The following is a 72089-nucleotide window of genomic DNA, read 5'->3' on the forward strand; positions in this document are numbered from 1 at the left end:
TATGGTCAAAATATGGCCGTAATTGCTAAAGTGTACAATTGCCGTTCATAATCAGCAGTACTCGCTCACAGAAATAGCTTTGTTGACTTCAGTCACAGGAAATACTGATTTAGTCTGACACTAGAAAGGACTTCTAAGACCTAGAAGACAACAATAGCATAAATATCATTAAGACGGAGCTGTCTTTGTCCAGTCATTAAGACAGTATCACTACTTTGGTGGATACAACCCAGAATCAGCATTAATTCTATAAATATTTCTGCATCATCTCACCAGTGTGTGGGAGCAAGAGATGGGCTTCTTTTATTCCTTGCAAAACATAAAGAAGCAAAGAGATGGTAAAAGGAAAGATGAAGATCTCGGTCAGGGTGTAGTAACATATTTACAAGGCACAAAACAGTGACACGGTGCCCGAGAAAGAGTAAAAAAAATAATTGCTTTATAAGTTTTGGTTTCATTCACTCTCAAAACACAGTCACACAGCTGAGATACTCAACTTTTGAGTTTTAAAATGACTACTCTGGGATGGTCCCTCATTAAGGGATTGGCTCTATAATACATCAGCTAATAGACCACTGTGCATCATTAGCCAGATGATAGATACACTTCAAGTCAAGCATATGCTCCAGCATTTGTTTATAAAGCTCTTTTGAACATCGGCTCAGGGTCCTAGGCAAGACCAGACTTCGCAGCCTTACAATATTTTCTTAAAGTATAGCCCAGCCTTGGAAATACAGCTTAGCGTCTTGGACTCTTCTCATAAACTGAAAAGGGCCATGTGTCTTGTAAAGACTAGCCCCAAGGGAACTGAGGTAAAGTATTTTTGTAGCCTTAACACAAATTTTCCTTGTGTTTAAGGCTTCATTATTTTAGTGGGTGTGTTATTTCACTGTGTTTTTCTGCTACTTATTTTCTATCTTTTTTACTGCTCTTTTTTTTTCCTGTCTTTTTTTTAAATAAGGCAAATGGACTCAACAGATGATGTAGAAGTCTTTACAGCAGAGCTACTGGTTTTCATTTCTGTTTCCTGAACCTCGAACAGTCATGCGCTTCATACTCTCAAAGAAAATTTTTGTAACATTATAATATGAAAGCTACTGCTAATGTCTGGTCAGTGGAAAAGCTCCACATATGAACAGAGGTGAAAATTTCCAGGCATCTATCTACTCTTAAATGTAGTTACAGAGGTAAAACGAATAATAGTAATAGAAGTAATACAACTGACAACAGAAAAATTGTTTCTGATTAGCAGGAAAACCCAGGATTAGGATGCGGTTACTCTGTAATTGCAAAATCTGATCTTCAGTAATGTCTGGCAGGGTAGAAGGGGAAAAAAAAAAAGAGTAGTGAAAGCACCGAAAACTAATACTTAACTCTTTTAAGAAAAAAGAAGTACTTTATCTGAAAATACTGGTCTCCACAGGTATGGAGTTGGTCCCTACACTGGGAGAGACCTACCGCTGAAGCAAGCTGTTGAAACTGGTAGGGCAGATACTGTCTAGCATGCCTGTCTGGCCTGGGCCCTGGGCAGTGTGTTTTTCACATAAGTGCCATTTTTGTCTGGTGCCAAAGGTACATGAATTGGTACAGCTTCAACCAAAAAGCACAGAGACAGCAGCTGTTGACCAAGCATAGCTAAACCCATGAATTTTCTGTTCTGATGACCCATCAAAATTTCCAGTTTCTCAAGCACCATTTACTTTACCTAATGTCAACTCACTTGCCAGATCTGCTTTACTGGTTGCTTGTTTACCTAATGAGTAGTAATCTGCATATTAACTGAGCCTGCAAGTTCCCCATACAGTCTGTGCTTAGGGCCTCCAGTGATCACCAAGATGTTGGTTAAACTTTTGATAAGAAGTAATGCTTAAGTAAATTCTACAAGCCATCACCCTAAGGCAAAATAAGTTCATGGTAGGGATGACTGAGTAAAATAATAGGAAGCCTGAAGCTTTTCTCAAACCTCAAGTGAAACCTCGAGCCAAATCTTTTACAAGACATTAAGGATTTTTTGGTGTTTTTTTTTTTTTTTTTTTTTAATTTGTCATAGCCTTTTGTTCTGTGCCAGAAAAAAAAAAAAGAAATACCAAAATATCAAGACAAAAGGCTATTCTTGGATTTATGACATGAGAAAATCCAGGAAGGAAAGGAGACCTCATGAGAAAGCCTGTTTTCACAATATTTTTATATAGCATTCAAAGTGTGCATGTACGCAGGGGCACAAAATGGTACATCGAGCTAACAAAACAAAATGTACCATAACACGATGAGTTACTTTGCTTACCAAGTCAAAACAGCCAGTACGATGCATTAAAACCTGGCAGAGTCCTTACGTTCCTGTCCCGTGATGTGCAGGCTACATCTTCAGCGAGAGCCTGCTAACATCGAGTGGTCCGATGCTCAGTAGGAGCTCAGCAGAGCCACGGCTTTGCACAGAGCAAAACACCACAGAGCTCTTCTCTTTCAACTGGAAGTATCTCAAATGCTCTCTTCGTTACTTTTGAATATTTTAAAAGGAGAGGTAAATATACATGGTTCAGGCATAGGAAAAACTCAAGCCAATAGGCAGAAGTATGCTCAAAGCAGAGCAGATAAGCAAGTTGCAGTAGCTAATGTTTTAGTGTTTTAAACAAAACAAGAAATGCAACAAAAAAATAAATGCAAAGATTTAACACACAGGACAGCTTGGTAGCAAACACAACGCATGATTGACTCAATCGGAAGCAGACTAGCACCAAGGAATACTGCGTCATGGGATTATTTTAAGGGGCGACCAATGCCCCTTCTTCCCCCACTCACAACTAGTGCAACTTGATGGAATATAACATAGACATAATTAGACTTGGCATGGACAAATAAAAAGGTACCCAAAGCACCTCATACAAATTAATTAAAAATGTAAAGTCTATCACTCATCATTCCTCTGTAGCTTATTTTCTCATTTTGTTTCCTTCTGGTTTGGGAGTTTCAGAGAATGCTTGAGTTTAAAATTCTCCTCTTACACACATGACTGTACGTTACACTAGACCTATGTCAGGTTATTTCTGCTGAAATACCTCAGCCTTCATGAAGTAACCTAATTCTGCTTCCAGGCCCTTTTGATTAGACAGTCCTTGTTGAGGGAACTCCAATTAGTGGAAAACTAGGGAGGATATATAAAAAGACATTGGTCACTGACAAAATTGAAATAGCAATGAAAAGTACCCCCCTGCAAATGCCTTGTAACATGGTTATAAACCTTTCATCCTATGGAAACCAGCCCTGCGAGTCAGGTCAAAGTTTGAGCAGGAGAGCCCAGCACTGGCTATAAATGAGTTTGAACTGGTGGTCAGGATCTGGCCTTTGAGCTGGACAGACTTTATCATCCCTTCCCTTACCAAGGGGTCTTCTGAGCCTGTTTTTCATACCTGGTGCAGGGCTCAGGCAGCTGTTACAATCTGGCCGTGTGGGACAGCAGCCTCAGAAAAGTGGATATTGTCCTTTTCACACACTTATCTAATAATTTGCCTAGAAAAGCACCCATGTGGGAATCTTCCCTCACTGTGGTCTAACAATCAAGCCAAGGGTTAAAAAATTGATCCTTACCTAGGATCACAGCCTGACAGGTTTCATCAAGCATGTGGTTTTCAATTCCGTTCCAAAGCACTTCTCTAAAAAGTAAAAACACTACAACAAAAAAACACAAAACACCTCAGATCACTACTAACATATAAACTGTAATTAAGTAAAGCAAAATAGCAGACAAAATAATTTTTTCTATCGTTAACACAAAAGAAAATTAAACACCAAACTTAAAACTCATTTTGCCATTCGCTTTTGCAACAGCATAAGAGTTTATTATTTCACTATTTCATCTCACCTTGTGTCATTAAAATATAGGACACAAGTAGTAAAACACAAAGTAAATATGCACATATCTTTACACCATGTAGTGTAGCTATAAATCTTACTCTTTGATAACAGCTGTACTATAGCAATCATTTGGGTAGTGCAGCTGCCACAACAATACCAAATTTTATAGTTAAAAAGCAGTCAAAACTTTAATGGTACAGTGGAGGTAGATATATATTGTGCTATAAATAAACATTATCTAATGAAGAAGTGAAACGTGTTTATATTTCCTTGACATATCGTTCAATATCATATTTCTTTTCTCCTGCGAGCTGCTATAATAGCAGCCATTATAGTTCAGCATGTATAACAACAAAGTCTGTAGTCGTACTAATTACGTTGGACTTAAATGAGGGATGAGAGAACTTCAGACAATGTAGCCTTGCAAACAAGGCCTTCATTTCATTAAAGCCGTATCTCAAAATGTTATCAGTTAACATGTGCTGGCAGAGGTTCTGAAGCGGTTGGGAATGCAGTGAGAAACGAGTGGGTTTTCCCCTTAGACGATGACTTTTGCTGTGTTTGTCTGACGTGGTGTAATCGATCTGGTGAGCAGGAGACCATGAGAACTGATGCACTAGTTCAGATGAGTAGTCGCTGCCACATTATTCAAAGTCATGAAAAACCTCTGAAAGGATACAAGAACTCACAGACCTAGCGGAGGGAGGCTCACTTCCCTCCCAAGGCAGTACAATCCTCTAACAGTCTCTGTGAATTGACTTTGGTTTCTGGGATTACTGGTGTGTTTACGTTGAGCCTGGGGCCATGCTGACAGAGCATTAGTGACACTTCTGGAAATGTTCACCTGTCTACTGAATAGAGTGAATGAAGGCATGGAAGTGTGGAAGAGTTCTTCAACAAATGTGCTAGAAACATCTAATTTTGAAAAGATCGTAGAATATGACTCATCATGTTATGTACGGAAGGGCCACAAAACATTGTCTAACATCCAGGTGTGTGTGTCTGTGAGCATTTTCACTTGAGTCCAGAGCAAACTTCTGAAAGACACCTCCCAGATGCTTCTGCTCACAAATTCATGAGCCACCTCAAAGAGCTGTATGGAAACTACACACTGGGTGCCCTTGGCATGGCACTAAAGTGCAGGTGCACACCAACAGCAGATCCAATACAATCCCACCACTAGCAGGGGGTCAGTCCATGGGGCCGCACTAGTCTCAGTCCGAGGCTATTGGCGTCCCTTACACAGAAACACGTATGAGGTCCTCAGCACCAGTTACTCTCCTCTTCAGATCCATCCCTACTGCTCGCTAACACAGATGTAGTCTCAGACTGCTAAACAAATGAACCAAGGCCAGAACTACAGCATATCACAAGAACAGAAAGACTAGTGGGAGAGGGAAAAGAAATATCCCGGGTTCCTGCAACACTAAGGAATTTGGCAAGTAAAACTCACGAACTCCATTTTCTGAAAAATTCTGCTTGGGAAGCTGTGCTTCCCCTCTTCACATCAGAAAAAGAATGCTAGAAGCATCCTTGCCAGAAGGGAGATTACCACCTTGCCCGGAGTTTGCCTCCTGTTCAGTGTGGGTTTCTCTGAAGGTGACACATGGACACCCTGGTGGGAACCGCAGCGACCCAGGGGAGATGATCCGCTGGAGATCAAATTCCCAAACAGCTTACCGCAGTTAAACTTTGTGCATGCCCACCATCAGAGATCCTCAGGGTGCTTTCATTTGCCATCAACAGCGCATTTATCTGCAAAACCCCATGAGATGCTATAAAATGAACCCAACAGCTGTTAGCAGAAGATGACAAATCCTAGATACCTTTTTGTCACGTTACAACCTAGACAATTTGCTCCATGTTTACAAACAAATTGCTACAGAAAAATATTAAGTCCTGGCATTTAGAGAGGCTCTAGAAATTACTCACTCCCTTGGAATTCTGCATGACAAATTAAGACTATGCTTCAACTCCTAATAAATGTAGCTAGAGCAGAGTTTCATAAACATTCTTGAGATTTCTTCTGTAACAGCTTTATTTTGGCTCCCCACTTCTCCTGCTTAGACAAATGGAAAGGTTGGCTGATATTGTCAAAATACAACACTTCTCATGAACCAGGAGTCATTTATTAATGTAATTTATTGAGCCTGCATTGTAAAACATAAAATCATATTTCTACAGGGGGGAAAAAAAACTCATTACCCTAAGCTAAGATTATTTTCTTTTAAAGGACAAATTATTGCAATTGTGGATTCTATAAGTGAGATTACATGCTTACAGAACCGGCCTTTCAGAGGCCAACAGGATAAGTTTTAATGAACCGTGCAATGTTGGGTAAGAAGAGGACAGATGTTTGCACAACCATCAGGTAGACCTTTGTTTCTATAAATACACCACAGTAGATAATACCTAATACCTTTCTCATAGCTTAAAATAATCTTCCCACTAAAAATACAAACAAGCTTTTTCCCCGCTTGTGAATATGCTTAAAATCTAATTAATACATAGCCAGTTGGAAACCCACCAAACTGCTCACACAGGCTCGGACCTGTCATCCAGCGTCACCTCTTTTGTGACACAGTCTTAATCTCCTCCTTTGTCGTTCTATTGCAGTTTTTGCTCTAAAGGTTTCTGTACTAAAGAAGTGGGAAGGTGAAGCCATAGTTCAATTCAATTTATTTTTATATTGCCTCTCATACAAAGTCTTTCAGAACGCTTTATAGTGAGAGATAAAATAATCATATAACTCTCGCTAGAATTCAGCACGGTGACTTTCATATGCTCAGGGTAAGGCTATGTACCAGGAAAGGAACATTTAGAAAATTTAGAAATAGAGAATGTATGAATAAGTCTGCATTGGTTCCACGCTGTATAGTAACGAGAAGAGGGAAGCAGATGCCTGTTACTGTGAGTTCAAAGCCCTTCTTTTGGGCAGGGGGGTCCCTCCCAGCTCTGCAGGTACAGACAAGAGGCAAGTGCGTGGAGGAGGACGAGCACGGTGAGAGCAGCGGGGCTGCTGGAGCGGGCGAGGAAGGCATCACCCAAAGGAGCCTCTGCAACTGCATCAGGCACAGAAATGTGACTTTGGTTTTTTCCCCTCATATGTAAAGCACAATTTCCATACAGAAAATGAGAAAACTTCAGCCTGTCTTGAGAATGGCATGGAAAAACGCAGCAAGTCACTAACGTTCATGCTCTGACAAAACACAGGAACAGCCCTGTAACCAGGGAGGGAAAAGTTTCTGCAGAAGAAAAAGGCTTTAGTGGTCAGCAAAGAAAAAACCTTTATGGCAGCATCATTATTGTATTTAGCTTGTTTATAAACACTCAGTGTCCAAAAGATCATCCTATATTAATTAATTATTTGTAAGGATAAACCTGGAACCAGGTGCACGCAGAGCATTAGCAGTACAGTGCAAGCAGCAGCTGGTACGCAGGGGCAGAGGCAGGAGTCAGCTGGTGGACCTTGTTCACTCTGCTAAACCCGTTCTCATCAAGTCTAGAGAACAAGCACAGAAAAACTGTCTTCTCAGGCTACTAAAGCAACTCTACCTCTATCCAAACAAAACCTGGATGTCAGAACCCTCACCCAGTTCATTCCAGTATGACCTCAAGCAGCACGGGAGAAAGATGCTCCCAAAACCACCTTGATCATTAAAAAAGGGTGTTACAAATTCTGTGATATAGTCTTAAATTGTCGTTCTAAAAGTTTACTACATCTCTGAGGCCCACCGTTTCAGAAGCCCATACATAATGAAGCCCTGTAAAAGAGCATTTAAGAAAATATTTGGGCAACAGCTAATATTTCTTCCTACCTATCTTCATGCCAATGCCACTTGAGCGAAGTCACATCTTTATAATTCACAGTAAGAAAACACAATGTATACTAACTCATTTTCTGACCTTTTAATATTTCTGTCATTGATTGTCAGAAGTGAGGACTGCTCTGTATCTTAAGGTGATGGATTATTTAATTAACTATTGACCTTTTCTGTATCACGTGTTGACGATGAATGTGCTCCTATGTAAGCTGCCTCCTCTGGATGCTGTTCAGTTCTCCATTGCACATTGATTTGTCTCACATCTTGGTTTCAGGCCTAACATTTCTATTAAGTCCATCTAAAAACAAGTCAAAGTCTTGTATTTTGTGAGGAATACTTTTATGATCTACTGCTTTGAGTTTTCTTTTGAACGTCAGCTGAATTTAAAGTAGAATTTCTATGAATATTAACAGAATTAAGTCTTTTACAGAAAAAAATAATTTCTACTGCTTACCTATTAGTTAGGTTTCTGGCATGGTTTCAGGACTTCTTCTGCACCAGGAGGCAAAGAAGCCGACACGGACAAGAAAATTGTTCATCATCTGTGCACACGGGTCAAGAGATGTCCTAGACTAAAAATTGTAAGAATCATTTGATATTACGTTTTGCCTTTGGGCCCAGCAAAGACTCCAGCCAGGAATATGACATTTATACTGTGCACCTTTAAAAAGCAACCATTTCACTACTTTCCCACATGCTAGGCAGTACGAAGGCTTGTTTACACACAAGCAAACTGACTTAAGACTTTTTCTACCCAAAAATAAAGAGAAAGGATCCAGATCTTCATCCCGAAGTCCCAGGATCCCAGTGCTGCAGTCTCAGCAATTACATATTCAGCTACAATCTTCTTGTAAGTGAACAAGGTATTTTTCTCCACGAGCATGTTGTTGGAACCAAACGCTGAACAAGTGATCCATGCCTCCAGGTTGTCAAAGAGATTTACATGTGACTACACAGCAGTTTGGGTATTCCGCTGTGATTTCTCGCCAGGGCCGAGCGAGCTGATTAATCTAACATATTCCTGGTAGAAACTGTCCAGCAATTCTCCAGGAAAAAAGTTTGTAGCCTTGCACACCTTCACAATAAATACTCTCTGCTAATTCCATAAGTTCACTTAGAGAGCACTTTTTTGCCAAACCCAGTACCAGGCAGAAGTTTTGGGGACCTTTTTGTGTTCTAAATGGTCATTAGTATTTTTGTATTCCATTTCCTGAATTATTTTGGTAACTATATAACCGTACAGTCACTTCATAGGAATGAAGTCCATAAAGTATCCCTGCACCAGCAGAGAATAACAATTAACGAATTTCCAGAAGGGCTGTTTACAACAAATCATCATGTTCCCCTCTTTTTTTATTACTTTTTTTTTTTTCCTGAAATTGGCAGCAGCACGTGCAGCAGTAAATATTCCTACTGCTGATGGACTTGGTAAATGGTTTTAATCAGAAGCTTTCCTTTTACATCAATCAGCTTTCCCAGTAACCTAAGAAAGACCCCTACATATGCCATCGATATACCCAGATAGCAGAGTTATAAGTCTGATTTTTTGTGATGTAAATGCAATATTATGATAGATATCTATTAGCAGGGAGAGGGGAGCAGCAGACAGACTCCAGCCCCTTTGACAGCGGCTGCTCTTTCTTTGTCAGTGTCAATCCGTGCCGGAATCACGGGGAATGAGCGAATGTGACAGGAGAGGACTGGACCAATTATGGATGAAGGGATACTATCTGCTCCCACTGGTTGATGTGATTTATTCCACGGTCCTTCTGCATTTATAGAACAGCAGATTGTAGCTGCTTATGAAGTGACAAATAGTGCTCAATGACATTGACTGACTTGTCTGATCAATTTAGCTTGTCTGAAAAGTAGCCGTGAATTGCTGTCCTTGTTGAATGGCAGTACGAACAGTCCCGGTTCAACTTTCCCCTCATATGAAATCTCAAATGCCACTGGAAAACTGATAAAGATGACTCCCCTTTAAACAAATAACACTACAGTCCTGTACGAGGAATGAAAAATAGTAACCTTTCCTACAGCTTTGCTTTGAAATGCACCTCACTTAAGGAAGGTTTTGTCTTTGAGACATTTTTATTCTCTTATAAGTTCTTCAATATTTGATATATTTTGGTGGAGAAGCAATGTATCTGACAGAGGGGAAACAAGTGGAGATTTCTTGCAGGAACCAACCAAGCAACTTTCAGTGTATTGTAGTAAAATTGCCAGCCGCCCTGATTTTATCGAGCCTTGAGTCATTAGATTATTTTTTTTTAGTTTGGAGCTCCTGGATTCTAGTAATGATGTAATTCAGCTTTCATATTAAAATCAAGATGAAAAATATAAAAAGGAAATTCCTGGCCTCGTGGTCAGACACCAACTTGAAAATGTGACTTTAGTGAAGACCGTAGGATCAAAACCCAAAAGATATTGGAAACCAGCTTACAAATGCTGAGGGGTTTTGGTATTTTGGGGATTCTGAGAAGTAATCTTAGGACTAAAGGAGCCCGACAGGGCTTTTTAAACACTTGGGGTTGACAGCTCGGGAACTTCTTAGAAGTCTGGCTCATTTTGATAGAGCCGTTTTGTTAATAACCTAATATTGAAAACTGTCAAACTTTCAGCAGCTGGTAGCCCTTCTAGCAGAAGGAGCTGTTAAATGCGAAGAGGTGGCAGAGCCAAGCTATTGGGTGCCGTTTAGTTCTCACTGCTTTTAGTGAGCCTCAGCACAACCCTGCTAAGAATGCTGGAATGACACGATAAGGTGTTACTCAGCATGAATAAGGACTGAACGGTACAGCCTTTAAAGAAACACTGAATTAAAAACCATTGAGAACCTGGTAACAAATTGCATTTTATCTAGCATTAGATCAGTATTTTTGTAAAGTAGTAATGTCATGCCACACCTTATAAATAACACACAATATTTCTTATATGAAGCAGGCACAGGAGTTGCCTGCAAATGATAATTCCATGTATAAATATATACAGACTTGTGAGATGGTCTACGCATGCATATCAATATATATGGGCGTACATACGTATAAATCAATGTCTGCATGTGGGGGTGCATGTGTGCCGTTCATTATATATTACAATATTAAACAGTTATCCATGCACAAGTATATTTATGTATATATTCAATTTATTAGAGCTAGGCAGTCCTTTACAGACTTAATAAAGAGCACCAGCATTATAAGCCAAGAACCATTTTTCCCTTTCCCTGTATTATTCAAATTTATTAAACAATATTTCACATTTGTTTGACACAATGTCAAACTCGGGACTCCTAAAGAACTGCTGCAGCTTTGGAACTGTTATGCTTTCTTGGACTTTAATCATTTTTGGCAAGGCTCCATTTCCTGTCAGAAAGTGAAACAGCTTAGGAATGTCATTTTCACGAAAGAAAACAGAGAGAATCCGAGAGGAAGTTCTCCTCCACTCCAGAGCCCCTAAGATACTCAAACACACTCGCAGGAGGGCTGGAATACATCAAACATTAGCAGAGGGAAAAGGACACGCTTTTCCCACATTAAAATACATGGATAAAGTTGAACTTTTGCTAAAAATAGTTCCCATGACTAATCCTATTAAGTTTTTAAAAAATTGGGCCGTATCTCCCTTGAAGTCAAATTGTTTTTTAACTTCAGAATGACATTAGAAAAAGACTCTAAAGCGCCTTTGCTAAAGTCAAAGTCACTAGAAGATTTTTTTTTTCTTTTTTTTTTAAGTGAGATATGAAAAATGAGGACAGGAGCATGGATCACTCTTCTAAAAGGGCAATTTACCTATTGAAGAGGTGGGGAGTATCAGTCTCTCCCGGATCATCGTTTGTGATTTTACTTTTTAAAAGAGGGGCTCCTTAAGGAAGGAGCAGGTTAAAGGCAGCATACTAAAACTAACCTTCAGCTCTGTGCCTACAGAACCTGAGCACATCCATGGGGGGAGAGATGTATAAAGCCCTACAATGCTTTTAGGCAAGAATCACCTATTATTCCTCATTCAGAAGGCTACTTGTGTCAAAAGCACCTTGACTACTTCTTGTAGTAAGGAAACAAGCAATGGCCAGATGGATCTTGAGACCACAACCTGCACCCCAGCAGGAAGAACACTCCACTAGCAAAGTTAACAGTTCCCGCTGGATCTTGACCACACTGGTAGTAAAGATAACTAAGCAATTCTGAAAACCACCAGATCCACATACATTTTATGAATCCTATTCGAGGCTCATCTGTGTGGTTTTCTATCAGACTGAATACTTCAGTTTTATTCCAAGGCTTACACTATCCTTGTCTGTTTGTGCTACTACAACTAGACAGAAATCCCAGGCGCTGGCAATATTATGGTTGTTTCAGATCTGGCTGCAAAGGAAGAGAGACTCCATTTCTAAAGCAAAAGCCATTTCCAGCAGGACACAGAAAAAATGTGTTTAACTCCTTGAAGGAATTTGATCTAAATCCAAACAACACTCATACATGACAAAGAAAGGAAAGGAGGTTTATCTGTTGCACTTGCCCCAGAAATAGGTTAAAAACCAAGAGAAGGGATTTTAGGAGCCTTGCAAACATCTTTATCCTGTTTGCTTTGGTTGCAGTGTGTGTTTCAATCTATGTTACAAACCCCAGGGAGGCAGACGCTACCTTGTGGGACCGGTGTGCAAGCCAGTGGGTCAGTGAGCCAGAGCTGGAAGGACATCCCAGCACTGTGGTCCACAGGATCCAAAGACAAGAGTCCCAGAAGAGAGCATCCAGCTGGCAAAATCTTAGTAAGGTGTGACAAGTCTTCAAGGAAAAGACAAAATCCTAAAGGGAAACAACATGACACACATATGCTGCAAGAGATACGTGTGCTTCTAGCTGAGGTACAAGAAACTGCAGGATTTGGCATTAAAGAAACCCTGCTCCAGCTGAAGCAGTGGAGGAGGTGGTTCGAAAAGGGAAAGTAAAATGAAAAGAATTTAATGAACTCATTTAGCAATAAATCTGCACTTTCTACAGTTTGCTTGTGGATTTTTCTACGAATAGATGAGCATGGAGCACAAGGGGATAAAGAATGGAAGGGTCACAGGAGTTGTCTACTTCCATAAACCTTCACGGCTCCTGGTTTAAAAGCATCCTCCACCTACCTTCTGCTCAGCACTGAACAAGGAGAGAATGCAGGCAGCGTAAGCATGCGTTGAGGTTTGTTCAGATAGAGGCACACACGCTTGCTCTTAGGGAAGGGAAAGAGCAGAGCAGGCTACGGTAGGAAAACGAACTCCCTCACATGTGCTTTTTCTCACCATCTCTCAAGCAGCGCGGGTCAGGTACGAACGGGTGGTCCCAGCATGTTACACACACACCAGGGGACTGTAAAAACTCTCAGCGTCGGCCTGCATCTGCTTGCACTGAAGTCATCCCCCCACCCACACGTCAACGGCAGTGGAGTCAGGTCAATACAGACACCCTTGTGAACACGTCGCTCAAAGCATCGCTCCTTCCCACCCCTTCGAAACCCCTCTGACAGTGCTGTTTTCCTTTCTGTCCCTAGCCGAGCTTTCGTGGTGCTCTCCGATGCTCCTGCAAGGAATAACTCATTCCCCCAGCCCAAACCTGTGCAATAGGTACCTTCAGTCTTCCCACCACGCTGTTGCCAGTCGTCCCGACAGCATCTTCTGCCTCAGACCAGCTTCACTGCTGAATCTTTAATTCAAAACTGGGACATGGCATTTGTTTGTTGTTAAAAGTATAACTTTGTGTTTGCACTCATAATAATGTCTTGTAACGAGTTAGTCACCAAGGAACATTTCCAGTCATTTATTTTTTCCAGCACAGACTACAGGTTTCCATGGCTATATTCCACAGGAAGAAAAAAAAAAAAAAAAAAATTCCAATTTCATGTGTAGATGAAATACTTCAAAATCTCAAACACTCAAACCATCACTAACACATGCAGTAATATAAACTGGAATGAATTTTCAAGATGTGGTAGGCTAAAACCCAGCTTTTGGAGCAGCAGGGTTGAAGTGCACTTTGACACCAACCCTCCCCATCCTCCTCTCCCCACACCCACTAACTCTTCCTTACCTCATCTTCTTCTCGTGCTTGGCCCTGCCTGACAGCAGCTGGCAATCACCAGTTGACACCAGAGCCCATGAATTCATCCAAGCTGCAGCTCAGCCTGCACTTCCGACCCATGCGCTCTGGCCACCATCATGTCAGTTTATATTGTAAACCCACGAAGTCAGCTCATTAAAAGTCCCTCCAAAAAATCTCTCCATTCCTCAGCACGCACTCTTCATTCAAATCCGTCTTCAACTTCGTGGTGCCACGTATACTTCCCTGCCCATTAAGGCAAGTGTTGACCTTCCGTTTATCTTGGCGCCATCCATATCCCTCACCTTCAAGAACTGCTCTGCAAAGCCCCTGCTCGCGCACCGCAACAATACACTGAGTGTTCCTTTCTTCAACAGAGTCTATGAAACGCTGTTTTATAAACAATTTTTAAAAGTTCTTTTTGTATTATGGAAGGAGCCTTCTTTTGTACTGAGGGGAAGGAATTTGGAGAAAGAGATCTAAATCTGGAGCTATATTCTTCTTTTTCTGCACAGTTAAATACAAGCAAGGAACTTTGTGAACTTCGCAAGTTTAACAATAATAAAAGGACAGAAAAAAAACAGAAAAAATCCACCACAAATCATACCTTTAATAAGATGTTAAGTGATGATCGCCATGACCACCCTTCTTGATATGCTGTGTCACATCAGTCTCAGCCTTTTCGCATTCCCCTTGCCATAGGTGCTACTGAAAGTGTAGTTCACACGCTACCCTTCACTCTCCTCCCTCTGGCCCAGCCTCGTACCTCCTCGAGGGTGTTACATCCAGCCATCCTTTTATCTTCCCTTCTTATCAGCTAGCTGAGGCCCTCATAGATGGTCAGAACTTCCTGTATCCTTCCCCTTCCTCTCTCCCCCCCCCAATTTTCATTTTTACCTAGATCTTTGCAAGCCCAACACGATCTAATGGGCAGGAGAAGGCCTGAGCCCAGATTGTTTAATAATGCCTTGAGGGGCTTATTCACCAAAGTTCGATGCTCTGACGAACAGCTTGCTGCAGCTCTAATAGTAAGGCATATAAAATGCATCATACATTAAATTTAATGTTGCCTCATTAGTCTTAATTAGATTCCTACATTGCACCAGGATTATAGTTTCTTCGTGTTTATGTTTGCTCCTAAAATAAAGTCTACCCTAGACAACAGTTCGGTGCACTTTCTAACCTTTGAATAAATACAGCATGAATTGATACCTACCAATACTCTTAACCTTGAAGAAAGAGGAATTAGGTGATACCACAACTGCCTTTTGGACAGAGAAGTTGCGCAGAGTCAGTCACAAAGGAATAAATTTAAGAAAAAAAAATATATAGTACACATTAGAAACTACTCATCTTGTGTTTTAAAGGGATGAGCAATGAAGGGAAAGGAAAGGACCATTTGTTGCAAAAAAAATAGATAGCTTTTTTATTCCTATGGATGCTTTGATAGCTTGCTCTCATACTTCTTAATATTGTCTTCTGGACTAGGTTTTTCACAATTTACTTACTTGCAGCTGTAAAATCCATTTCAAGATGATGCTACTAATTTAGCTTTAGAGATTGGTTAGAAGTTAATATAAGATTAAAGCACATCCCACGGTTAGACATAATGACCTATGCCAGGACCACAGCAGGTCAGAGGCTGGCAGCAAATAGGAAGCAGGTGACCTGAACCATGCTTTTCACTATTGACAAAAATACCACCCTGAAAGGTCCAGAAATGGAGCTGCCAGAGCAAAAGCCTTGCTTTCATTTGAGGAAACAAAATACGTATTCTGGAATTTCCCCCGTCACCCAGGTGGTACCCGCTCAGTCTTCTCATGGTGGTGAGCTGGCCCCCAATGCCGGCAACTGTCCTCCATGCCTGCTCCAGCTCCCAGCCCTCAGCATTGCCCCCAGTACAGCTCTGCCTGCTGCACTTCCAGTACTGGGTCTGGTATGACAGACCCACCTGAAATGGAAATTATATTTAAAATAACTAATTATGAATGTGGGGTCCTTTTTTTTATAAAACAGTGTATTTTAGAAGATTAAACTGAAAGGATTTTTTTTTTTCCCACAAAACATTTTTTTTAATAGGAAAAAGTTTAGTTATACCAGAGTTGTTTGAGGAATCAGATTTCTTTTCAAGACTTTTTTTCTGCAAGCTTTTCATAAATTGTTGGAGTACACCATCTTTCTTCTTGCAGTTAATTTAACAAGTAATCTTAAAACTCCAAAAAGGCTGAAAAAACAGCAAAATTTTATTTAATGTCAAATTGAAGCTTGATTGCTTTAAATATTGAAAGGATGGTAGCTGAGTTACAAAATGTAACTCTTAACATTTTGTTCCAGATCTTGCCATGAAATAGTTCAGCCTTTTGGTATTATTTCTCACCCAGCACAGAGTGCAATTCATACGTGTTTATCTATTTCTTTCCAACAGACTTATCCAGGCATCCACAGTAGTATGGGAGCAAAGAGAAGCCAATTAGCATTATTACCAGTTAGCAGTCTGCTGATATTTCTAAGATAATTTCCTTTCATGTCCCTTAGAACTGTTATTATAATTTTAATAAAATTTTATTTGAATTTTCATGTGGCCAGTCTTACTTGTTAACTAGAATTTCAGGAATATTATAAAAATGGCAGTGCAACTCTACTTATTTCACTTGCTTAAGGGTTTAAAAATAATTTTTTTCTCCCATTAGGATTTTCCCTTTTCAGAAACGTTTGCAAAAAAACCTGAGCATTTGAGGTATTTTCGCATCGAAATGCACATATTCCAGTGGTCTCACCAGGTACACTGTAATAACATTACTTCCTCTGAGATAAAACAAGCTGACTTAGGCTTCAAAAAATCATTTGCTTGGCTCAGGAAATGGGGAAAAACTTCTGAAAATTTTCAAGAACTATCTAGCTCTATAAGTAGATCAAAGACTAAATATTTCTATAACAGACAATACTGAAACTGTCATTTAAATGACTAAGACAGAGATTTGACATCATCCATCCCCGAGCACATTAAAGCACACGTGTACTGACTTTGTTCAAACTTGAATTTAAACTCAACATCCATCTACGCTACAGTAGCACGTTTTCCTTCGGACTGATGTCTTAGGAAAGGTCTATGCAACCCAAAAAGGAAAAGGTTTACGTTTTCTAAAATCCCCTAATCCTGACTTCTTGCAGTCTCTCCATAAATTGTTACCTTTTCCTGAGGGGATAAAAAGCTCAGTGATTTCTTCAGTTCTTTGGGGGCTTTGTTGTATTATATCCACCAGTGAAGAAAGAAATAAAAAAGGACCAGGTAACTCCTGTCGCAAACTGCAGCTATGGAACAACTTCAGTGCCAAACAGACAAAATCCCCAGAAACTCACAGAACTGCTGCTATTCTTCATCACCAGTTCAGAGAACACCAAAATCTTTCAGTAAATATGGATGAGGGACATATCAATGGGCTACCGATGGATTCACAGGAGGAAGGAGGACTGGATTCACCAAGAACATATCTTCAGCAGATAATATCATGTGTAATTACAGTGCAGTGTAAAGCACCTGAAACAAATCTGGGAGAGAAATTTAAAAAAAAAAAAAAAAAAAAGAACTGGATGATGAGCTGGCATTTGTGAAATATAGGAAATGGATGCCCAAGACCAAATCCTCAGTTTCTATCTTAAAACTACACAAAGAATTTCAGAGTCAGTAAAACTTAACAGAATTACTTCTCTCGCCAAGAGGCCCAAGAAAAGTCAACTTTGTCTCTCATGTGGATTTGCTGCCAGGCAGGATGCAACCAGGCAGGATGCACCCACCTCTCCTGATTGTGGCTAACATAACCTCAAGCTAAAAATAATAGACATTGTAGGAGGGCTGGGACTTCTTGTTGTCTTTTTGTTGCCTTGCAGTGAGGACAACCAGCCATGCTGGGCTTCAGTGGGAAAGAGCTGCCAGCATGGCTGGGTCTGGATCCAGGGAGAAGGGAAGCACATGAACCCCAAGCACCCCATGCTGCAGACCAGACCTCCAGATGTTGGAAAGAGAGCGGCTCCCACTCTGCGAGCGAGGGAGGAGGTGATGAGGGTGGTGATCCTGCTGCTAGGAACTGCTCCGCTCTGCAGAGCTGGCAGGAGATGAGAGGTACGCTGTAGTCTGCAAAGAGCTGCAGCAACTTCCTCCAGAGCAACAGGGAACTTCGCAAAGGGCGGCCGCACACTAAATCACAGCTTCAAGGCTTCTGCAGGTGAGACACAGCTGCGCTGTGCTCTGCCTGCTGGGGTGGTGCAAGCGAGAGTCCGGTCTGCCCCATCACCATCACTCTGCACCTCTAGCTGGATCACAGCCTTTGCTTTTCACTGGCTGCGGGTGGGGCTGAGCTACTGCCTTCGTACTGGGTTTCATTTGAGACATAAGGAAAGTTCTGGGACATCACCCAGAAGCGGATTAATTAATTTATTCTGTTTTTCCAAAGAAGGTTTGAATGTTCCCGGGATCAGCCATCCTCCTTGCACGCACATTAGCTGTTCTGGCAAGATCGCCTCAGTCCAATTTGGTTTGAGTGACAAAAGTTAATTTTGTTGATGCACAGACTTCTGTGATGCTAGGTAGGAGGTCCGACGATGCAAATCAAATGGCTTCTCCAAAAATATCACAGTGATTGATAATGAGGCAGTGATGTATATTTTTGACACTTTCGATCCTACCACAAGCAAATGCTAAATTTAGAGATGAGAATTTAAAAAACTAATGCCATGTTGCTTTAAAAGTGATCAGTGAAAGATATACATAGCTTAATGAAGACTAATGTTATTCAATGAAGATTTTATTTTTTTTTAAACACAAACCAAAACTATTGCAAACAGGAATTAAAAAAAAAGGGGGGGAGGAGGGAGAAGGAAATAAACTTGAAACAAATCTAGGTATAGACAAGTGTCAAATACACTATTAAGGTTTAACATCACTTTTAACGGAGAGGTCATACACTGCTATTTGATTTCACTACTGCATATATTACTATATACCTATGGATACACATCAACTATTATGTTAGGTGTATAAGGGATGTATCTGGAAGCACTTGAACGAGGAAGATTACTGACACTCACAAAAAAGCCTTTATTACATGTCTATATTTTGTTTCATTAATCATGTATGTTCGTTAACTTATCATGGTAATTTATTATGCACTGTTTCAAGACAACTTGTGTTACAATGGTGTCATTTTCACTTTGATCATCTAAAGATCTTGCAATGAGACTGTTGCAACCAAAGGACCTGACTCCTCTCTATGTGCTGCGTGAACATGCACTAGAGATTCAGAAGTGTTAAAAAAAACCTTTGCAGTGCATCATAGTTTGCAAGATACAAAAATTAATTATGTAGCTCAAAGATAACAACCCACAAATGAGGTAGAAATATTCAGGTGAAGTGGTTTATACATGATTTTAATAGCGGATAAGAACCAAAAGGAGATGCTATTCATTTTGTCATGTAATATTTGATCATTAAGTGTTTTGCTAGGTTGTATCATACTCGAGCTATACAACAGTCTGAAAAACATATTCTTTACATAACAACCTAAGAGCCTTCTCAAAAGTCTTGGCTTTCATCACTACCTGCTATCACATTTATATAGTGAGAAGATAAATATATGTTTATCAAAAGATAGTTAGAGGTACCATTGCCATAATGCAGTACTTCCTTTCCCCTGAGTCTAATGGTCACTGCAAGAAATGTTGCAAACCTAAGTATTAGATAGAGCTTGATTTTATGGAACCAAGGTTTACAACTTCTTCACCGTTCATTTCTGCCTTCTGTTGCACCTTTCATAAACCTAATGATTAATATCAAACAGTGAATAACTCTGACAAGCAGAATTACTAATCCAACATAACTGTTTATAGTGTGAATGAAAAGAGTGCCCCATTCCCAGCCACTGCACTTAATAATAAATTCCTGTTGTACTTAAATGTTGAAGGGATTACATAACTGTCAAAGTTCCCTTAAATGTTAAGGGTAGTAATCATATTAAAGACATACTATACAGAAGCAAAAGCAAATGTCAGTTTAGTTATTATTACCATATTTGCATGGAGTTTTAAAATATAAGGCCAGATTCCTAAACATGTCAAATTTGCGCTCGTTGCGGCTGAAGAGAGCAGCGAGGAACAGGAGCCACGAACGAACCCCACCAGTCGTGCAGCAGTCGTGTGCCATATAAGGGTCAGAAAAAGGAGCTTCACGTGCTGTAGCATAGCCACAGGGCTGTTCTTGATTACACCAGTTGAAACAGTACCACCAGGACAATTGTGCCAGGAAGACGAAGGGGAATACCACGCATTCCTCCTCCCTCTCTCCCTCTTCCGCTGTGCATGCTTCGCGCGTGAAAGCTGTTAGATTGGCTCAATACCATCCTAGGACAATTCTGAAGCACCCACTTCAGAGAGGCTTATGACAACTGTGAGCCTCTTAGGTATCCTAAGACAGTGATAGCTAGGAATCTGGTGGAAACAAAATCAAATATGCAGATGCCTGTACGTGCAGTCTTTCGATACTTTTCCTCTGACCTATGCTATTGGCTTTAACACTCTGTATTAAACACAAAGGAGTTAGAGCCTTCTTAACAACCAACATTATCAATTATCCAGCATTTCCAGAGGAAGTTCTGTTAATCAAACTGCTTATTAAAAAAAACAAAGCAGCAAGCAAACAACAAAAAAAACCCAAGAAACAAACAAACCCCCCAAACCAACGAACCCCCCTGACCAACGAAGACCTGGATCTCGGATTGCACTCTATATTTACCTCCTTCACTGTGTTGGAGTCATTTGCAGGATTAAAACCTGTGCCTGGCACCTCGCCATGCCATGACTGTTGGCAAAGAAACAATTATTTGACTTGTCTTCCATTACTCTTTTAAAGGACTGGGGTTATTCTTTCAGAACCACACCCCGCATCCAGCAAGACAAGAGGAATGCCTGCCCATGGAAGTTATGTGCACGCAATGAAACTCTTGTTCCCAAGTTAGAAATGGGACCCCATTATTAACATTCCTTATATTCATAGCACTGTTCACGTTCCACAGCGCCCAGCAGCACTCAACCAGCAGCCTCAATTAAAACATATCTCACCGTGACTTTCACGTTATGATTAAATCGATTGTTTTCAGAATTGCTCACCTGCAGAGCCCTGCTGCAGTGCTGGCTTTGGGAGGTAGAGCTCCAGCCGTAGTCTCACCCGAAAGACGAATGCCAGTGGTGCCAGTTGGTGCTAAGGTCCTGAAGAAGCATCGGCTTTACAGCTGCACACGAGTCCCTTCCTTCAGCACTCACAGAATGGTGTTTCTTGGAAGTCACTCACACAGTGTCACAATTGCCAGCTTTGGCTTATAATAAATAGAATAATGAAAAGGCAAAGAGGAGAAATGTTATTAATTCACTGCACATTAAGGTCCAGAGGTGGTTACAAGATATATGACACCTAGAAATTAAGTATTGTCTGGTAGCCTACTTACTGCTGGGTGGAAGGCGTCTCCCATGGCTTGAGAATCCCTGAGATGTTGAACATTTTCCTCTACAAACTAAAAAATTCAAAACATTTGCCAATAATATATGTGTAAGAATAGAGATGTCTCTAGATAGGGTCTAGAGAAGGTCAAATTGCTTTGCAACGTCGTCTCTTTTTTTAGGTTACTTATCACTATGGCAGTGATAAATATTTTGTAAAAAATATAAATAAAGCAGGCTGGATGTTGCATACTCAGAAGTGGTGTCACTAGAGAACTCTTTTCCCCCTCCCAAGTGAAATTTCTAGGAAGGATTTTGGCAAAAGTGTTAGCGTGGAAAGCACCATGGGAAGCGCATTGGCCCTAAAGCTTTCGATGACCTATGATGGGTTCCCTGTCACAGTGGCTATCATGTCTGGCACTCTTCATGTCAAGCTCTTCCTTAAAGGGAATTATGAGAAGCAGGGAAAACTGGTCATGCTCTTATTTCTCAACATTCTCTGACCCACTACCAAAACAAACTCCTTTTTTCAAATGAAGTTTTTAGTTAGTGACCCTTTTTTTAATCTCTGGTTTGGTGTTTCTCCGCAGAGAGGATACCTTGTGGCTCAGCAGACGGTCACCTTAGATGGTTTCCTGAGGATTGGGAAGGTTCAGAGAGGGAACCCCACACTCCTTCATTGGATCCTGAAGTCTCTCTGGCCCATTGACTTCTACCTTCTAATGCCTGATGACAAGGCAGTGGAGACTGCGTGTTTCTGCTGCATTTCTAACACTGTCAGAGCCCCTTTCCCTTGTAACTGAACTGTTCTAATTATGCACATTTCCCTTTGCTGTATTCCTCAAGGTCTTGTCTCACCAAATGATGTAACTCTTGATTACAGCTCTTGTACTCAGCTTGTACAACGAGGCTGAAATACTCCCGAACACCTTGATGACAAGTACATGGATTTGCCTGGCAAAACAATAACCACGCTAAAGCTGTTTTAACATCCCAGTATCTTTGCTGAAAGCATCTGCCTATACTGTCAATTCATCCTGTGCCTCTTGGGTGTCTGACTTCAGCATAAGTATGCAAGTCCTATAAATGAATACATGCCGCTGGGGGTAGCACTTACAGTAGAAGAGTATCGTCTCATGAGTGATAAGGGTGACAGAAGTGCAAAGCAGAGCTGAGTGGATCTGGCACTCACATTGCGAACAACACAGAGTTTGTACGGGAAGATTTTCCCACAGAATGACATGCAATAATTTATTCTAAGCCCTTCCAACTCGTGTGTGGTTGTTTTTTTGCCTTTTTTTTTTTTCTCCTCTGCAAAGTTGTTATCTTCTACAGCGTTTCTCTAAATAACTGCATAAGAGAAGATGCCACTGCTAAAACAAAATACCTCATTTGCAGGAAAACTAACAAGTCCGACCAGGTAAATAATTGCTAGTCAACACTATTCCCACATGACTGCATCCTACAAAGGTGTACCACTGAGGAAAAAAAGGTAGACTTTTTTTTAAGCTAAAATACTGAAGGTCTAAGGTAAAAGTTTTAAAAAGGCACATTTTTTTTTAATCAGTAGTTATAAGTATGCAAGCAAAATAAAAATATACCTCCCAAAGTTTTAGGCAAGAAATGCTGTTTACTCAATGACAACTCTGTTCTGAGGATTTTAACTTCCTAGAGGCCAGAGCATGCATGAAAGACTTCCAGATCCCTCAACGTCATGCAGCAGACAGAAGTATATAAACTCTTATCCTGAGCCAGACTGGCTCCTCAACACGTCTCCTGTCATGTCTCCAACACTGGCCACCACCAGATGTTTCAACAGATGCGAGAGCGGGGCAAATCAAGGTGGCTGTGGGACATTCCTTGTCTTCTGAAGGAGATCAAACACTTTTCAACCACATATGACCTGAGACCAGATAGATATGGGCACTGTCCTTTCACCACTTAGAGCCATAAATTGCAGTGGGACAAGCTTCCTTCTGTTGCAGCCCTGCCTGGTACTTCTGCTGGAAAGGGCAGAATACAGTGATCCAGGAGTCTGAAGTCATAGTGGAAAAGTCTGAAACCTCGCTGGTCAACTATACACATTTCTTTCTCTTCCCCCCCCACTTTTTCTGTCCCCTCACCTAGATCCTCTCCTTGTTGCTGCTTAGCTACATTGTTCAGCTCTTTACTAAAAATAGCTATTAAGTAAAAAATACATTACCACGCTTACCTGATACATAAAATCAATAGACTAAAATTCACATACTCTACGAAGATTTGCACTAGCATTCAAAAATTTTCATTCCTTTTAATTACAGAAATTCAAGTAAAGGCAACAAATACCTGTACCTTTCCCCTGGCAAATCTGCTCGGCCTCAAGCCTGTGAACAGGCGCCCGTGAGACCTGATCCTCTTGCCTCTCCACTGCCTGCTCCCCAGCTGTTGGTGGTTAGTGTAAGAGACAGGGAGACTGATACTGCTCTTCAAAACATTTCTGCTTCTCTGTCAGTGACTTTCTGCCTTCAGCAACCTGATCCGAGAGTGAATCTTAAGCATGCACCTTTAGAGTAAAATACCCAACAGTAGAACCAGCATTAAAACGAGGCACACATTCAGCATTTCAGTCAGTTTAGTTAGCCTTGATTGTCCTAGCCAGCAACCTCAAAATCTAAGCACAGCCTTCAAAATGTAAGCTTATGATGTCAACTAACGTTCTAAATTTTATTTCTCAGCTAGCTAAGAACCTTAAAATGTCCATGTAGAAAACAAAGAGTAATGATCTTCCAGTTTGAACAAGGCTGAAATAAGAAAATCCTTTTGAAGTAGGAAATTCACGTAGTGAATGACTAGCTCTCATCTTGCTGTACAGCATAAGGAAAAGAGGGGAAGATCAGTGTAACTTCTAAGAAAAATACAATGCTATCTACAGTGCATCTGGATTTGAAAGGCGAGATTTTCAGAGAGATAAGATCTCACTGCAGACATCTGGTGTGAATTTAGCACACAGCTTCTCCAGTCGGTAATACTCACAGTTCACAACTGCAGTGCCATAAGAATCACATACAAATATATATACACAGGAAACAAAGATTGAAAAAGATACCAATATTAACCACTAAGGTGGTTTGAGAAACAACTTGTGATAAGCTGAACAGGTCCGATTCATCAGATATCTACCATGCTCCCAGGGCATCACTGCAGGAGCACGTGACTCATTGCTCTAAGTATAAGCAGATCTTTACGAAACTGGTCTTAATAGATTTCTGCAATACATACATGATTTAAAAACAGACTTTCATTTAAAAGTTCAGTTTTGTAAGCACATCAAAGCTTTGAAAATGTAGATTTATGTCTTTTAATAGCACATATTACTAATATTGATATCATTATCACTATTCATATTTGAAGACTCCTGAATACAAATTTTTCAAAGATTACTTGAAATATAGAATGGGGAGCAAAGAGATCTGCAATTTAGAGAGTAGACGTGGGAGTCAAGTGTTTAAATGTTGTAGAGAATGCAGAGCTCTGAAATGAACTTTGGAAAAAACTGTTCTCTCTCATTACTACACTTATCCAATACATAATCTCTATAGGGTAAAATTCATATACTTACAAAGACCTGGTTTAAGAGAGTATTTTTAGATCTCATGATGACAGAGAAAACACAAGTACAAAGTAATATAATAAAGATCGCACTATTAATTGGAATATTAAAATTCATACACTAAAACCTATAAGCTAAGCAGTAGGGATCAAGTTGTTCATGGGTGTTTAAAATAAGGACAAACATAAAGAATATTAATTTGGACAATTGAACCTGGCATACCAAAACTGGACTTTTCGTTTTGTTCATCCTTCGGAGAAAAACAGAAAAGTTCTTATATAATAAGAATCATAAGTTGCAGTCTCCACATACTTTGTTTTTGAAGATGGTCAGTTAGTACTTAACAGCCAGTGTTAGGCAAAAGAAGCCATTCCTGGAGCAACCAGTGATGTGATGGAGGAGAAAAAGATTTAAAAGGTGGAGACCTACAACCCTTCTGTCACAGGAGGAGGGCTGGGCGAAGAGCAAGGAGGTGGATGCCATTGAGGACCACAGTCCTTGCACATGCCAACCTCGTTCCTCAGTTTTCAGACTTTAACTCTTCTTACTAATGCTCTAGAGAAAAAAAACAAGAGGAGCATCCACATTCGATATGTCTAAGCCCCGCCTTGGCAGTAGAGACAAACAACTGCCAGGACTGTGCTCCTCTTTCTTTCCCATCCTGCCATTTCCTTCCAGCCAAACTTTGTTTTAGTGAACACAGAGCAAATGCACGTATGCAAGCTCTGCTTAAAGGCATCAGGATCATCCAGCAACACAAGCATCCAAATGAAGCTACAACAACGGCCACATCAGCTATCTGCTGCCAGCCTGGGGACTGTGACTAACTTGCGCATACATTTGCATAAGTTATATAAAAATGAATGTATAAAGTTATATTTATCTGTACTTGTATCTTCTTTGATATGAGTGGATGTTGCTTGTCCACCCACAGTAAAAATTTACAATATTGTAGGCTTATAAATACAGAAAGGAGGAGAACAGTTACAGAGTTCTCTTAGGCTACACTTCAAATATTGTTCAGAGGAACAGAGTTTGGACAGCAGCTAGGGCTTGTAACACATCAACAAGGTGGTCATCAATATGGTAGCATTTCCTTTGCTGTTGGGTTCCCATGAATAAGGAAATTGATCTGATGAAGAGTGATAAATAACTTCACTTCTTCACCTTGGTTTCCCACTGCATCCGAGGTCCTTGGAGTAATCCCATTAGTCACAGTACTCTGAACACTCTGCATCTTACCGTATCCTACCACAGACTGGGCACAAATGTGAGCAGTCAGGGTCTGAATCAGCTCCCACTGGAAGCTGGTGGGAGTCTTCCCATTGGCTTCAGAGAGCTGAAAACAGGTCCTCACTGCAAGGAAAGGAAGCCATTTGTCGAGGTTTATAATAAAGATCTTCTGTTCATCATTCTACTTCCTAACTTCATCATCTCAGTTTCCTGGACCAATGCCGTGGGTTGTTGTTCTGTAGCTGATTTACAATAAACAGAAGAAAAACTCTGTAAACTTGCATTTTACTGCCAGTGACACACACTTCAAATTCCTTCTGTATTCTCAATGAAAAAAAGTTACTACAAAGATCTGGAGGAAATGCAGTATCTGGCTTAATCCCTAATTGAAGAAGAGTAGATTGTTACAGAGCCACAAATTATATTGTACATAATGAATTTCATCAGAATACAAATATAACAATATTGCTTTTTGCCTTTCAGCTAGGGAACATCATATTTTAAACTTGGGAATCATTTAGCTTTCAGATTTCTCAAAGTAGTTGCAAGGAGACTTGGAATTTCAAAGTAATTGCAAGGGTACGTGAAGCTCAAATCCAGCTTAATGACAAAAGGGGAGAGAAACTAAGGAAGCTCAATTAACGTAACCAGCGATAACTAGATTCCGTTTCTGGGTGAACAGTATCAGATTAGTACAATGAAATAAAACATTCATTTAGGAAATATCAAGGTTTTGTGGGAAGGTGGAAAAAAGGCCAGGAGATCTCAAGTTCAGGTTGCCGTTACCCCTCTGAAACATCACAGCTCTAAGAGGGCCAAGATGCTGAGGATAACAAAATGACTGAACTTTCCTCATTGGGGTTAGTTTCAAATGACGTCAGATTTTGGAGATTGCATTTAAAGTTGCCCAGTGGGTAAAGCTAGCATATTTAGTTTCAGGAAGAGAATTAAAAAGGCCTAACAGAAATACAACTTATCCCTACCAATACTCTGTGTGCGTAGATATATGCATGTAACAACACTGATTGTCCAGGGAACGTAATCTAGCAAGCAATATAGAAGGTAATTGTACCAGCATACAGGGTTAGATTTGTAGTTGTTATTCCATATCCATGCACTAATCTCTGTAAATACAGGACTAACAAGTTTTCTTGAAACTTGTATTGTGTATCCAAATGAACAAGAACATCTTCTTTGGATAACACAATATAAATTACCTAATTAAGACACGTGATCCCTGTAAGAAACCCACATATATAAAACATGTGCAGCAAACACTGTTTCAGCCCAAATGTGTCATTGGACTTTTTTTTATTTTCAATTTGGGAAAAAAAAGTGTACCACATGTAGACCAATAGTCTCCCAAATTTCCTTTTTCTTTTTCTTTCAATTACGAAGGCATTGTCATTACACAACTAAAACAGAGTGCCTCAAGCTGGGAGATTTGAGATTTATTTTCAGTTTTTAACCAAAGAAAGGATGTTCTCTTCATCTTCAGAAGTTGATACATATCTATGATGTTGTAAACTTATGTATAGCAGCTACATAGATAATTTATATCACTACTACAATTATTGCTGAATAAAATAATAGCATGATACAGAGTAAACATAGCACACACAAACGCAACAGCATGAAGTCCCAAACGGTGAATGTGGTCCTTGAGTACATAAAACTGGAGGTTAACACATAGCAGCAGAAAATTGCTGTCTCCTCTGTGTACAGGGTTGGGGAAGTCATTATAAAAAAAGCAACATTTGGTTCTGGCATTCACACCATATAAAATATGGCAAAAACCCTGGAAGTGACTTAGGAAAAAAAAAAACACTAAAGTTTTTAAGAACTCACCTTAGAGATTTAAACTTCACCTGTTCCATTTATAAAAAAAAATTTTTTTGGTGGAAGCTAGGTTTATTCAAGTGTAAAGAAGAAGAATCAAAATCCAAAGGCTAGAAGTTAAGGCTAAAGAAATTTAAATGAGAAATATTTTAAATACTGAAAAAATTAACATCAGAACAATTTTATTTTTTTTCCTGAAGATGAATATCTCTCAGGCTGAGGCTTTAGAAAGTATTTAAGCTGAAGTACAGATTAGAAATATCTTGGTGGTATTACTAAACAAAGCCCTATGGTCTACAGATCAAGACATCAGAGTAGTCCCTTCTGACCTTTAAATATAAAAGCAGCATTTTATTTAGGACTTTATTATTTGTATCCTGTTAGTCCTAAGAGTTCCCAGTCACAATTAAACCCCGCAATGTGGAAGATCCTGAGCAAACAGAGATTTCATGGGCTGCCCCCAAGAATTTACAGTCTTCAAGCTCAATTTTGCAACCTGCGGTGAATGCAGTTACAAATAAGTGGGATCATTTTCCCAAATTCAATGATAGCACAGTACTGACATTTGTTATAATAGTATTTCTTTCATTTTGCCATCATAGTATTTGGGAGTTCAACTGCATTCCTTGCTAAGTAGCCTATTCTGTTTTGCTCATACAAGACTCCAATTTACCATTCATAATTTCCTAGTTTATTAACTTTAAATTCCTGGTGCCAGCTATTTTATATGGCAAGCCAGAAGGCAGGAAGAGGCCTGTGACAGACACAACACGTACGTGTTCCTGGAAAATATACTGGAGACTCCTGTCTTTGATCTGAACCTCTCTCATACAAAAAGCTCATCACTTTGCCTAGACAAACCCCATTTTCACATTTTAAGGCCTTAAAGTTTCCCAAGTTACCCGGAGAAAGATTTATTAATCTTCATTTTGGCATGCTTGAGCTAATGGGTTGTCCCCATTTGAAAGTCATCTGTTGAAGCAGCCACACTTCCAAGGTCTCTGCCATTTGTTTGAGGTCTAGTGCTGATGTACGTGCTTCTGCCTACCAGTGCCAAGAAATTACACGTACCGTGCTTAAGCAGTACAGTTCATGTCCCCAGAGTTGTTATATTTCTGATCACCACAATAGTTACTAAAAGCTTGTGCTCCAGACTGGTGGGATTCGGTTTCAATTTTTAGCACACTATTTTCACTGCATCCTACGCCCAGCCACAGCTTATCTATCATTTGATTCTGACAGATACATATTTTATATTTTGACAAGCAACCCACTTGACTGCTTTGCTGTGACATCATCTTATCTCTGAGTGTACCAACCTGTTAATAACTTCATTTTCTGGTTGAATTTTTCCAAATTAAATTAAGCAGGCGAAACATGTTAAGCTCACCAAGTCCTCTTAACACTTCTGCTGAAGGGCATCTTCTGATAGCTTGATTTTGAAAAGGGCAGCATACAACCTGTTCAGAGAGGGATTTGGTCCAAAATATCAGGTTCCTGGAAGGTTGAACATTTCTTCCTCAGTGAAGAGATACAAAAAGGACAAAATACAAACCAAACAACAAAAATTCAATATTTATCATCTGTTAACTAATATTCTAAAGATTATATCACTATTTAATGGCACTTGAAGGAAACCCTTATGAGATAAAAAGGAGCAATACAATCTAACAAACTAATTTTCAATTTTTTTTCTGTAGATAGAGAGATGGAAGCTAAATATAGTCCAATGTTAGCATGAAATAATTTTCTCTCTATCTTGCGACAATAAAAAGTCAGGGGAAGCTTTTCTTTCATGTTAATTAAAACAATTTTAGGCAAAAAATCTTCTTCCTAGATATACTATATAATATTCTTAATTAAATATGAGCACTTTCGTACTTATCTTATTCCATAATTAGCTCTTCTGTGGAAGCAATACTACACTGGACATGAAATCACAGGACAGTGACAAAATTTAATTGGATAACATGGACACAAAATCAGAAAATCAGGCTCTTTTCCCAGTTGTGTAGCTCAGAACATTTTTTCCCACTCTGTGCCTCAGTCTGCTGCCATTTAAATCGAAAATGTTGCACCAAGGAGAAGTAAAATCAATATGAAAAACATAGCACAACTACTTTTTTCCAGTTGCATTACAAGCCTAAACACAGAACTCTCAGTTCCTGGACATTTCCCGTGCGTTCAGGTTATTTAAAAAAAAAAAAAGTTGGCATACACAGAGCCATGAGCATCAATCCTGGCACGCTGGGCTACCAGGGGAGTTAAGGAGAGGTCCAAAGCAGCAGAACCATGCTGTGCCCAGAGATGAATCAGCATCTCTGGCATCACCCTATCCCAGGGACTTCCCCAGTGATGGACCTCTGTGCTCCAGACACATCCTGCCTTGGAGAAAGCAGTCTTGGCATGCACCCATACAAAGCCACCAGAACCACAAGAAGGAAAAAGCCCAGCAGCACTGCTCGAAGCTACAGAGCAGCCAAAAGGCTCCAACCTCATCATTTTTTCTTTACACCTATGATCTCCTCTGCACTGAGAGGATGGATGGGGAGTCAAGAGAAAGGCTGATATTATTCCCCTGGAGTTACACCTTTGCAAGCCTGTTCAGAGACATGTACTGCATAAAATACCATTGCATAAATTGCCACTTCTGTGGGACTTCATTAGCATTTGTAGATTGCATTGCTCGATATATATATGAAAATATCCACTTAGGGCCAAATCTTCATTCTGTTCTATTCGAGGAGAGGATAACTTTCAGCTCTAGCAGGGTGTCAGACTCCTACAGGGAGTTTTGCAAACACAGTGTATCTCACTGGGCTTGATACCAGCAAGCTTCAAAGATGCCTAGTGGGAGAAATGCCACCCAGCACCAGAGAAAGCTGTGAGAGTGTGCCAGGGGCTGCCAGAGCTACCCGTGCTCCTGCCTTTCCCTGTCCCAGCTTCTCCCCACTATGAACTTCTCAGCCAACCTGATATACACTGGAAAACACATTAAGACCAGTAACTAGAGCTTGACTTATGATGAACACTTTCGTTTTCGTCACCAATGCTAAAAAAATTTCTAACGATGCTAACAGTGGCTGGATCCCACCCATCACGTTCCTGTAACAACCCTATTTTAAATCATACCGGGTTTTTGCCTAGGAAAGAAGTCCAGAGCCAAGGGAGAAGTAACCTGGGATTAGAGACCAGCTAGAGAAAAGATTGAGCCTTTGAAACGGAGGTCTGTACAGCTTGGGAGCTATATCCAGTAGCTGAAATACATGCCATTGTATCAGGGAGTGGAAACAAAAATAAACAGAAAAAAACCCACCACTAACTGTAACTTCAACTAGTTTAAAATAGATTTAATTAGAACTAATACAAATGCATCTTTCCTACATGGCTGATCTAATCAACACTGGCAGTTTTAATTACAGGCCTATTTAAGGTGAACATATTGCATTACTGTGGAAAAGATGCACAATTTTACATTGTAGGTGTACCTCCTACTTCTCTATCTGTCACATAGGCAGTGCCTTTAATAGCTGTTAATGTTATGTCTCATTTTCCAAGTTCAGTTTTTGAAGTTTCTAAGCACAATCTGATGGAATCCAACCCAAATCTAATAGTTGCAATCTATTTTATTTTTTCCTCACTATTTAGTTTTCACCACAAAGAGAATGACAGGTCTAATATGAGGCTCCTGAAATGTAGTTACATCTAAGCTTCAGCGCTCCAGAGCACATAAAATAAATATATGATCAATGAAATGAAACATGACAAAATGTTTCATATTGATGTTATTTTTCTTTTCAAAACGTCTTTTATGGTTAATGCCCTCAGTCACTTTTTCCATACATTTTCTTTTTTGTAATATATAGCTTTCCTAGTTCTGATTTCAAGTTCAGGGTGCCTGGGGAGAATTGGAAGATTTCTTCAAACCAAGGCTGTTCCTTCAGCCTTTCACATGAGAAAATTGTTAGGCGCATTAAAGTATTCCTGACTATGTTGCATTCCTTTGTTCAGAGTGAGTTTTGGGAACACATCCTTTTCTCATTATATTTCCATAAAATATATTTGATCTATTCTATTCTTAGAATACCTCTGATGTGGTCTGTGAATGGAGCACAGTATAAAAATATTTCTTTTTTTTTTTTTATACGAGACAAAATGTTTCCATTTCTTAGACACGTAAAAAGTCACTATATAGCACTCCACGAAAGTAAAACTTTACAGAAAGTTTTGGTATAACTCGGTGCAGATCACAAAAAGAATCCAGCCTCACAGAGTCCAGTTGTAACTCAGAGCCTCATCCAACGCACACAGATAGTGGCAGAAGGAAAAATAGAAGAGCAGAAAAAAGGAAAGAGAAATAGAGAAGGAATGAGACCTGGACAATACTACTGGGAAGAAAGTTTATATTTAGAAGCACAGAAAGATATTAACCATGTGCCTCCTAGAAAAAAAAAAATAAATCTACTGTAATAGTAGTTGACAATAAAATCACCTTTGGAAAAAGTCTTAATACTTTCAGAGCACAACCCAGGATATTTCCAAATGCAGACAGATGTTTGAAATGTTTACCCGGACAGATCATCACAGCAATTTAGGCATTCCCCCTCCCCCTTCACTTTCCTATCTTCTGATTGTTGTCTTCTTTAGGACCTTGAGAAACACCAAGCAGCAGCCGCTCTGCTCCGAGCAGCTCTTTTCTGCAGCTCGGGCTTGGCTGTTTATTGCTACACCCCTACAATTATGGTTTTGATCAATCTCTTCAGAACCCTTTTTCTCTGAAGTTTTCCGTTTGCCCAAAGAGCGCTGCTCCAACCTGACACGTTGGAAACACGAGGACCGAGAACATAAGGTCAGCACTGGTCTGGATTCACCCCAATCTCGCGGGGAGAGAAATGCCCCCACGCACATGGCCAGGGCAGAAATTGCCCCTTTCAGCAGCCGAGCGTGCCCCCGATTTTCACTCCAGCAATGTCATCTGATGTGAACCGGGAGCTTGCAGCAGCTCAGCTGCATTGGTTACTGACCACAAATGACTTTATCCCCAAGTATAAACAAGGCCTAGCATTCAAACTCATCTGCCGATTCCCTCGCAGCTTCCTACTCACAGTTCACGGAAGATGACTTCTCCTTGTTCCCACGACTGGAGAGCTGGGATCAAAGGCTTGCAGAGAAAAAACAGAAAGCTTTCTTTTTTTTAAAAAAAATCTCAGGTTACAAATGTCTTTGCTTGAACTGTGTTGAGGTGTTTAAAAAAAAAACAAAACAACTAAATCACTGTAGACAATTTTTAAATCTTTAAGCAGGGATAGGCTTGTGGAGGTACCGGCAGCAGCAGCTGCATGGGAGACAGTTTGTTCCTCTTGTTATTCTCATAAATACATATATTTACTGTTGATTGTTTAACAGGCATTTCCTCCAGATGCTATAGGAACAGCCACGGGAAGGCTTCAAATGACTAAGCCAGAAAGCAGGTGAAGCAAGGTGCCTCTGTTTAATGTTTCATTTTCTTTTAATTCTCATCAGAACCGAAAAACATTAGAGAAAAGTTACATAAACAGAAATGTAAAGTCTGTGGAAAAACAATGTTTTTTTGGTTAATCAGTTTATCGCTTTAGAGAAATGAAATATAGCGTACGGTCTCACAATCAGACTGGCGGTGTCTGTCTGAGAGCCTTTGATGTACTGACAGCACAACAGAACTGCCTGAGCCTGCACCAACAGCAGAGACTGGAAAGGTGGGAATTATTCACGTAAGTGTGTTGGCAGGGTGGTGTCATCTACCCTATAATGCACCTGGTTGCTATCACTTTTACTTTAAAGAGCACTAAAATTCAGCTCATAAAATCTAAAAAGAAAAATCATATAAAATGACATATAAGCAGGTGTCACATATGAATAAAAAAGCTTTAGCATGTTCTTTTACACATGAAGTGTACGTTCTCTTTTATCAGGCTTTTCCCAAACAAAAGAATGAAAAACATGGACTACCTAAAAAGAATAAAATAAGAAAAACAAACCCAAAGTCACCCATATTAATAAGTACTGCATGCATAACCGGATCATTCTAGCAAAGGAAATTTTTCTCTCCCCCTTTTGAATTTTTCTTGGGGAACATACAACAATACATTTTCATCACACTGTCCAGTTCTGCACACATAAAGTGACATATACGAAGTCAAACCATTTTCCCCAAGGAACTCTCCATTTCCAGCAGCTGTATTAATTGCTATGCATCACTCCTCTCCCTTCGATGTCCTTGGTCCTGCTGCTACTACCTCGAGAAGCCTTCAACCCAGTGACCTCAACTCTGCCCATTTCAGGAGGTCCCAGCCATGCAAGTAGACCCGTGTCCCAAGGCAGGTGGTCTGTGTCATCCTTGTAAGGGACACTATTTCTTGTCACTATGTTAGAAAGTGGCTCTGCAAACACTGGAGATGCTGATGAGAGCCAAGACTACCCCAGCACAAACCTTCTGGTCAAGTCACTCCTGGAAAAGTGCAGCAGTGCACCCTGGGTCACATATTAATTAAGTTCATCCTAAGTTACCCGGACAGATAAAGCCATTCACTTGAACTCACTTTACCACTGCATGGTTGAAATTCAGACACTTTTCTCCACTGAAGAGGTTCATGAACTCCAGCCCTCACTACAAGCAGCAGAGGAGCCAGTGTATGTAGACACCGTCTCCTTGCTGTAGCTAGGCTTCGTAGCTGTGACCACTCTCACCTTAGTTGCTATCAGCCCTCCCCAACATTCGCAGTTGCCCAGGTGCCCCCATGCAAAGGCTGCCCACACACCAGCAGCCTGGCCACGCTAGTCGAGTACGCGATGGTGCAAAGCCAGCTCCTTACAGACATGGCAGAGGAGAACGTCCCAGTGTACCCTTGAGGATGAGATTTTCTCCACTTCACAGGAAAATGCTCAACAATTTGTCCAGAATAAATGAACAAACAAAAATAAGTCTGAAACGGCTGGGATCAGGAAAGCTTTGCCGTCGCAGTTTCCTCCATCACATGCTGTGCATCTACTTAAGTGCAAGGTAAAGGCCAGCGACAGAGCGAGCACTTTGTTTATTGACATTTCTTCATATCAGCTCAGCTATCTACAGGATCAATTCCTTAATTTGCAACATCTTTTAAGCATGTCAGAGATCAGAAATGAGCCATATCTTGCTTCTTAATAAGTTTCTATATAAATCACTGCCTTATTAAAAACAAAATGAGGTATCCTCCACTAATGATCAAATTCTACAGTTTAGCAATGTTAATGACCCTTTACAGTGGAACACTGAAATATTTTTATAATAAAGGTTATGACTTGCATTGTATTTATTGTAAGCAAGGGTTTTATATTTAAAAAAAAATCAATATTTTAATATGTAACACCTAAATATATGACCTTCCTATGGCAACATTTCAAAGAATGTGTGTGTTCCATTTCTTTTTTTTTAAAAAAGAAAAGCTCACTCTTCAGAAAGTAGTAAATATTCTAGAAAGCATGTTAATCATGAAATCTTGTAAACCGAAATCTGTTCAGGGCAAGGGGAATCTATACGATTTTCAGCAAGCTGCCTTTGTTTCAGATGCACTGGTTCACGTGTCAGCACGCCAGTGTATCATGCCTGGTTACATGTGTCTTGTTGTGTTAAAAGTATGTTCCTGACATACCCAGGCCCAAAGCCCTATCTCCATTATGTGTCAGGCTCCCCTTTTGAAGACCCTTAACTTTTATTTTTTGTGTTGCACAAATTTGTCAACTATAGAGCAAGACTGATGCCCTCTTCCGTCACTGGTCCCAGTAGAGACCGCCCAGCAAGACTCTTGCACCCACCAGGACTCCAAACACGCTTAAATCATATGTGGCAACAGTCCAAGCAAAGAGAGAAAGGCTGTACAACAAACAGCTGTATCAGCCGAATACGACAGCGTGGCTTGATTCGTATTGCTTTCCCAGAGCCCGCCCTGAAAGCCCTGCTCCTCACTGGAGAAATGATGAATGCTTACATTTATCACCTGTGCAAAATATGCTTCCATGTGAAATGCTCACATCAGCTTCCCGAAGAAAGGCTACGTGGGTGCAGGAAGGTGGCTGGCTTTCTTGGAGGGGTGCATTCAGGTGACTCTTTGTGCCACAGATGGGTCAGCTACAGGACATGGTTTGCAGTGGGCACAGGGGAGGCTGGCAGGCAGATGGTGGGCAAAACTTCATGGTTAACTAGAAATCCTGCATAAATTCAGCAGACATGGACTCTGATCCCAGTGAAAGCAGTCTAGGTAGGATTATTGTTCTACAACACAGTTCTCATCCAGCCATCAGAAACTCAGACACGTGCCAGTCTCTAGTATCCACCTTTGCTTCTGTTAAACTTGAGTAAATTCGTCAAAATATTTTGCTTCTCTCTTCCTCTGAAATACTCTGAATTATAATTGTCCCAGTACACAGGACTGACTCTGGGATAGCTAGAAATCATCAGTAAATGGAAGTTTCGTTTCAAGCACATTTTGAACTTCTTTTCCTTCTTACGTACCAATGCTGAAACATCAAAACTCTCATCATAGGGCTCAAGACTGAAGTCTGTATTTCGGTAAAATGATAACTTTTTCTCTTTATTATGGATGTAAAATAGATCAGAACTGTTGTATCAAATTTTTATGGGGCTACAATGGCAACTTGACAAGTGTCAAACATCTTGTGTGTTAGGGTTAGATTTTGTTAATTCCCTTTTAAGCCAGGGCACAAGATAAAGGCCCATGGTGGCAACAGGAATAACTCTCATAAACACCCAACCAGTACTTAATCATATGCGTGTCCTCTCTATATACCTGACAGCCATAAATTGGAAATATCCTTGAGTAAGTCTAGAGAGCAGTCACCTGAAAAAGTCTACAGCTCTGTTATTTTCTATAGTATTCATCGACACTATTCATCTCTTCCAGTGAAAAGCAAACATACTATCACTTAATATCATATCGAATAAAGCTGCACAGCCATAAGCAGAAGCAGCAATGTATTAACTTTTTGCATTCCTGCACGAGGACTATCTCTCCTCCGGGAACAGGATGGCAGACCTGAGGTATTTACATTAAAAATTACTTATACAAGCACAAAAGCAACGTAAACGCGTTCATTAAGAGAAGTCCTTTGTACAGCTGCCTTTGCAAGTAATCTTCCATATTTGGGCCTTGAGGTAACATACTTCAGAACTGACAGAAACCGATTTTATACAAACAAGAAGTAACAAAAGAATGACGAATCAAGATATCAATCATAATTATGTCAGAAATAAGTGTTTCTCCAGCAACAGTAGTTGATGTGCACTTTTCTCAAATTCATAAAAAGTAACAGGTATTACCTGTTGGTGCAAAGTTTTAACAGGAAGTCCTGACTTTGGAAGTAGTGATATGCATGCAATAGGGGTTCATAAAGGTACTTGAGCAGTTAAATTTGAATAAGTCTGAAAATTTCACCCACTGACAAGAGTCAGACTGGGCTAAAATACAGTTACTACTTCATACTTATTTCATAATTCAAGCTACAATTTTTTATTATTACAAGGCTCCATATGTCTGCAAATTATCCCACTACCCTCATTTTCAGCTGTCTTTCAAATAGCTGAGCAATTTGTGACCCAGACATGGCAAGACCCTGATATAAAATGGGGTTCTAGATTAGGACTTTTTGAACTGCACTAGAAGTTTTCCAAAGAAAATTTGAAAAGGCAAATTTGTTAGTCTGAAGCTAAACATGTTTTTTTAATGAAATTGACTGATTTACATCTTGCAGCATTCCCAAAAATCAAAAATAATAAACATCTCAGACTTGCTGCCTCTGTAGCTGGACAGGTTTCCCACAGCCAAATCCTTTGATGATACTCTTTGGACTTTCTATTTTAAGAAGTCATCCCTTATCGCTTCTCTCTGGAGGCAAACTCTTTTGCTCTCCTGCCAATCTTCTTCTTGACCTTTATGTTCTGTATACTTGGCCCTTCCATCTCTTTTCCAAGGTCCTGTTTCTCTCTTTCTCCTTCCGCACTGCTAGACCCTCTTTATTTCCAGTGACAGTAATCCCCCCTCATTTGCCAGAAGACCTCTACTTCTGCCCTGGTTGCCAAACTATTTAATCTTCTAGACCTTCTTCACTTTGCCAGAAGATTTCTCCAACTTCAAGAGAAAGTGACTGCCAAGACCACCCCATGTACTTGCACTAGTATAACAGCCAGTATTGATACAACTGGATATATTAACTGCAGGAACCAAATGTAGCAGTAAAGGCCTATGTTAATATGATGTTGAAGTTATACGTAAACATTGACCTTAATTGCACATCAAGAGGAAATTACTTTTCAAATGCTATAGCTAATAATTTTAACTCAATCTAATTTCCAAACCAAAATATTATGTTAAAGAACACAAAGAGATAGTGGAGACCACCTTTTTTTGTGTGGAGAAGAGAGGTCTGCTTAGTAAACACCTCTTTACCATGAACACCGTAAAAATAGCAATATGGTTCGGTCATCTGCTTTGTACAAGTTCTACGTGAACTCCCTGTTGTTTGTTGCAATAGCTGCAAGATAGTACCCAACAACACCTCGCTCTTCAGCAAACTCATTGACATAGTTCTTAACAAAAACTCTAACTCTCACTGAAGATTATTTATCAGATTCCTCCATGCCACGTGCCAAAAGCTGTCCATTCCCAGGGACTAAGGGAGGATGTTCTTTTTGGCCTCAGACAGAGACCTTATCTTTACATACACGTATTACTGTCTCCCAGCTACAGCAATACATCTCTATCCACTCCAGCCAGATTAATATTTAAACATGATGACGTTGTCACTCAGAAGTTTCAGGATGGATTACCGTAGTTCTCATAGTCACAGTAGGAAACCACTAACTTAAAAATAATTACAAATCTTTCAAAGTACAGCAAAGCAGAAGCAGAGGCGACCTCCAAGCCCACCATCCTTACATGCAGCCCTCCTTCCATTGAATATCAAGTTAGGTACTCCATTTTACTACGAGTTTTCAAAATCCTTAGAGGGACAAACATGCTCTGTGGGCTCCATCACCCAACATGAACACACTTGCGCTTGAGAATTGCCTTCAGATAGGAACATAACCAAGAATCGAACTCCTGGAGACAGATAAAGTGGTTCAGGCAACAGAAAGAGACTCGCTCCTAAAAATATAGCAATGATTAGAATACCAACATTTCTGAAAGCTTCTAATAAATCTTGTTTTATTGACCTACAGCAGCTTCACAAAAACAACACCATAAAATAGACAACTCCACAACCTCTCTTCATAGAATGGGAAAAAATAATACATGCCTACTTTGCAAAATTTTGAAACCAAAATAATGAATGCTGTATAAGTACCTGTACTCATACACGAGTCAACTGATAAAAGCAGTTGAAGTTAGCCAAAATGTCTTAAAATACTCTGTGTGCCTAAAGTGAACTCTCTGCAGTAGAAGAATATAATTTGCTTAGCTCAGAACGTTTTAGCCTACGAGCCGTTCTCAACCTTAAAAAGACCTGTAAAATCTTAAAAGCGTATTATGGGTTTGAGGGCCTTCAAGCTCCCCCCATGCCAGTTTTCACCTGGCAAAAGTACCCATCTTAATCTTCGCATTCACATTTTATGCAGTAAAGTGGAATAGCTTTCTGTTTGGGGAATAAAACCCCCTCCAGCTAAAGAAAATTCTCGCATTACAGTATGTTAAGAGGAATCTACTTCAATTGTGGTCAGTTGTCATGGAGAAAGGGGTGGGAGAGGGGAGAAAAGTGTATTCTCATGTGAAAACCTTTCTCATTTGAAAAAAAAAGAAAAGAGAAAAAGAAGTAAAACACAGACAAAACTCCAGCTCCCCTCCTTCCTGCGCCTGACATTTTATGCAAAGTAGGTGAATCTGGAACTAGAGATCATTTAAAAAATACTCATTATTCTATTTATGTACATAAATGTGGTTGTGTAAAAGTATAACAGGAATGCAGTCACAATTGGTTTAAGCAATTTTCTCTTGGCAAACCACCATAAAAAACAGGGGCGTCATGGCGCCACCAGAATCCTAAATTGTGGCAGAGAATCATCAGTACACATGGCATTAATCTCTGTCTCCTTGCAGGAGACACCCTTGCCTGAATTACTGGCCTGTCTCTTAAATCTAAGACGTTGTAACTTGAGTTTAAAATGACACCGTAAATAAGATACACTCTCCCTCCCCAACAAAAAAATTACCTACTTTATTAAAAAGACACGTATTTCAGACAGTTTACTCCCGTTAGCGTTCCTCATTGCCAAAGCACACTGAAAGTGTAACACTAATAGGTTAATAATAGATCATGTAATCTTCAGTATTCATATTGGACATGATTCAGACTACTGAGAGACTTTTTAAATATATACATATAATTAGTTAACCCATTGGTATTACATTCTTGTTACTTTAGACTGATCACAAGACTGTAGGGATCTCATTATACCATAGCAGTTTATTTTCCCTAGCGACCCAGAACGCTTAGATGTCTTTTAATATCTGGCTATTAATCGCTTACTAAGTTTTCAAATCTTCTTTTTCCTTCTTCCAAATTTAGGCAGAGTTTTGTTAATAGAGCAATTTAAAATATCACCATTCTCTTTGCAAATTTCTCTGTGACTTGTAAACATTTTTAAAATGTTCTACCAGATGAATTTCATGTCTCTTAAAGGAAACTCTGTCTCTATTTTAGTGGAAAAAAAAGATAAAAGACTGATAGTTTGGGAACACCCACTCAAGATAAAATAAGGATCCTGGAAGATTTCCTGTGTGGGTTAATGGAGGCCAGACCAATGGTAACCGACCTCAGAGTCCCCAGATGAAGCTTCTTGTTTGTCCTCAGATTATTTATGTATTTTTTTAAAGGATGCTTCAGTATGCAAAGCTAAGTTTGTCAACCCTGATATGGTGAGAGTCCAAAAACTGTCACTGATAAGTGCAACCCTTACATGCACTTAAAAAAGAAAAAAGGAACTTGAAATGGAAATATTTTAGTTGATTTTCTTATACTCTACATAATGCAGCATTGCCAAAAACATACTAACATAATTCAGAGACAGTACAACAGCATAGCATTAGCATATTAAAAAATTAGCAGATATAGGTATTTTAAATGAAACTTACCCACAATGACACATGTTTAATTCAGACTGAGAGCCATGGTGTACTTTTCCCAACAAGTTATATGACTGCACTAGTCTTAAAAAGCTATTATTTTAGGTACCTCGGAAAAAAAGAGGGGGAAAAAAAGTGTTAAAGATCCATACACAGGGTTTCTGCAAATGAATATGATGTATTCCAGAAACAACATGCATTCACACAGACACTCAATAAGAAAGGGACTGTTTACTCAGTTTATAGCTTAAAAACCACTAGGGACTGTGTTCCAGTATGGGAAATTTTAGTACAGTGCATTGTTAATACAAAATAAAAAGCAAGCCTGGGAAGTTAGGATTATATTTTTTTGAAAATTCTTGTTTGGACCATTAAAAAAAATATTGCTTTCTAATGTCAAAGTACGAACAAATACTTTTTCAGATGAATAAAATCTGTAATCAGTTAGATAAGAGCAATATGCCTTTTTCTGGCATTTAATCAAACAATGAAATCACATACACATTTCCTGACACAAATGACAAATGATGTAATAATCTGAAGGAGTTTCTCTATCTCCTTGGAACTTTGCATACTTGACTTGTTTTCCATATTTTGTGACTTTAAATGGTGGGAAAATTATATTAAAATGCTTGTAGCAGTTCCTCCAAACTAGCATCCTTTTTGTTTTATTGTATTTAATATAAAAGCAGCAATTATTTGATTTCAAAGTTATGAAAATATGTACCTTATGAGAAAACAAGCAATTTAAGCTTTAATTGGTGTCATTTTTCACAGAACTGGCAAGATTCTTGCATCCCTGGCATGTTGTTTTCTATAAAACTGCAGAGCTGCTTTCAATGAATGTTTTACGAATGTATAAGTTGTTACATGAAGGTATGCAAGTGGATGCCTGGAAATATAAGATTTCTAGGGGGATTTATCCACAAAAGATGCATTTCATTTCATAGTGTATATACTGTAATTTTTCCTTAATATTCCTAATGTGCTTTGCTTCCCATTAAACATTTCTTCCATTCTTGTATGGGAAGAAAAGGGAGGTATGCAAGAGGGATATTTTGCACAGAAATAGAGACAAGGAGGTGGGAAACAACAGCAAAAATCTGCTTTGAAAAAATTATTTTATGGACATTTTTTGTGTAAAATTAGACTCCCTAAACAGTTGGCTTTCTTTCTTTCTTCTTCTTCTTACTGAGAGGTTCAATCACAGAATCACAGAATGGTCGGGGTTGGAAGTGACCTCTGTGGGTCATCAAGTCCAACCCTCCTGTCCAATCCCTAATTTAACTTTCCTCCATGAAGCATGTAATACTCATGCCCTTATCTGTTGTGGGCATGATTTCCTTTTTTAATTTATTTAAAATTGTACCCACAAGATGTGAACTACAGGTCTCCAACACTAGTTCCTGTAAAGATGTACAACAAGAGACAATCCCAGTTAAAGAGCCTGGCCCAGTTGTGCAGCTATCCAACCCCACACTAATCATGGAAAGGAGTATATGACTGTAAATATCAAGACACCTGAAGTGTTACGATGGCCCAGCCACAAGAAGAAAGCTTGTGTAGACTCAGAGATGACCACAAACCTGAGAAGTGGCCATAACTGTTGTCAGCACTGGGGCCTTAGAAAGGAGCAAAAGGCCTCATAGATGCCATGTCCTGCTCTGCCACTCTTCTTCAATTCCCTGTCAGAAGCTTGGAGGATCAAGCTAGGAAGGGGCCTCACTGGTCCGTGGTAGGCACCTCCAGCAATAGGGTATTTCACGAATGGGTTGGTCCAGGACTTGGTGCTGTCCCGGTGTAAGAGAAGGAGTAGAGCTGTGTCAAGAAGGGTGTAGAGGAACGATGTTACTGTGGGTCCGTCAGCCCCACAGCAACATGGAGCATCCTTAACTCTCTATGGGGTCATCGTTCCCTTAGCACAGAGACAGCTGCCACCACTCAGTGAACACACGTAATATCAGAATTTCAGCGCTTTGCTTTAGCCAGCAGATACTTAGACATGACGTCATCCAAAAGGATTTCAATAAGCAAACATTTCACCCTGAACATGGGCCAAACTGGTGAATTAATTCGTTCATATACCCAGGAAATTATTTCTTCCAGAATAACTATGTTCCCATAACAGCCTGCCGTTGCCACTGGATGTGGAGTCTGCCTTATACAGTCAGCCACACGTGAGGTGGTCAGTGTCTCACTGACAAGTTACCACATGGGGAACATCAGCACATCTCAGTCTCAACCAGGAGGGCACATTGGTGCTGAGCACTTAATGAAGGGTTCACGGCCATTTAGTCTGTAATTGCTCTGTTCTAGGTTTTATGAGGTAGACACCAATACCTTTGGCTCACAGGTGATTCTACTCAACCGTGTGTTTACTGGAACCACTGGTGGGTACCTGTAAAATACCCAGACACAGTGACAGGACCTGCAGCCTCTCCTCTACCCATCTAGCTCCTCATACATACCCCCTTTTACATCAAAACACCTACTACTGCAACTTTCTATCTGCCTGTGACCATTTCTTCTTTACACTTCAACATTTTAATTAAAAAGCAATAAAACACTTTAATTTGAGGTTTGTACATAAAAACACAAGTAAAAATGGTCTGAACACTGGGCAAATACTATTGAAATCTGAGCTGAAAGGCAGTTAGAGTAACTTTAACCACCTGAGAAATGCAATAATCACCCTGAACTGCACAGCCTGGCGTGTTTTATTGCCATTATAAACTGCAATTTATACATTAAAATAAGGAAAACAGTCAGACCCATCCATTTATGAGCTATAATAAATACGGTTATGACATCACTGACAACCAGTCACAAACTTCCATACACATGCGGAGCTCTAAAGCAATTTCACCATTACCTTTTAAATCTGTTTTCTATCAGCACACGTGTATTTCTTGGGTGCGCACACAGCCACAGGCCTGACTCAGCAGCGGTGTCTTCATGGGTCTGAAGGCGTCCTGCATTCTGCAAGCTTTTGGTCTAACTTTTCCTTTCACGCCTCTCACACCCATCCAGCCCTCACTACACTTACCATCTCCTATCTTCTCCATGATACCCACACAAAAAAAAAAAAAAAATTCTGAATGTTAGAGAATCATTCCTAAATTTTTTTTTTTTTTTTTTTTTACAACTCTCAAAACATCACCTTAACAGAAACTGGGAGAAAAGTTGCTTCAGGGAAACCTCTAAAATGGCTGTTATAGCTCTCTTGAAGTTCCTCTGTTTGAGAGAGAAGCATTCCTCAACCATTTACGCTAAGCTGTTGCACTCCAGAAGAGTTAGCCGTTGCATGCAGCCTTGAATATTGCTTTTGCTAGATTTCTCCTTCAAACATAGCCCCAACTTTTGTTCTTTCCACTGTTTCAAGTTTCTTGGAGGAGGAGAGTTTCTAAAATGAATAAATCGTACCTCAGGTAGCTCTTCTCTAAGAGCAAGCTAACAGGATAAGCCTATAACAGAAATATAAATCAACAGCAAAACTTTTTATTTTTAGAGAATGTTTTTCTCTCAGAACCAGCAGTGCAACAATTTCCACGTCTTCTGCTCAACCCCTTCGCTAATGAAACCTATCCTGGGTCCCTCTGCATTACAGCTGCCAATGCCTTTGTCACATGCACTGTGGCTTCATCTGGATCAAAGATCTTTGACTTTATCCTCGGGCTCCGATAAACCGGAGCTAAGCTGGAGAAGGCGAGCTGTGGTAACAGTTGCATGGGCCTGATCCAGCAGTGGCTGCCAAACATGAAGGCCCCCTACAAGGAGGACAACAGCTGAAGACATTCAGATCAGAGGAATCTCGCTGTGCTAAAGCCAAGAGGAGCTGGGAGTCACAAGGCGAGGAGCAGCCATCAATTTGGTAACATGCTGTGTGCGAGACAGGCTGGAGCAAAGCACCAGGGTGACCTGACAGATTCACCATCACAAGCAAAGGCTAAATACCAAGCAAGGGAAGGAAGGAACACACGTCGTGCTGGAGAAGACACAGCTTTTGATATGCCTAGTTAAACACAAGGTCTTGTGAGATTTAACGGCACCAACCCTGTTTTTTTACATTTTATCCCTCCCACTCAATGCATCTTATGCTCCTTCTGTTCCTACCTTCATAGCCCAGTGGTGGTTGCTTTTTTCTCCCCACCTTTTTGCTTAAATCAGCCAGACTATCCTACAGAATGTATTCATGATTTTCACTCTGCACAGAAGGAACTCATCTCACCAGGGATCACTCTTCAAACTCTCCACCTTTCTCTTGCCAGGCATCAATCTCAGTTCTTGGTGAAAACTTCTGGCACCAGAGCACCAGCAAATGGACACTGGTCAAGCAGACAAATGGACCTAACAAAACACTGCAAGTACCTCGTGGCCAGCAAAGGTAGGATGGCATAGGTATCTTGATAGGAGAACAGCAGCGAGATAAGGTAAAGCCTTTTCACAGGCCTTTACAGCAATTTCCCCTGAAGACACAGTATGGTTATCTGCACACAGAAGGATCTTAGCAGTTGACAAGACTCAAGATGTTTGTCTTTACAACACCCCTCTGAAGTAGATAAAGAGAGTACTATTTTTACCACTTTGAGGAAGTAAAACCGAATAACAAGTATACGGTGTGATTTTTCCATGGTTGTAGAAACCATGGACAACAATGGCAACTATGGAAATCAAATTTCAGGTGACTACTTCTATTCTATGCTGCCTACGGTATATACTTCAGAGCAGTCCATTAACAGCAAGGGATACTTTTGGTCCCCTCTTTCTCTTCCTCTTTCAAAGAAATATGGATGCCTTGTTTGGTCTTCAGCACGGAATGCTTGCTGATACCTGAAATACAAGAACCAAGACTTCCACCTTGAATCAGAGGCTTGAAAGAAAAAAGCACAGAGCTCTTCAGCCTGACTCAGTACTTTACAGTAAGACAGCAGAGAGAATAAAGTCCACATCTAACACGCTTCTGGCTTTTAATATATCACATTATTCTCATTGTAACCACTACAATGGAAATAAAAGCAAGTGTATAAGATGAAGTTACACTTCAGATTAAATCAGCTACCTACATCAGAAGAGATCTCCTGGATGAACCACGGACGGTAGGAAAGGTGCTTTGTCTTCACCACTGGAGTATCACCTCTTCTGTTCAGCCAGGTTTGTGCCAATATCTGAACTAAAGCTGAGGGTACGATTTCTGTCTCTGACTTCACCTGCCCACCAATACAGAATATGATCTCTCTTGTCATATCTGAGGTTTCACTTTACCTTGAAAATCATTGGCAGATGTGGATTTCATTCCACTAACTTTTTGCTTTCAATCGAGGAAGACACCAGCCAATTTGTCACCTATGTTGCGAAGTTCCCTTTAGTGAAAAAAAAAAAGCCATGAGAGGAAGGGGATAAAATTACTCCTTCTTTCAGTGTCAGTTCTTACTGCAACACACGTTTCTTTTCTGGTGCCATCCTACGCTGCATCAGGTCAGTAAGATCCCACGAAAGCCCAAGGAAGGCTTCATAGTTTGACAGCAGACACAGTGGCAGGCTTAAAGTTTTGTCAGGAAAATTACTTTTTGACCACAAAAAAGAGCTGGGGTAAGTCCATTGGGAGGGTCTCTGCAAAGCAATGGTTAGCATAGCAAGGTTGCTAGAACATGTTGACCTCTTCCAACCTCTTCATGGCACTGGTTCTCACCAGTTGTGTAAAAGTAGTCCCGTCACTACGGAAGCTTTCTTTTTCATTTTGAATGTGTGTTAATATTTGACAGGGTTCATTCTGAATGGCTCCAGTGGATTTGGATGACATGCTGCTGTTGGGAGAAAGGAGAGAGAAGCAAGTAGTTAACAATAATCAACATTGGTGGTTAGTAAAATGCTACTGAGAAGATGCTAAGAAGAGAAAATGGAGATGATTTCTCAAACAAAAATAAAGCTTTCTCCAGCCTTCATTGTGCATCAAAACCAGGAAAGAAATGCATTTCTAGAACATCAGCAAGTGAATCTGTCTCCTTGTGCTCATAACTGAGCAAAGGCAGATAGGAGACCAGGCAGGAGAAGCGCTGCTCTTAATCTGGCATAATGCATGCATGCATAGACACATGGACAAGCACCCACACAAACCTCGTGTTTGTGACCTCAGTGCTCCTAGCAAAAGAAGTCACTTTGACAGTCTGAACGTTAGGAAAATTTGTAATACAAATTCAAAATTTCAAGACTGCTTACAAGAATAGTTATGTGCATGTGTCTATGAAGTATAGACGTTCTTCCAGAAAAATATAGGTTGTCTTATAAACTGGAAATTTACTTATCTTTATGGACTTTTCAGCACTAGCACATAGAATTGTTCACTGATACAGAATAAATTCTCACTTTCATCAGAAAATCTTTTCTTAGTTAGAAAAAAACCTCTTTAGTGCTCTTTATTAATATTTTTAATAATTTAAAATGTTGATCAGTTTAATGTATCCTAGATATCTAATTATTGGCAGAGCTTCACTTACACATTGCTAATGGGACAAACATCATCTTGCCACATTAGTTTTTATTTGGGGAAAAATATCAAGTTACAACAAATGCAGTGTGTGAACTAAAATTCAGAATATTTGACCATTTCATGATAGCCAACGGAGAAGCAGAGATTACCTTCTCTCAGAACACTGAGATACTGATCTTCTCAATACCTGATATGTGTTATTTGCTACCTGAACCAAATGTTCCTTTGCTGTAGTGCTCTTGTTCTTTGGTTAGATGATCTAAGCGGGTGGCTACTGTGATTAACGTGCTTTGGCTTTGCTGTTCTCTGAGGGACAGTGGAAATGCCTTAGTTGGTGCAAAAGGCAGGCTGCAAGACGGTGGAAATCAGACCAGCAGAATGATTAGGAATTTAAACCTTTTCTTCTGCACTGGAGCAAGCACTGTGTATGACTTAGTATACGGAGAAACACGTTAATATGTCTAGCCTTTTTCTTAGTATCTGAGGCAATAAAACAGTGCAGGTAAATTTTAACTCCAAATTCAGGCTTCTCTGAGATCTCCAGTGAAAATGAATCTGTACAGTTGTTCTGAACCTAGCCTTAATCTTGGAAGGACACATTTGTAAGCTTAGCTATACCCTAGTTGAACAGCACCGTTTTCATCAATAGGATTCATCATGGGACGACTTAGAAACATTAACACTAATTAAACACAAGCATAAAACTCTTTGCAGGATTGAGACCTAAGCGACTTCAATTTCCACTAAAAATTATTTTCGTTTCATAATTACAGCACATTTTTGCTACTGGCGTGGTGCCTGATCTCCACTTAAACTTATGGAGACAAAACTCCTTTACTGCAAGTGGCTTTTCAGAAATCCAGTAAGAACAGTGGAAATATGTGTACTTGACTTTCTAGATAAGATTTGGTTTCCGAGTTGTTCTTGGTTTTAGTTCATTATTACCATGACTCCACTAGCAGCCCTGTACATAGTCTGACTATCATTTGTATTGGTTTTATGTCTTATGGTCCACTAGAAACCTATTATAATATCCATTTGTGTGTTACGAAGGCACCACTTTGACTTGCCTCCTTGCACAGCAATGGTTGTTTAGTATACTGTGAGTTTCCCCAAGCCCCTGTCTGAGCCATGATCTATCACACTCTGCTAAATCCAGGTGGGTTTGGGACATACTCTTGTGTTCCAGAGAGTTCATTTGATCCACCTGATCCCCAGAGTCAGCTGGGTTCACTGCCAGATTTACAGCAACCCATAAAGACATGTGCATATCAAAGCCTACCAATCACTAAAAAAATTGAATATTCAGGTCAATGTAAATTATTTTTTCCTAACCAAAATTTTGTCTTGCATACTGCAAACTCCTAATAATTAACAGCTCTACAAAGGCAAACAATGTTATTACTTATAAAAGCAAAGCTGAGGGTCTGCTGTCCATCACGTATACTGTATTTTATCACGGGCATACCCAGAACCTGTCCTGGAATATTACCAGTTTCAGGCCATGACCTGCAACACTAAAAAGCTGAGAAAGAAACAGATAAAAGGAGTTAATATTACAGGCACACCATGGCATTCCTATGGAGCCTCCCCTCAAAGAAAAAAAATCCTGTACGAGGATGTTAATGAGCACAGGCATTGTGCCTCTCCTGAGATCAAAATCAAGTTCCTCCCAAGTTTGAGAAGTGAATATTGGACTCATGATCAGTCTTCTGTGGTTTAAAATCCAAGAACCACTTAGCCAGCTATCTCCCCCACACTGTCAGCCACAGCAGAGAAACACATCTTAGGACTGAGGTAACTGTACTACTAACAACATTCATGTGGGTTTGTTTTTTGTTGGTTTTGTTTTGTTTTTTTTTGAGGGGGGGCAGGGGGAAAACTAGTAATCCCCTCATGAAAAACACACTGCAGGGTTCAATAGCAAAAGCCCTTCTGAGATGATAACATGTTTCAGACCATTAGTGTAAACAACTATATATCTAATATTTCATTTTCTCAGAACACATGCACTTTAAACTTCTCGTGGGCCTTTTCCAACTACTTTTCTAAAATGATAGCATCAAGCCAAGGCCAAAATATTACTCTGTCTGCTCAGACCCGACATACAAATACTGCCATTTATATTGACAAAACAGTTAGGCAGTCTGACCATAGGCGCTGCCACAGGTGCCACAGAGATCTTGTGATCCGGAGCGAGACTGGGGAGCCCAAAGGAGCAGCAGAGATCTAAGGGTGGACAATATACACTTGAGCCTTGCTGCCATCGCAGCCCCACCACCACCGGGCTCAGCACGGGAACCGTGAGGAGCTGAGCACGAGCTATTTCTGCTTTGAATGTTATTATTTGTACTACCGGAGTCCTATTTTGAGTATTTTGAGTTCTATTTTGAGATATTTGAGTACTCTCTTGGCTCTAACATACCAGTAATCTGGGAATATCAGGAAATTTAACTTTAACCAAATCTCCCTTCAAAGATGGTTTTCTTAGCCTCCTTTCGGAAGGTGGATTGAGGCAACTACATGACTCTTCCTGCCATCTCTTTCCACAGTGCACCCTGCTACCTCTGCAACATTGCCAGTTTGGGGCTCTGAGACCTTGACGCAGCCCTCAAATTATGGGATTTGTTCAAAAATACTTTTTTTTTTAATCAAAAGTAATTGAGAGAGTGGGAATGTTTGCTTGTTCTTCTTTATGAATGTGCTTCATATATTTCTTTAAATCTCTCCACATGGGGAATCCACCAGGAGAAATAAATTTTTACATTTTAAAAATGAGGAGAGCTGAAAATTTCATACCACTGAGGTTTGAAGGAAAAGAGAAACATCACTCTACTTACTGAAGCTGACAACTTCATCTTCTTCCTGGGAATGCCAGAGAAGAAGGAAAGTCCAGCAGGACCTTATGACCTGGGAACAGAAGGGGGAACAGAGACTGCCCATCGTGTCTGGATTTTAACTTTCTAAGGCATAATCACGAGTTAAATTTCAGCAGTAACAAATGCTGTAGCACAGCACTCATTTCCCTTTCCCTGTGCTTAATATTTCTGTATCATTGGAGGCCTACTCTTTGACTTCGCAGCCCTACTATGGCATCAAAATATAGCGCCTGATTTGCATTTCCCATAAGGAAATTATTTTCCAAAAAATGTATGTGGCAGCAAAAGACTCCAAACAGTGTTCTTACAGTAACACACAGTAGCACATTTCAGGCCATCTAAACTTGCTGAGCCCTCCTCTATGTTTACAGCATGCTTCAAATAGTTTTCTAAGAGCCCAGAAAGTATCAGCAGGCATGGCTGATTTATTGAAAATTTGTCCTTTTAGATCTTAGAGTTAATGGCTACATTTTATGTCTCTGATAGTCAGTGGGTGATGTATATATTAATAGACAAAATACCCAATAATAAGGCATAAGAGGTGTAAAACCAAAATGTATTCACTGACAAAATTAAAATAAATATAAAAGTCCTTCTAATTCTAAACTACTTCTTTTCTGTAACAGACAAAAAAAGGCGTTTAAAACATTCTTAAAGATGCAATTAGAGCCATTCAAAACTCTTTGTTCTTCCCCGGGCCAGCACAGCACATCTTTGACTTGGTATCTCCTCACAGCTTTCTAATGTTCTCCCCTCTCGAGCTGTTGGGAAGCCAACAGACAAACAGAAATGTCAACCTGCCAGGTCCCTGTAGGTGCCTACCCTCCCCTTGGGCTGAAGGTACTGCAGAGCAGAGCTGTCGCGTACGGCTAATTCTCGTGTCCCCAGCTGCTCTTGTGTCGCAGGGCATGTGCTCTGGTGGCAGCACATTTGGTGGCAACATTGGACACCACAAGGTAGAAACTTCAGTCTCCGCTTTTGTTAACGTCCAGGAACCCCACTCTTGGTCTGAACATAGCAACGTAGATGCCTCCATGTGACAAAGTGAAGCTATTTTAATATTTATTTGTATACTTATATATTAAACATAAAATAATGACAAGGCTGAGGAATAGGAAGCCTCACCAGATAAAACTTCCAAGTAACAGCCATGTTTTCACCAAGCATTACTGGCTGTAGACTCGACAGTAAGGTAGCACCTCATGGTACTTTGCCAACTCACAGAAGAGTTGGGCACCTTTGATGGCTCACGACTCTTTTAGCAAAAACAAGTTCAAACAAGAAAAAGAAAATGTTTGCATACCATACACTGCTAAAGTTTTCTAAAATCTTAGGAGTGTCTTACCACCTGTGAGCCTCAACAATTTTTCAGCACGTTAGCAGTCCATCCAGAGTTAAAGAAGATACTATATATAGCTACTCTTACTAGTGGATGTACAACACTATCATGTAATAGCTTCAAAATAAAACATCTTTTTTAAACCAAAGAAACATATTTTCAATTTTTTAAATTAAGATAACCATTCCTTAGTCATGACAAACATGATGACTGTCAAACAGAAAGAAGAGGACAGCAACAGTAGTACTTTTGTAAAAGAAGTTATTTTTGGAAGATAATTTTTACTTAGGGAAAGAAAAAAAGTCCAACTGAAGTAAACAATTTAGTTTATAATCATCAACACAGGGACACTTTGCATAGACATTTCCTTTCATAGGTCACTACATTCAATGGATTAGAATTTGTTAGAGGGTTGAAAAGAGTAAATGACAAATGCAACTGCAAGTAGTAGCCCATGACGCAAAATAAAGTCAGCTGAGGCAAAAATTAGATCACATTATGTTGAACCTACTCTTACCTGTCCTAAAATTCAAGATCAAGATTGCATATGCACAGCTAGCTATAACAAAGAGTAAGGTTTATTAAAGATTTCAGCTGTTGGGAAAGGATTTAGCCTGTGGAATCTCTACAAGCATAAAAAAAATATCTTGTTTGTTAGGCCAAAGTTTTTTTGTTTTCTGGGTTTTTTCAATCATCCTCTGCATAGCTTTAACACTAGATAATACAGTGTAATGCATCAATACACTATAGCAAATTTTCTCTGCTTTAAATATCACTCTCATTCATACTGTGATTCAATTTAAAGAATCATTCAAAGATAAATCTAAATAAATAACAAGCTAGCTTTCAGGCAAACAAATGAATTTGCATTGTTTTATATTCATCATAAATATTTCACTTAATTACTGAGGTACTATGTTCAGAAATACAAAACAACATTATAAATTTATTAGCACTGTCCCTGCTGATTTTACAGAAGTTCTGTGGAATGTAAAAGCCAAAAGTAGAAACAGGCTCAAGAGCATAACCAAAAGAGCAGAGGCTGCGTTCAAATGTTACACTGGATTGACACACTCTGGTTCGCCCTGTGTATTTACCCCAACAAAAGCTTCCTGTCTTGAATCAGGTGTTATCCTATTTATTCTCAAAACCCAAGGTCAGCTAAACCCTTTTCCTTCTGTTGACTTTCAAAACCTAAACATCTGAATCGGGCTAGTTCAAGTATTCTCTTGAAAACTGTCACAGGAGTTATTTTTCCTCTCATTGTAAAATTGTGAAAACGTAAAAGGATGTAACAGCATTTTTCAAAGGTTTAGTGAGGTCAGCTACATGAAGCAAAAATAAAAAGTGCTACTAAAACATAAAAGCTACAGTACACAGCATTTATCATCAAAATTATTTAAGTTCTTTTAATGGCTCTAAAGACTATGAAAAATATTTTTAAAATGTAAATATGTGGGTCTTTTAGAAGAAGTTATCCTTCTTTGTAAACCACAGTATCACTGGTGATTTATAATTTTCAGAAAAATCCTAATCCCACAGGAAACATATAAGAGTTCCTCTTTATTTTTAACCTAATGCTGGATCTACCATGGAATGCAGCTTTTATTAATAGTGAAAACTCTATGATTATTATTTGCTTATAATAAATTAAGACAAAATCTGAAACATTACGAGTATGAAATCATTTTAAAACAGTTCTTATTTTCCTTTACCTTTGAAACAACTTCAGATGTAAATAAAATTGTGGATATCACCTTTCCCTAGGGATTAAATGCTCTTACTGTTCAAATGTCATTACCCTTAATGCCGTTACAAACTATTTGGAGATTATCATTATTAAACTATTAGAGTATTTCTTAATTCCTCACCAGAAAGCCACAGAGTAACTAGCTGAGCCTAGCCTCCTCCCTCTCTTTTGTTGAAATAACAATAGCCTGGAGGAATTGTGTCTGAAAAGTCAAGAAACAGCAATAAAAAAATATTTTGCATGACTAAATGAGCAGCAGAGAGAAGAGTTTGGGGTTTAAACCAGATGCTGTTTCATAAGCAGAGTCTCTGGGCCTGATGCTGCCCGATTCAAGCGGCTGGGTTTCTCCAAGTAACTGGGGAAGCAGCAGAAATCCCTCTAACGCGAGTATCTTATCTGTAGCACGTCTGGTTTGGCAATACCGGAAAACGTCAAATAAAGCCCCCTCCCAAACGAGAGCGTCCCCTGTTCATAGCCACAAAGGACTAGAAGGCAGAGAGACCTCGTGGGTGTGTGTGTGTGTGCCTGATGCACAACGCTTTTTTCACCCCTACATGCACACTGAAGCCGCAGGGCAAAGGTTTAGAGGGGCAGCTCTTGTGAACAGCGACAGAATTTTAAAGCAGCTTAGATAGACTCCAGGAAGAGATCCAGCCCAAAAAAATGCTTCAAAAAAAAAGTTGCGTGGTCCAAGCCTGCAGAATGAGTGAATGGCAAGGTCCTCAATGGCATCTGAAAAGTTGAATTTTATCATCCTAAGAATGTTTCAATGATGTAAAAAAAATATTCACTAGAACACAATATTGATACTGTATATACTGGATTTGGTATCAGCATATTTCACACTTAAAAACTCAAAATACACACTTTTTGGTCATATCCTCACCCTCTTTTTGCAAAATACTACACCAATGAGGATTTCAGCATAGTTATTATTTAAATTGTGTCACTTGGCTCTTTCTCCGAATAACTGTTGGGCTGGAAGGACGAGTTTGCTCCACCACAGGAGCCACGTGTTCCTACCACAATTCAGATACTCATCTCCTCTTCCAAGATAAATCACAGTGCTTAGATTCATATTTTTAAGCCTGTATTTCACTTTGTTATTATTATTCAACATCTATTTTTCATTCAAATACACACCAACACTCTACACTTGTGCATTTAAAAACTAATGTAATAAATTTGATCACTATTCTCAAACAGAAAAAAGGCTGACTGAAACCTTTTAACGACGAGTTTGAAAGATGAGAGTAGACAAATCTAAAGCAGTTACTCACTTCTGGTACTGAAAAACAAAGCTACCTGTCAGCTTAAAGGCACACGTTAAAACACACACTCCCTCGCCTTGTGCTTACACATTACATTAGCTGCTCTGGGGTTTCCCAAGTATTTTTTTTTTTTTTAAGCAAAGGACTAAGGGGGCTTCTCCAAGGAGACAAAACTTCAGGTGGTCCTGCTTTCTTGGTTTGCATTTCTGGCTCCCCTTACCTCTGCTCTGGAGAAGTTCCCAACCTGTGACTGGAACAGTGGGCTAAATTTGGTATTTTAATAGGACAGGAGAGCTGGAAGGTGAAGCTTCCAGCCGCCAGCTTTACAAGTTACCCCGAGATCAGCCAGAAAGTTTATAACTCTGGGAGCATCTCCACTAAAGGAGAGGGAGGGGAACACCAGAAAAAGGATTGCTGAAAATCTGCCTTAGGTTTAGAGGTGGGGAAAGACCCTCAGAGTAGCCATCGCGAGGAGTAACGATAATGAGATGGTGTGGTCTGGGGAGGGAGATGGGAACAAGCTTTTCTCTGTCCCATTTCCAGATCAGATCTACACTTTGCACAGGCCACGGCTCCCTTGCAGAGCTCCATTGAAAGGTAACGCAGCGCTCAGAATCTGTTACCAGTTATTTCAGCGAGGAATGTCTGGATTTTTATGGTTATTATAATTGGTGACAGTACTCGCTGCTTAACATACTCAATCTGGCACCGATGTTCTCCCATGTCCTGCTCCATCCTGATCACTCATCCTGTCTCATGGCTGCTTTCTCACCCTCGTCAGAAGCTGCTGCTTCATTACTGTCCTTCCTCCAGCATTATCTGGTCTGGTCTGTGTAACGCCAACCCGGGGCGAGCGCTGGCATACTTCAGCGGAGATTAATATTTATGCTGCCTGTCCAGAGACCATGGAAAGTTGATAAGCGCAACAAGTTTCAGAGCAAAACTGAATTCAAAACTCTTTTCATTATTTCCTTCAAACCAGTAACTAACAGTTCTGCCTGCTCTTCCATAGATGAAATAGACTTTGTATCAGTGAAAAAGCATAGCTGCCAGACATCTAGGTCTGACAAGAGAGACTAAGCTACACACCTTGGCACAGTATTTCTTCTAAACGCCTCAGAGAATTTTACTACCGATAGCGATTATTAATTTGTAATACTGCTAGGAAAAGGTAATTATTGTTATGTTTTTACCAAAAAGAGACAAGGTGATTTAAGTGTTTTACCAAAGGACATACAGAGTAAGAGCGCTAATAAAGTCAACTTCTCTTGCCCAGTGACTTAAACACAACTCTTCCAGTCTGCTGGGCAGCAAAAGCCTCTGTAGGCTTCAGATCCAGGGCTGTCTCACTTCGTTGTGCATAGGACATGCAAAACAAAACCTATGTGCTGCCTCTTCCTGCCTCATTTTTCTAGATTCAAGACCTAAGCTCACTGGTGCTCACCAAAGGAATTATCTTGCCCCTCTCTGTACTGTAGATGGAAGAATAACTGTGGGCTGGTGAAGATGAGTAATCTCTTTCATTTAAACTTAGAAAAGAGGAAGGTCAGCTCAGAAGCTACCTCTTTCCAGCCTCCTTTATCACCCACCCCTCACAGCAACCTCTTCCTCCTCGCGTTGCTCCCACATTGGACCACCTCCTTGGTCCACCCCCCCTTCCCTTTCCCACAAGCAGCACAGTTATTCAGCCAAGCCTAGCATACTGCCTGGAAAAGCCCTTATTTGTTCTTTCCCAGATTAAACATACAAAAAGACATGACAAGCCATGAGACACTACCTGGGGGAGGAGATAACATGCTGCCAATCATCCAGCCAGCAGTACTGTGGGGCAGCCGTTGCTGTAAAAGTAGTAGGAGGCTGAAGCTGGGAACCGCCATCTCTCCCAGCTTGTGTCTTTCAAGATAACATGGCTCACAGCCCTCGTTCCCTGCTTTACGCTAGTCAGAATTAGCCCACGTGTTATGCTTTGCCGGAGCTTGGTAGGCTGCTAACCCCCAGCATAGGTCACGGAGAAAGGACTTTCCTTTCATCCCTGCAGGCAGCCTTCTGCAAGAAGGCCAGGGAATAATCACAGGACAGTAGTGACTCACTGTTTCTGTCAGCGGAAAGAATCTCTGCTGCCCAGTGCTCCCCTGCTCCCACCTGGCATCGCCACCGAAACCACCGTACCGACGAACAAGGAGGTTACGCAAGGCTGCGAGGTCAGAATATTAACTTACAAAAGTCAGGACCGGTGGGAAAGGGCTGCCAGCTAGACTGCAGCCGCTTCCCTGGCCTGCTAGGAAAAGTAACTGAAGGTTTTCCAAGGTGACTGTCAATTTTGGATGTCCAACTTCATGTGTGCTTTTATATTAAAAAAAAAAAAAAAAGAAAAAATGCTTTTGGAAAAACCACTAAATGTCGTTCATTGGGGAAAAAAAAACAAAAAGGCAGCCAGACTGCTGAATATTTCAAGGTTCTTGCAAGCTGAGCACCCCAGAAAAAAACAATTACCTTGAGCCATAAGCCCCTGGAAAAAAAAAAAAAAATGTCAACAACTGCAAAAAACAACGGAGGAAACCCCGTGGGTAAATAACTAGTGGGAGCTCACAAGAGCACAGCTCTCAGGATGCGTGTGTGTTTCTATTACAGGAGAGAGAACAATTGAATTATGAGGAGCTCTTCAGCAAGCAAAGTAAACATCTTTTGGCAATTTAGCACTGCACTTTGAAGCCTGGCTGTGTCATACAAGCGGTGAAATAGCATGGACACTATTTTGCTGGCTAGTTTGTTTAATATGGTGAGTCGGGAGTTTTCGGAGCACAGCGCTCTTATGAGCTCACGAGCTGGAGAGGAGGGAAAAGTGTGGAAGGAGCAGGAGGAGGATGTTTAAGCAAAGCTATAGCTATCCAGATCGTATGGGAAGTGGCTGTTGCACCGCACGAGCGGGAAGGGAGCCCTGCAGCATCCGTGGGGCTGCCACCACGGGAACCAGCCCCAAGCAGCCCCCGCCGTGGGGAGAGGGGGGAGAGAGGGGTACGGGGCGAGGGGATGAGGATAATCACACCAGCGGGGTTAATTGCTGTAAATATCAATAATCAAATCAATATGTCAAGATGTGTGTTCCACTTTTCGCGTCTATGTGGCGTGTAAATGAGAAACGGAGAGAGAGGGAGGAAGAGCTAGAAAGAAAAAGGAGAGACTACTAAAGAAATAAGCCCCCCTGTACAGACAGCCTGACGCCAGATGGCTTCTTCTAATAAATATTCAACCTTAACTCAGTTCCCATGTAACTTTGTTGTAAAGCTGCCAGCACACCCACACAGATCTGGGCCAGCAAAATGATTACAGTAGTACAAACAAAATAGTGCAATAGAGGAAACAGGCAGACAGGGTCCTGTATACAGAAAGACAGAGCTGTAAAGATGTGAGTTGATGAACCTTTAGATTTAATACTGAGAAACTTAAAATAAAGGCTTGGGCAGGGGGGAGAAAAAGAAAAAAAAAAGGACAATTTTTTTTCCTTGCTTTTGCTTTTATTGTTGGGAATATAGAGAACATCATTTTGTTAAGACAGCAAAAGAGGCACTATAAATCAGTTGCTGTTCTGCATATTGTCCGTATTCAGCTGGAATTCAGATACCTTGCCTGAAATCACAGTCCATCTTAAATTTCCGCTGTCTGTTGTGCTCATATGGGGCACAAGTTAAAAAGGAAGATTTTGTACGTGACATTTATTTTATTAATTGGGAAGAGAAAGAGGAGATTTGGTATATTTTTCTTAAGAAAACACTGGCTCAGTGCTCAAAAACACGCATTTCAGTTGTGTGAGTGTTTTTGCCCCGAGCTCTTTAATTTCAAAATTGGATTATAAGATCTGAATATCAGAACACACCATGCTGGCAACCCCAAAACTATTTAAATAGGACCCTGACCAAATCAGGATCTAGTGCTAAGATTAGGAGGGGGACAAAAGGCAATGAAAAAGGACATGCTTTGCAGACAGGCATCTACTGACAATGCAAAGCAGGCAAAAAGATCCAGATCCAAAAATAAATTTTAAACGTTCTAAGGATTCATACTACTGATTTCTTGGATCTGTTTCATGCAGGGTATCTGAATTTTAGAGGCACGGAAAGTGTAGGTAGCCAACTCATAACTTCTACCTGCAGTTAAGGGGTTATTTAAAAACAATTTATGGGCCAACAATGGGACAAGTAGCTAAAATCATGTATTTACTTGAAGAGCATGTCAGCATGAGGCAAAGCTTTTCTTTCTCAAGAATGCAGCCTTTAGGTGCTATAAGTTAACACGTAGTGCTCCTGGAAGCACATTATTTTGGATGATACAGAAGAGTATAAATAGAATTAATAAGACAGAATTTTTTTAAAAAAATAGGGGGGGAGGGAGGTAGGCCGAACGTCAGAAAGTATTTCCTGGTTGTGAGAGTTCCCCTCTGCAAAGCAGATCGACAGGGAGATGTAGTAGGCTGTAGAGTCAGGCTTTCACCACTTCCCTCGGGAGATTGTCACTGCGGAGGTTTTAAAAACAAAGCTGAACTCAGCACTAGTAAATATGCTGCAGGGAATAACCCTGTGTTGGGCAAGAAATGGACAAGATCAATTAATAGATCTCTTCTGTATCTACTTTCTATTATTTCTGACTGTTGGGAAGAAAACTTTGCTAGAGGAAAGACTAAAGCTCCTGCTGCTCCCCCCCTCCCATCTTTGTCTTTTAAAAAGAGAACAGACTATATCACATTGCAAGCTCATGTCTGAAGCTCTGTTTGTCACAACCACTAAGTCTCTCCCACCACTTTTGCTCTGCTCACCCTCTGTCCCCACTTATTGAGAAGCACTGGAAAGAATTTCCTGGAGAAGGGAGGAAAGAAAAAAAAAAAAAAGAAAGATCTGAATCTCTCATTTCTGATCTTTCCAGGCCCCTTTATAATATTCATCTATTCTGAGCAGCGTTTGACACTTCCTTCCCACCCACCCTCATTAGAAATCAGCTTTGGATTGCCTCCTCGTGCTCCTTCTTCAGCCTTAAGGTACACATTACAATTCTATTCTTATCCAGAGCGCAATAGCATCAAACGAAGGAAGCCGTCAGATGACAGCAAGCAGGCGTCTTGGTAAGCTCCACGCGTGAAGAAATGCACATCTTTTGTTTATGGCTAGCAGGATGAAAGCCACGCAATGGAGCCGGACACAAATCCATCAGCCCCTGGGAACACACTACTGCTGAAGCAGCTAACAACGCACCTCCTCGGTGCTGCGTACCACAAGCACATCAAACAAGTCCTTGAAGTTCAAGATATCTATCCTTACCTTAATAAACCAGGCCTACGATGCTGAAATATCCCCATATAAAGCTTAGGGGTTCAGGGTCACCACTTTGACTCCTCCAGCACTAAGCTTCATTCTGCAGACAAAATTGGATCAAAATTAGGGCTAACTTCAAAATCAGTATAAATTGTCCCTATGCTCTTTTTGTTAAAATATAAGCCGTATGTTTAAGGGACTAAAAACAAAACACACGAATTTCTTTCTTTTGGAGAGGCAGAGAGATGAGCCCGTGGCTAGGAACGATGTTCCCCTACGGGCCTGTGTGCCACAGGGCGACCATGCAGTCACATAGCACAGCCCCACCAGATCAACACACAGGCTTTGATTTTTAAATCAGCTTGATTTAATACGGTGCCAGGTTCTATTTACTGATGTTTGGTTCAGGAAAGGAAAGAGGCAAAGGGAGACCAGGAGAGAAAGTACGTGGAGAAAATTGAATAACAAAGAGACATTGGCAGAAAGAAAAGGATGGACACAGGAGGCCCTAATCATCCTCTCTACGTTCTCTCCTTCTCAACTCCCACCCTTATCTCTCCAGCAGGAAAGCAGTAGAGTTGTGTGGCCTCACTAGTAGGCAAGGCTGGAAGCAAACCTCAGCCCTCCCTGGCTTCTCAACTAAGCACTAGAATAAACCAAAGCAAGGGAAAAACAAGGAAGGAGGTGAACCTTGGGCTCAGAGAGCAAAAGGGAATGAGGAGGAAGCTCTGCAATGCCTGAAGGCACCCAGGACATAAACGAAAGTAAGAGGAGGTTCCAGTGAACAACCTTTCACTGCACCTCCCCTGGGGGTGAATCCCCCCCAGGAAGACCTTGCCCAGATCCATTCCCCTCCCGCCATGGATCAAGGTGGTCAGTTTTGTCCCCACTGCAGCCTCTGTGGCTGGGAGAAGTAAGGAGAGGCTCACGGGACCAAAGTCCTCCAAGACTTCTAGGTGGAAGGAAAGGTGTTAGAATCACTATCCCAGCAAGGTGCTGGCTAGCGTCAACCTCTCAGCTCATGTGAGCAACCTGAATGAACACTTAGCTATCGCAGCAACCTCAGTCCTGCAGCTTCTGGGAATGTCCACTTGAGCAATCACTGAGCTGGCAGGCTCAGCACCTTGCCTGAAACCAACAGGATTCATCAGGAGGGCACACGGCTGGGTGCCTTACCTCCACATAATACAAGTCCCATCACATTGGATTTCTTCAGAGCAGGATATTCAGCTGGCTGGAACAGCAGCAAACCTCACTATTGAAACCAAACGAAAAAAAGTGTCAGAGGTGACAAAATTGGTCCTATTTAACACTTTTTTTTGTTTAAAGTCTGTTATCTTGGAAATGCAAGCAGTGATTTTGGACACGAGACCAAGCAGAACGCAGTGTTGATGCTCTCAGCCATTAGTTTATAAATTGAATAAGATAGATGTGTTCATTCATATGAACTAATGTAGTTTTTCTTATGAAGGTTTCATATTATACAAATCCATTAGCATATTTACAAATTAATCTTCCCTTAGGAAGAAAAAAGATCAAAGATTTACAGAAGGAAGTGCTTTATTACTTTTAAACTGCCTTTTTTTTTTTTTAAAGAAAGAGAAAAAGAAATGAAGGGAAATTATGTTGAACCATAAATGTTTCTTTATGACTACTGTACAACAGCTTTGTGGGAGATTTAAATTTACTAAAGGGCAAGGGGGACTTTAAGCCATCTATATGAGTTCAGTATTAAAAATATATATACATGACAGGTGCCCATATAAGTTCATGCAGTACAAAATATTCCATAAATGAGCTCATTTATCTGAGTAATTTAAAAAGAGCTTCTGCACAAGGGGAGATATTTAGTATGAATTATAGTCCGTTTACCTTTCATAAGTTTTTTCATCACTTCCCATACCTCCTTTGGTGCTACTGAAAATATCTGTAGTTATCAAGCGTTACATTCAACCTTGCTATTCCGTATTCCCAGGAAAGGCCTGCTGGTGAAGTGACTCCGTATTCTCTTCAAGATATACAGTTTGTAAAGCCCTACATATACAACTGTTTCTTCTTCTTAGATGCCAGATAAAACAAGATCAGGCTAAGAAATCTTTTATCTAAGTAAATAACTTGAATAGTAAGACTATTACAGGTTAAAAAAAATCTCTAGGTTTGCCCTTGTCATTTAGATTTGAGTCTCTTGTAAAAAATTCCTCTTTAGATTTTAAGAATGACTTTGTACTATGGTTGAAAATACTGAGTAGTAGAGCATCAAGGAAATGAAACCTTTAATGATTTATTAATAACAGTTTGAGACATTTTTAACTAGTAAAGAGAAATCAGAACACAAAATACAAGATGATCTTCAAAGGATGAAAATAAAATACTATTGGAAAGTTTTTAAAATAACAGAAAATTTCCAAGGAAAGAAACCACCTGACAACTGAAGTGCATTTTAGGTAGAGCTGCTCCGGCCTTAGGACAGGAGTTCAAACTAGACCAATTCTGAAACCTCTCCCAGACGCAAGTTTTGTATTTCTATGCTGAAATGTTTGAAGATCTTATGCAACATATAATTATTTTTTTTTCATACTTTAGGATAAATTCTAAAGGAAAACTTCAAGGACATTACAAAGACTAAAGTTAAATCACCGTTCATCAACAGATAAATTCTCATTTCTCATGATCATTACACTCACTTAAATATAATTTCTTTCACTTCTTGGAGCTTCCTGAAGAAGTGACATTACATTGAAAAGGGCCAGTATCTGGATAACCTCCACCTTCCTCCTCCTCCTCTTCACTGCATGCCTGACAACAAACAAAGCCTTTTCACAGCAGGCCAGCTGTGGCTTTACTGTGCTGGAGTCATGGACACAAAGACACCACATACAGAGAGGTCACTGCCAGGCAGTAAATGGTTTCACAGGAGCTCATAGCAGGAGAGAAAGAGGATCCTAGTAAACATGCTACTAAGACAGCAGAGATTTTAACGCTGTTCAAGAAGCTGTACGTTCACTCTTCACAGCTTTCATCAGCTAGCGCCTAGCCTAGAGCCTACATGGGAGTCCAAACTAGACCTGTTCTCCTCCCTAACCCTCCTGTTCTGAAAATCTTCTCCCCTTCCATCCACATTCCAGCTATCTCCATGTAGGACACAGGCCTTGAGCAAGTTTCCAATGAAAGATATATTCTTCCTCTACTCTGAAATTAATTTCAGTTGTAAAACACCTCCACATTCTCCTGGTTTCATTCAGGCATGCTCTCCTTGAATAACCATGCAACTTCATTTCTTCCTGTGTTGTTCTCCTCTGCTTTCCTGAAAGCATCAGAGGGAAACTCTCCAGAAGGTTTCTCTGTAATAGTTAGAGGGGAAATTCAGGGTCAATTTTTGTTTTCCTGCAGACATTGCATTTGGCTATCAGAGTTAGCTGACCATAAGTCTTCAACGTCTCAGTCTACCCATTTGGGAAATCAATAAAAGATAAGACTACGCATGCTTCAGGGTTATGAGAGTTGGTAAATGTTTCTAAAGTGCTTTGAAAACCTGGAAAAGGTGTAGTGTTTTTCTAATGGCTCTAATGCTTTGCAGTTCTACAGAATATTTTATTCCAAACATCTCAAGCTTTTACAAATAACTAACCTTAACAGTGACACTCCTACGTGAGGTCTGTAAATAAACAATAATGTCCATGGCAATGCTTAGTCCATCATGTCTTAGTTCAAAATGCTAACATCAGATACTGCAATATCAGTCATATAATACACTAGTCCTGCTGAAGTCTAAGACCTTATTGGCCAGCCTATTCAGTAGAATAATGCTAATTAGTTTAGGGTGGGAGAGCTACGCATTTCTTGAAATTTGGCTCACAAAGGGGCAATGACAAAGAGGCACCTTCTAGAGCCAACAGGAGATAAGTCAACAACTGAAGTTAAACTACAGAAAAAAGTATATATAGCAACAAAAAAACCCTTAGGACAATGCTCTCTCAAACCAAGAGGCATTTAAGGTTAACACCTTACACTTCCCAGGAAATCAGCTCTTCAGCCATCACCACCTTGTTAAGGATACTGACTACATCGTAGATGAGAGCAGAAGTTTTACACCACAAGTTTTTCAGGTGAAAAAGTATGTCATCAATGAAGAAGAATTATAAGCCATTAAACCAGAGTGCATGCTGTGCATGCCTCTTCAATTCAATATAGGGAATTAAGAAGTCAAATGCCTGTGGCATTAAATATGAATGATGAATGTGAGAAATAAAATAAGTAGGAGAGAAATCTATGTGTTTCATTACATGAGGTAGCTGTGCCACTGGCACCTTTTGCTTCTGCAGGAAATAAATGGTCTAAGATTAGAAAGCAAAGAAAAGTCAGCTTATTTTTAAGGAAATTCATATAAAATCTTGGCGAGATGAAGAAATAAAATGTTTTCCATTTTTAATATCTTTCTGATAATTTAAAAAAAGATAACAGCGTAGGATATTTTATGAACCAGAAATTGAGAAGAGTAGCGCACACATCCTTCTTTGTAATGGGCTCCTAAAAGAACAGCCAATATTTAGAAGAGAGAACACAAACTGCAGAAAGAGAAGTGTCAGAAGTGACACATTATCTCCTTTTAAGGCATGTGTCTGACTCCTTCTTACAATATGAAGGATAAACAACATGAACCACAAAGTCTTCTGTGTGTATCATAAAGCACATGGCATGGGAAACCACTTCTTTAGCCCTCTGAAGGAAATGGTTTCTTTCATCTCTGATCAAGTTTCAGAGGTATTATTATTTATGTAGTTACACATGCAGGGCTGTGAACTAAATTCACCTCATCATTTTGTACAATAGATGGAAGAATATGTCTACTTCAGCAGTCTCATTGAGACATCTAACTTTTAAAGTTGTGCCCCCAGATAGTTAGATGTTGTCTGCATCTGGAAAATCACACTTACGTACAGCTAGTGTTAAGCAGAAGTCTATTAATTCACTGAATGTGGTAGAACAAGCAACTGTACCCTAGAAGGGAACTGTACTCTAGGACGAGGAAATGGCCAGGTAGCATCTACAGGCACTAACAATGAAAACAAAATAGATAGTTTGATTTTTTTCAAGACACTAATGATGGTGGGAGAAGAAAGTCTATGTACCCATCACCAATCTCTCCAGAGCAATTGAAATAAAAACTGAAGGAGTGCTAGGAGTTTTTAGAAAAAAAATAATGTATTAGTGAGAGGGGAAATGCGTTTGCTAGCCTCTTTCGAGATTATGAGGTTCCAAGACAACATGATATCCAGACAACTGAATATCAATAAACTCTAATCCATTTTATCTTACTTCTGAATATTTTTGGACACATAATGAAAACAGCAACTGTTTGAAAGACCTGGAAAAGCGTCTGTTCGAACTGAGCCAATTTTGAAACTCCTACAGAAGCATGAATTCCTTTGTTGTTGATAAAATGAAATTTTGTTGATTTTAGAGAAGAATGGCATGAATTATATATATATGTATACACACAAGCGCGCACACACACATAAAGTGCATGGTGTATTTTGGCACACAAGAAGTTTTCTGTTCCATATATTCTCATCTAGATTTTTCTCAACTTATTTTGAGGCACAGAACATGCGATGTTTGCATCACATGATTTCTTTTTCACTACATTGTTACGTGAGAGATCACAGCGTGGACGGCGTGGATTACTTCTCAGTTAGCAGAACTGCTATGGAGGTTGAATCAACAATTTGAACAAGACACTCGCCAATCACAGAGCATCCGACAGTGGGGGTAAATGATACGGGGACTCCTTTAAATCACTTGGTATGGTCTGGCTTTGTGCAGGCACCCAGAAAGGGTAGAGTATTACTATTAATCCCCCAAACCTCAGGCATTGCACCTCTGTAAGGGCGCTGTGTCCTTTTGTGAATTAAATATTTTTTTTGACACTTTGCACGTGCTTTGTTATGGGGACTGGGTCTCTGGAAGTTTTCACAGGCTTCTTTCGCAAAAGAGCCGTTGTGGGAAAATCACAACTGTCAATCCGTACAGTCCACCACATATATAATGTGGTTGCTGGAATAATCCAGGTGGTACAGGGATCCTTGAGAATTTCAATATGAATTAATCTTTTTGAAATCAGATTTCTTTCCCCCAGTGCCACAAACTAAAATGATGTAAGTGCAAAATCTCTGTAGTAAATTAGTGATAAAAGAATAAAACTGTTAAACGAATATATTTTTCATGCTTGAGGGCTGTGTGTTTAACAGTTTTCTAACTGTTCATTCATTTATATAAAAATACTTTGGTTATTATCTACTTCAGTTGAAATTAGATATTTAATTGACTGGAGGGAATGAAATTCACTCACTTTTAAATAAGGCAATGATTTAAAAATATTCCTGTAAAGTGATTTGTAAGACCACACCAGCACTAGTTCTTGGCACACGTCCTTGTCTGTGTATATATTTTAAAAGCATGGTTGTTTTTCCAAATGCAGTACTGTGAGAGCTAACTTCTTCAGAAACATGTTTATCTTAATTAGGAAAGTCAACAGACTTCTAATGGGAAGAAATGCGTATTTTTCTCTGTGGTATCTAAAGCATCAAAGGCCTCGTTCTCATGCCAAACCAATCTTCCTTCCTGCCTGCCTTTCAAACCCAGGTGATTGCAGACAGCTGAGCAGACATTTTCCCAAAAGCTTCTATTGACCTGGCTCCAGTCCTTTCCCGTGCTCTGTCTCCTTTTCTATCCGCATGTCACTTCTCTTTCTCTTTCTGTGTATTTGTTGTATTTTTGCCTGAGGAAACCTAGGGATATTCATGGCACTGAGGCAAATAATGTGGAATTAAAAACTAAATTCTTCAGGCCTTATCCTAGCAACAGGACCATCACCATCTGTTCAGAGGACAGGACTGCCATTATCCAGTGCATTCTTTGTACATACTCCATCACCTGTGAGGAGAAAAACATTGCCCCTTATCCTGGGGTCTTTGTTTAAAAACAAAGTCGTCTGCTTCTTTCTGCTACCAATAGATTTCATAAATGTGATATACAGTACATTTAAAGGGATTAGGCGGCAATAAAAGCCTTAAAAAAAACTCTAAGGGACAACATCTGCATGATAAACAACAAAAACAAATATTGTTCATTTTAAACAAATAGTTGAGATTAATTGGCAAAAGTTCATACAAATTCCTCCATCTATTACCAATGTCAGTAATGCAAGAACTACACCTTTGACTTTGGGATAATTTTACAGCAGTAGGAGAATTGCTATTAGGGGTTTTTTTTGATTTGAAGACCTAATTTAAAATCTGCAATCCCCCACGTGCTGCGAAAGCCATTTTGGCTGCTCACAAACACATCTGTAGCTGAAGTCCCAAAATGTAGAAACAGAAGCTAAAGGTCTGCACACCTTTTACCTCAGGAAAGTGTGAAGTTGTTCACAGAGCTATAATACACAATAACTTAAATTGAAGTCATCTTCTGCTCTTTAAGGATCATACTCTTTATTCCTCATTTATTTCTGCTCTGTATATTTGAACAAGGGGAAAAGCGCTTATGGGAGGGAAGAGGTAAAAATCAGTGAATTAAAAAAAAAATTCCTGGAAATCAGAGCCGCAGTCTTGACCTCATATTATGTTTTCAGTTAAAAATTATAATTTATAAAAGCTGGTTGACTGGCTGTCTCGGTTGTTTTTATGCCACTTACAAACAAAGCTGCAGTCATATTTATTTTTGAGGGCTTACAGACACATTTGTGGTATGTAGCTTGGCAACATAAACTGGTAAAATCTGCCTGCTCCTACCAAATCTCCAAAGTGCTCATCCCATCCCTTGCAGCAACCACTCCGATAGTCAAGAGTGTTGTATCTTCTCCTCCCAGGGGCAGGAGAAGGGTAGAGTGAAGCCCCCAGCTCCTGTCAACCCTCACCACCCTCCTTTTCCTCTCCCTAAGACACCAGAGGCAACCGCAGGCCAAGGAGGAGCAAATTCAGTGCAAAGATTGCACCCTTCATCCAAAGAGTGCAAGAAGGGATGGGGACTCACATCTTCTAATTGCAAGTCAACTCCCTGTACGCCTTCCTGTAGGTTTCTCGTACCCAATTTCCACAGCCTTTTTCCCATTTCCAGTTTTGTTGCTTGTCTGAATCAGTTTGCTCCTACTTTGTTGCAGGCTGGAGGCCTGGCAGGAAGAATCTGCCACCCTACTTTGTGGACCATAGCGTGAGTTCTCCTAGATGAGCATTCAACATCACCCAAACGCAGAGACTAGACCAAGCACATCTCCATTTTCAAGTTGAAATGCAAGCTTGTTCAGTTTAGTTTTCTCACAAATATTTACAAGGATTGAGAATACAGAAGAATCCAAGGGAAATGAAGGAAAAATAATCTACCATAAAAAAAAAAGTCTAATAGCCCTAGACTATTAATTTTTTGCACTAATTACTTTCACCCCTTGGTCAGGCAACGACTAATGCTTTGGCTCAGTCAACCAGGTATCCAAGTTTAGGGGAGCAAAACAGTCAAAAGCAGAAGTTAAGAAATTCTTCCACCTCAAAGGATTTGGGATACTGTGGAATAAACAATAAAGTCCTAAGCTTCTATCAAATTCTCTGTAAGCTTATGTGCGAGTCGGAAGCTTCCTCGGAAGCCAGAGGAATACCAGAGGTCCCTCGGCTCAGGGTAGAGGCTGGTGCTTTCATTTAGCCTGAAAAGATTCAACTTGCTCTCATCTAGGTGGCCTTTGATAGAATGACAATCTGGCCAAATAGGAATGTAATTGTGTTTTTGAAATCATCTCTCAATGGAAAATGTTTCAAATGGTACTACTTCAGCTGAATTACCCACAGTTTTGTCAACGCTGACAAAAAGATTTATTTTAAAAGCCTTTGAAGCATTGTTTGGATTTTGGCTTTCTTACCAAACTGCTAAACTTCTCATCTCTACATTCTTGCAATATTTCATGAAAGTAATAAACTGCTGCATGTATTTACAGAACAAAAATTATGTTGCCCTCACTGTAGAGAATACAAAATACTGGTATTAGTATTCACATGGTCATATAATCATTATGGACCAGCCTTTAAAGACAAATAAAAGATAGAAGCATTGTATTTCATATGGAAAAGTGGGGGGTGTCAAGCTGGGGAAGGATAGAATGCAAGTGTACGGTACTGAAAGTAAAACTCATGTTTCAGTAACTGATATTTCTAGAAGTGCTAAAGTACAGTACAGAGACAGAATTAATGAGGTCCTCCATTCTTTTCCAGTCAAGGAGGAAATTGTTAGTAATTTAAGACAGATAAAGAAATTCACTAATTAAAATATCCTGAGATGAATGGTAGCTTCCAATTATTTTCCTGATTTGACACAATCTGGTAACAGCATAACATAACAATATTTTACGCAATATCAAGGGATTTGTTAAAAAGAAAGTACAAACTGAATTGGAATTTTGAGGACAACAACAGAGCACTCGCAGACCAGTCCATCACTAGATTCGTTGTACTCCGTAGCTTAAGTGAACACAGAAATTAACAAAGGAAATCTTGATGTTGAGGAATAACTGCCTTCTACTAAGAATAAAGGTTGCAAAGGAGAATATTAACAGGTAAACCCATCGAAACCATTATCACACCAACTAGATACTGCGCACCTTTTTATTCTGTAGTTTCTACTCGATGTTAGAAGTGCTACTCTTTTTTTGTACCATCTATGTGTGTTTTATTTCCTATTTCTAAATACCTACACATATAGTAAAGCATCGAGCTGAAGTTTTCCCACTTCAAAATCCATTGCAAGTGGCAAAACATTTTCCATCCAACCTGATATCTGAATACAAACAGCTATATAAACTCCTTCTCATCTCGAGTGTGATTTAAGACAACACCACAAGAACTGCCGAGACCCAAGGTCGTTGATAAGTGAACTGAAGTGTCTGTAGGTCTAAAAGTCTGGCTGCTCCAGTAGCACGTGCTGGTGCGACAGGGACCTAGAGGTCTGCTACCCAGCTAGGAGAGCTCTCACAGCAAAATGTGCTTCAGTTTAGCCACTTAAGCAGTATCTCAGTTTTACCATTAGTAACGTGGATATTAAGCATTTGCCTCGATCCTGATGTATTGCCAAGCATTTGTATTTTAGAGGAACATTTTGAAAGCTATAGAGAAATACAGATGATCACTGTGACTATCAAACCAATGCTTAGCTGCTGTTGTACTATGTAAGCATAATGATAATGGTGAACAGTAAAGACATTTTAAAACCACTCACTACTTCAGTGAGCTGACAGCTTCAGGTTTTGATTCAGGTCTCTGAGCTCCCCAGCCAATCACTAAGAGAGGAAGTGGGAAAAATAAATATAAAGCTCTTTTCTTTCTATAGCGTTTATTCTGATAAACCTAATGGTCCTGTAAATTAATAGGGCTCATAAGCAGCAGTATAAGAAAGGGGCAAACAAAGGTAAAACTCTATTAATTAGGGAACTTGTTTCATCGAGGAGACCACAAGGACCAAGCGGCAGGAGATAAAAGAGCAGCCGATGGGGTAGGAATCTCAGACAATACGCGGAGGCTGGAAGCCCTGGGCGCTCACCAGAAAGGTGCCGGTGCATCACTGCCAGCGGGAAGGTGGGAGCCCTGCAAGGCTGGGGCTTGAGGCTAGAGTGGTGTTATCCAGCCATGGCCCAGCAGAAACTGCTTCTGTTACTACTGCTAATGATGAATACCATATGCTTGGCGCCTGCTATTATAAAATCAGTTACATTTTTGCTGCCTATGAGTGAATCAACTCTTATTTCATTAAAATTAGACATTTATGCCTGTGCCTATTTTCACAAAGCTAGTACACGGGCAATAATGCTTTAGAAATGAAATATCCTCCAACTATGTCTTTTTTCACCTTTCATCATCATCTTATCACCTTGTTCCATCCTGAGCTTTCTTTCAGATACAGCATCTACTCTTTCCCCTCTTCCAGAAAATAATCCTTAAACAGAGAAGAGAAAGAATGAATATGATCATTCAGATATCTTTTTTTTTTCTCTTTCTGTTACTTTGAACCAGTTCAATTCACAGTAGCTAAAAAAATGTGTGATTTGTTGCCTGGATTTGGAAAAACCCACCTTTATACCCAGGGGAAAAAACATTCGCTGTACATATCTAATTTTATTCAGCCTCCTGCTATATGAAGAATCAGCTGTTTTATTAAAATCATTTTGGCCATCACTTATTAATTTGTCAGTGGAAAGGAACTTAATGGATCCATTTATTTCCATTTATAACTTCACATCCAAACAACTTATTTTTAGGTGCCACTAAAGGGGATCAAATCAATGAAGATGCAGTTGATTTAGTTAACATGCACCCTACAGGCCTATCTGGTCAAATACTGTAGGAATATTTTAAGTTTCGCTATTTAAAACTGTTGCCCTCACAACAGCTTACTCTCTGAAGGTGTGAAACAGAAAAAGACACTGCTTTTATTTTATTTTTTAATCAACATTCCCCTTTGTTTTGTTAGTAAATTATCATATATGTAAGTATTGTAACAGGCCTTAGCTGCCATACGGTCATTCAACCACAAAAGCAGAGCTAATTTCAGATTTTACCACACCTTCTTCTACTTCTGGGGTTTCACTAAGATCAGTATTACCAGGCTCCTGTCAAGTGAAGCAAAGCTCTCGGGGAGCATCACAGTGTCAGCACAGGTAGAGGGAGAGTGACACAACTGAATGTCACAAAAGACCCCTTCTTCATTCTCCTTCTGACAAAAGAAATCCACATATTGTTTCAAAGCTTGCTATAAAAGGAAAACTGGAAAAAAAAAAAAAAAGAGGACTGGCAGCAAGTCCTTAACATAAAGACAACCCATTGCAGCACCTCTCCCTATTTATTTTATGCCAAAACGATTTCCTATCCACCTGTTCACAAAAAAAGATAGAGCTAAAAGTATCCAGTTATTGTGAATTACAGTTGCATGGAAAACTAATACCTTGGCACGCAGCCTGTAGGAAAAAAGAACACAATATATTACT

At 40.0% G+C, this 72089-nt stretch overlaps 1 long non-coding RNA gene across 1 annotated transcript; it reads right to left on the bottom strand.

The window, feature by feature from the left end:
* Positions 1-29218: 29218 nt before the first annotated feature.
* On the bottom strand, positions 29219-50425 carry LOC142362417 (uncharacterized). The gene is made up of 4 exons (XR_012765063.1): positions 50372-50425; positions 46108-46848; positions 41054-41153; positions 29219-29390 (listed from the first exon to the last, which is right to left on the bottom strand). It is a non-coding gene; the product is annotated as an uncharacterized LOC142362417 (long non-coding RNA).
* Positions 50426-72089: the final 21664 nt, after the last annotated feature.

Source organism: Opisthocomus hoazin, chromosome 9 (genome assembly GCF_030867145.1).
Source record: "Opisthocomus hoazin isolate bOpiHoa1 chromosome 9, bOpiHoa1.hap1, whole genome shotgun sequence".
NCBI lineage: Eukaryota > Metazoa > Chordata > Aves > Opisthocomiformes > Opisthocomidae > Opisthocomus > Opisthocomus hoazin.